General features: G+C 38.5%; 1 long non-coding RNA gene and 1 other non-coding gene across 2 annotated transcripts; both read right to left on the bottom strand.

Moving 5' to 3' along the window:
- Nucleotides 1-29,616: 29,616 nt before the first annotated feature.
- On the bottom strand, nt 29,617-31,104 carry LOC139037079 (uncharacterized). Its single transcript, XR_011489874.1, has 2 exons — nt 30,631-31,104; nt 29,617-29,674 (listed from the first exon to the last, which is right to left on the bottom strand). It is a non-coding gene; the product is annotated as an uncharacterized lncRNA (long non-coding RNA).
- Nucleotides 31,105-43,516: 12,412 nt separating this feature from the next.
- Nucleotides 43,517-43,578, bottom strand: LOC139031676 (U7 small nuclear RNA). The gene has a single exon (XR_011484177.1). It is a non-coding gene; the product is annotated as a U7 small nuclear RNA (small nuclear RNA).
- Nucleotides 43,579-72,089: the final 28,511 nt, after the last annotated feature.

Genomic DNA, 72,089 nt, shown 5'->3' with positions numbered 1-72,089 from the left:
AGAGTACATCATGCAAAATGCTGGGCTGGATGAAGCACGAGCTGCAATGAAGGTTACTGGGAGAAATATCAATGACCTCAGACAGGCAGATGATACCACCCTTATGGCAGAAAGTGAAGAACTGGAAAAGAGGCTCTTGATGAAAGTGAAAGAGGAGAGTGAAAAAGTTGGCTTAAAACTCAACATTCAGAAAACTGAGATCATGACATCTGGTCCCATTACTTCATACAAATAGATGGGGAAACAAAGGAAACAGTGACAGACTTTATTTTGGGGGGCTCCAAAATCACTGCAGATAGTAACCGCATCTTCCAAGACACTTGCTCACTGAAAGAAAAGCTATAGCCAGCCTAGACAGCATATTAAAAAGCAGAGACATTACTTTGCCAGCAAAGGTCTGTCTAGTCAAAGCTATGTTTTTTTCCAGTAGTCATGTATGGATGTGAGAGTCAGACTATAAAGAAAGCTGAGAACCAAAGAATTGATGCTTTTGAACTGTGGTGTTGGAGAAGACTTTTGAGAGTCCCTTGGACTACAAGGAGATCCAACCAATCAATCCTAAAGGAAATCAGTCCTGAATATTCATTGGAGGGACTGATGTTGAAGCTGAAACTCCAATACTTTGGCTACCTGATGTGAAGAACTGACTCATTTGAAAAAACCCTGATACTGGGTAAGATTGAAAGAAGGTGGAGAGGGATTGACAGAGGATGAGATGGTTGGATGGCATCACTGACTTGATGGACATGAACTTGAGTGGCCCACAGGAGTTAATTATGGATAGGGAAGCCCGGCGTGCTGCAGTCCATTGGGTCACAGAGAGTTGGACATGACTGAGGGACTGAACTAACTGACTGAACTGACAGGGATTTACAGTTCTCAGCTTTAACTGGAAGAATGTGTGCTCTGTGAAACCTTACTTCCTGCTCATTTGCACCAAAGCCTTTGGTTTCTCACTTGTTTCAGAATATAATTTTGAACAAGATAATTCATTATCTTAGATATTTGATTGTTCTCTCTTTCTAAATATCTCTGAGGATGTAGTTTATGTTTCCTATTAATTCCTTCCTACTTACAGGAACTGGCTTAACCTAATTGAATACTCTTGTTCCCAACTGATTCAAATAGCTTTTGAGTGGAGAGGGCCTTTGGAAGGGCAGTTTTCCTGCATAGATAAGATTGATTAGTCATTCCTCAAGCAGGGAAACATGATCACTAGAGTCTATTTTTGCTTCTCTTTCTTGAATTGATAAACTAACAAATAAAACTAAATAGCTTACTATGCAATATATGCAGTAAACCAAATTACATAAACAATTAAACCACTAAAAAAATAAGCAAGTTGAATTAGCTAGAAAATGTATGACATTTCTGCTTAAACTGATTTTTTAATATTTATACTATGACATAATTACCCTTTCCCTCTATAGGATATTTAAAATAAGTAGCTAAAAATGTCTTTCCTAAAAATTAAATTGCTTTTCCTTTTTTTAAAATTTTATTACTAAGACTCTATTTAGTCTTCTTTTGTTAAAATAGAATATTGTTCAATTGATGCAATGCTTTCATTTAGTTGCCATGGTAACAAAAAACAGGCTTGAATTAAGACCCTAGGCAGTAAAATTAACCAAAGTTTAACAAAAGCAGCTCTCTTTATTTAGTTAGGTTTTTTAATAAACTTTACCAACAAAGGTCCTTCTAGTCAAAGCTATGGTTTTTCCAGTAGTCATCTATGGGTGTGACAGTTGGACTATAAGGGAAGCTGAATGCTGAAGAATTGTTGCTTTTGAACTATAGTGTTGGGGAAGACTCTTGAGAGTCCCTTGGACTGCAAGGAGATCCAACCAGTCAATCCTAAAGGAAATCAGTCCTGAATATTCATTGGCAGGACTGATGTTGAAGCTGAAACTCCCAATACTTTGGCCACCTGATGCTAAGAGCTGACTCATTTGAAAAGACCCTGATGCCGGGAAAGATTGAAGGCAAGAGAAGGGGATGACAGAGGATGAGATGGTTGGATAGCATCACTGACTCAAGGGACATGAGTTTGAGTAAACTCCAGGAGTTGGTGATGGACAGGGAAGTCTGGCATGCTGCAGTCCATGGGGTCACAAAGAATCGGACACGACTGAGTGACTGAACTGATTGACTGACTGACTGACTTAATTAACCTGGGTGAACTTAGCACATAACAAACCCTTAAAATTGTTTTTCTCATGGACATGATAGAACAAGATGTCCCCATAAGACCACTGTTTAACACAATAAGGCATTTAATAACATAAAGGCAAAGTTGAAAGTTGTCATATATCTCGTGGTCAGGTTAAATATATCCTTCTTGGGGAAGTATATGCTATTTTGGGCTCTTCAGGTTTTCCTCTGAGGCAGATAGATATAGAAGTAGAGACAGAAAAAGAGAAGAGAGATAGAAACCAACAGAGACTTACTTTCTTTGAGGACCCAGGTGAGATACCAACTGTCAAAACATTTTTTGTTTGTTTTTTGATTAGAATAATTTAAAGACTTAGGAAAGAAAGCAACTTAACAGAGGTTACTTAAAAGTAGCTTCTGGTGACTCCTTATATAGTAAATGATGTGTTGTTCAGTCGCTCAGTTGGCTCCCACTCTTTGTGACCCCATGAACTGCAGCATGCAAGGCTTTCTTGTCCTTCACCATCTCCTGGACCTTGCTCAAACTCATGTCCATTGAGTTGGTGACGCCAGCCTACCGTCGCATTCTCTGTCAACCCCTTCTCCTCCTGCCTTCAATCTTTCCCAACATCAAGGTCTTTTCCAGTGAATCAGCTCTTTGTATCAGGTGGCCAAAGTATTGGAGCTTCAGCATCAGTTCTTCCAATGAATATTCAGGGTTGATTTCCTTTAGGATTGACTGGTTTAAGCTCCTTGCAGTCCAAGAGACTCTCAAGAGTCTTCTCCAATACCACAGTTCAAAAGCATCAGTTCCTCAGCTTCAGCCTTCTTTATGGTCCATCTCTCACATCCATGCATGACTACTGGAAACACCATAGCTTTGCCTATATGGGCCTTTGTCAGCAAAGTAATGTCTCTGCTTTTTAATAAGCTGTCTATGTTTGCTATAGCTTTTCTCCCAAGGAGCAAGCATTTTTTTTTTTTTTTTTTAAATTTCAAGGCTGCAGTCAATGTCCGTGGTGATTTTGGAGCCCAAGAAAATAAAGTCTGTTACTCTTTCCACTGTTTCCCCATCTATTTGTCATAAGGTGATGGGACTGGCTGCCATGATCTTAGCTTTTTGAATGCTGAGTTTTAAGCCAGCCTTTTCATTCTCCTCTCTCGCCTTCATCAAGAGACTCTTTAGTTCCTCTTTTCTTTCTGCCATAAGGGTGGTGTCATCTGTATATCTGAGGCTGTTGATATTTCTCCCAGCAATCTTGATTCCAGCATAGTAAATGATTATCCTCTATTTAAAATATACTTTGCAGTTTCAAATTTTAATGTAGAAGTCTTAAGAATAAACACTTTATTTCTTCTGAGAATATGAAATTTTTAAAATTTAATTTGATTTATTAAGATGCCAAAATAGAAACATTTTCATGATTTGCTTATTAGTACATATTTTATCTTCATACATTAATTGCAATAGTTTTTTTTCCAATTTCTTGTTTATCCTCTGTCTTGTGTTTTAAAATTCAGTAATAAATTACAGAATAACTATGCTAAGTATAATTTTGCTTAAGTCTAGAATGTGCAGAATGAATACATGGAAACATAGACACCTGCTAATTCCAAGTTTCAGCCAAGGTTTATTCTAGGTAGACAGGCTACCACTGAAGCTTTTACCTATATTTTACAACCATGTTTCTCTGTAGGTAGCATGACTCCTGTAAACTAAGAGTATCAGATAGGTCTTTTAATGTGTTCAGTATCTCTGATTTCCAAAGATTAGCATTATATGCCATGATAATACTACCGATTCGTGATTATTTACTACCTTGATTATGTACTACAGAAATCTGGTGCCCCTTCATGCCAGTATAACTTATTTTATAATTTATGAATCAAAGAGAGGCATTTATGATTTGTACTTTTTTGAACATTAGATACTGTGCTTAGATAATTATGGATTTAGCTTTGTAAGAATGTTTTAATGTTATAAAAAATTATCTCACTCATACTAGTAAAACAGTTTTAGGCCCATAGGAGACCTAAGTTTTATGCAGATGCTTCTGAATAGAAAAATAATATGGGGCATTGCACTTTAGCTGTTGGATATTAATAAGCTTAATAAAATAAAGATTGACTAAGATAATAATGGTAGCAAAATTAAGTCCATGTCATGGGATAATAAGCTGAGTAACACTGACATTCTAGCTGTAGTCATGTCAATTTTTTCTAAACCATTCTTGTTATCCAGAATTACATGTCTCTTGTAATGTTTCTGTAGTTCAGGAAAGCTGATAGCTACCAATCTGTTCCTTGTTTCTATGAGTTGAACTTTTAGATTCCTCATAGAAGTGAGATCATACAGTATTTGTCTTTCTTGTCTGACTTAGTTACCCTGGTATAATACCTCAAATTTCATATACATAGTCATAAATAGAAAGATTTTTTCTTTTTTTTAATGAATGAATAATATTCCATTGCATGTTTATGTCTATCAGTTCCTTTTGATTTATAGTGTTGTTCAACTCTGCTGTTTCTTTATTAATTTTCTTCATTGTTGAGAGTGAGATGCCAAACTCCCCAACACTTATTGTATTGCTGTTTGTGTCTTTCAGTTCTGTTAATATCTGCTTTATATATTTAGGTATGTTGGCAATATAATTATTTACAACTGTGACATCTTCTTGATGGATTGAACTATTATTAAGTAATGACCTTATTTGTCTCTTTTGACCATTTTTAGCTTAAAGTCTACTCTTATAAGTATGGTTATCCTGTTTTCTTTTGGTTACCATTTGCTTGAATATCTTTTTTTCCATCATTTTACTCACAGACTAAGGGAGTCTTTAAAGCTAAATTGTATCCTTTGTAGAAAATATAGAGATGGATCATGTTCATCTATCCAGTCAACTATTTTGTGTCATTTGATGAGACAATTTATTTCATTTATGTTTAAATGAAATGATAAGTTCATTTTTGATTTATTGATAGATAAAGTCCACCTAGTCTCATTTTGTTAATTGGTTTCTGATTGTAAATACTGTGTTTTTTATTTTTGTTTTCTTTTTTGTTTTGTTTCTTATTTTTTCAGTCTTCTTTTGTGATTTGATCAGTTTTTATAGTAGTATGTTTTGAATTCTTTATTGTAAACTTTTTCTTTTGTGTAATTACTGCAGGTTTTTCATCCACAGTTACAATGACATATAAAATATTTTATATTCATAACAACCCATGTTAAGCTGATAACTTCAGTGGCATATATTAGTTTTATAGTTTGAGTTCATTAAACTGATAAAGCAAAAAAATAAAAATTAAAAAAAAAATTAAAACCCCCTGAAATTCTTAAGAGTTATGAAAACAAGCAGGCTCTCTGCTATGGATGTCAAGTACTATTGCTACAAGATCTGTTTTATGTTAATGGGTTACACAACCCTGAATGATATGTCTGGCTTGGGCTGTACTCTCCTGCTCTGTTTCCACTCCTTTTTTATTTTAATCAAAGGACAAGGATGATGATATTATCACATGAGTGATAATCATTCTTTGATCAAAAGTACATGACTCAGTGGGCTTCCCTGGAGGCTCAGTGGTAAAGAATCTGCCTATCAATACAGGAGATACAGGTTCGATCCTTGGGTGGGAAAGATCACCTGGAAAAGGAAATGGCAATCCACTCCAGTATTCTTGCCTGGGAAACCCCATGGATAGAAGAGCCTGGAGGGTTAAAGTTTATGGGGTGACAAAAGAGTCAAACATGACTTAGCGACTAAACAACAGTAGTGACACATGACTCAATTTTGCTTTAAGTAGCACACAGGCATAGAGGAAGGAAGTTTAATAGTTATTTAAAATTAACTGGGAGTATTAGTGTGTGGTCCATGTTAGAGTCTATCTAAGAGTAGATAAAGAAAAGATTGTTATTTGCTTCTTATGTTAATAAGTGCTTTTTTTATTGCTAATATTATTATATAGTCATTGGAATCTGCATTTTCTGTGAAAATAGGTCAAGTTCCATCTTTTCAGTAGAAGCAAAAATATAAGAAGTGTGAAACATTTGTACTTTAAATGTTTTAGCTTTCAAAAATCACCATTTATCACATGGTCAGTCAAGCAAAATGAAGATAAATGTAAAAAGAAATATAAAATTCATTTCAAATAAGTATTTACTTTAGGCTTAATGAGCTAGTTGTTATATATTTAATGAGTTAACTGGTGCATATTAATTAAATCTCAATTGTTTGTTTAAAATCTTTCAGGGAATTTCATGCCATCTGGTTAACTTACTTTAAATGACAACAGCGATAAGTACTTAATTGCATTCCTATTAATGTATTTTTGTTTCTAAACATGTGAGACTTATAATGAGCATTTCATAAGCTTTACTAAATGAATCTTGTATAGATAAGAATAAATGTGTTAACTCCTTGGTTGCTAAAAGTAGGTGTAAAATAGTGCAAAGACATCATTAAATGTGATTAAAATTGTTATTTGAAAATAAATTATCACAGTTTAGGGGTGAGTTTCTAAAAATGTCTCCCTACTTTTTTTCTTTTTAATTTCCTGCCATGTATCCACAGATGTTAGATTTCACTTTCTCTGTTTTCTAAGCCCCCGAAAAGAAATGTTGTTAACAAAGATAGACACAATTGTTCACCTCCGTGTGACACTGAATGGAAACGTTTAAAGCTCCTGTTTTGAGTTATTCTCCAAGTGTGAGTGATGTGGGCAGGTAGAAAACTATAGATATACATCAGTCAATACGCAATAGAATATTACTCAGTTATAAAAAGGAATGCATTTGAGTCAGTGCTAATGAGGTGGATGAACCTGGAACCAATTATACAGAGTGAAGTAAGTCAGAAAGAGAAAGACAAATACTGTATATTAACACATACATATGGAATTCAAAGAGATGGTACTGACAATCCTACATGCAGAGCAGCAAAGGAGATGTAGATATGAACAGACTTTTGAACTCAGTGGGAGAAGGCAAGGATGAGATGAATCAAGAGAAGAACACTGAAACATGTGCATTATCACATGGAAAATAGATGCCCAGTGCAGATTTGATGCATGAAGCAGGGCACCCAGAGATGGTGCCCTTGGACAACCAGAGGGATGGGGTGGAAAGGTGGGGGGAGGGTGTGGTTCAGGATGGGAGGAACACATGTATACCTGTGGTTGATTCACGTTGCTGTAAGGCAAAAACTATCACAATATTGTAAAGTATCCCCCAGTTAAAATAAAATAAAATAAAAATAAAAGTATCCTCCAGTTAAAAGAAATTTAATTTTAAAAAACAAACAAGGGCATTTTGAAGAAAATATAGGCAGGCCACAAGTGATGATAAACTGAATTGTGAAAGTTGTTTGCAAATGGATAGTTTAAACTTGGAAATAATCTTCCTTCCTATAAAAAAATCACATTCATCAGATTTGTTTCCTTGGCCTGCCTGCAAATAGAGGTGATGCACAGTGCCACAAAACCCATGTTTAAACTAACGCTTTTCAAATTGCAGGGCAAGATTCCACTCGTAGTTTTGAATTAATTAAATAGACAATAACCATTTTTTTTGCTAAGTGAAAACAGAATATATCAAGTAAAATTCTACTTTTTTGAGGATAATGAATTTGTGACACTTTTGTTTTATTTTTATAAACATATCTATTTTATGTATGTGAATTATGTGTTTAAAGTTTTGCCTATACTGAACTGTGAAATCAAATGTGTTTTATAGCCAAAAGTTTGAAAACCATGGGTTTAAACCTTTTTAAAAAGCCAATAACTGTCTCTACATTCTATCCTTGGCACAGTCCAAAAAAAAAAAAAAAAAATGTGTCTACCAAACTATTTTTAAACATTTGAGTCTATGGCTTCACTAGATAAGCAACACGAACTGCATTTAGAGTTGCATTGCAATAAACACTTCAACAAAGTTAATTCTGTATTTCTAAAAATAGTTGTCATTTTGCTCTAGGTAATTAGACTTCAGTGGCAAGTAGTCCAAGCAGATATAATACATTTTACTGACCTTTTAGAGTAACAACTAAACCAAGCATTTTAGGGTTGTAGGTGATGTTTGTGGGGAAAAAGACATTCTTGATCACTCTTTGTCAGCTCAGGAGCTCAGTTGCATGAACCCTCATTTCTCCAAAAGGGGTGAAACTTACGGGAACAAGTCATCTTGACTAATAGGTCATGCCCGTGCATTTCTCCAGGTGTTAGGAATTAAGAATATTCTCTGGGTCTGCTTTGCTGAGAACTGCATGTTTTCTCGGAGAAGGCAATGGCACCCCACTCCAATACTCTTGCCTGGAAAATCCCGTGGATGGAGGAGCTTGGTGGGCTGCAGTCCATGGGGTCGCTAGGAGTCGGATACAACTGAGCGACCTCACTTTCACTTCTCACTTTCATGCATTGGAAAAGGAAATGGCAACCCACTCCAGTGTTCTTGCCTGGAGAATCCCAGGGACAGTGGAGCCTGGTGGGCTGCTGGGGTCGCACAGAGTCAGACACGACTGAAGCGACTTACCAGCAGCAGCATGTTTTCTAGTATGGCTGTACATTTCACTAAGAATGCTGGACCTCGGGAAAGAAAGTTGTAAGCAGGCATATGAGAGGCTCTCTATCCTTCACTCCAGACTCCGGGTCACTGAGGGTGTATAGAAGAGAAAGGGACATGTATGAATCTATTTTCTATTCACCGAAGATGGAAATATGAATAAATTTACAATTTAGGGCAAGATGAGGCTAAGACAGGGTTTCCCAGGTGGTGTTGTGGTAACAATGCTGGAGACAGACAAAGGTTCAGTCCTTGGATCAGGAAGATCCCCTGGAGGAGGGCATGGCCACCCCTCCAGTATTCTTGCCTGGAGAATCCCATGGACAGGGGAGCCTGTCTGTGGGCTACAGTCCATGGGGTCACAAAGAGTCAGACACAAATGAAGCAACTTAGCACACGCAAGGTTGAGAGAGACTAATGCAGAAGGAACCACAGATTTGTTATATTAGATGTGCGACAGAGGTGTTATGGGGAAATGTGAAAACCTGTAGGAGGCCCCTTTACATTTTGCTTTCTTACCATTATTTGAGTTTCATTTAGAAAATAAGAATCTTGAAGGAATTAGGGGAAAGGAAAGATGTAAACATGAAGTCATATGATGAATAATTATAAGAAAAAAAGCAGAATTAGATAGGCTACTTTGGCTAAAGAGAAACCAGAAGCCACATTGGCATTTATTTTGTTCCTAAAATTAAGTCCAACCTTTACCACGGGCAGTTGTGAATAATAAGCAATGGAATCTGATCTGTTTAATTACACAGAAGATTATATTGGGCTCACAGATTGTTAGAAGATCTATAGATATAGGATTGAATCTAAGCTTTGAAAAGTAATACAAAAAATGTGCCAGAAAACTGATAGAATGAGGCAGCCACAACTGATGTTGCCATTTGTTCTGCTCTCAGAAATCGGACAGTCCTCTAGCAGTTGCTGCAGACAATACTGATAACACTTTTCATGCAGAAACTCCACCTAAAACTAACATTTTCCTTGATACTGGACAACCTGGCCACAAGCCTTGCTGCAAAATGATGATCCCAGGCAGATCCTGTTTCCTCCTCTTAGCATTTCTGAAGAAATGCCTCCTTTACAGGTGCCCATGGTTGGGTGCGTGGAGCCTTAGTCACCTGCCTATGTTTGGATTCAAAGAAAGAGGGAAAGCTAGTTTCCTGGGTTACTTTTTAAGAAGGCTGAACTTATCAGTCTAAGATTCCCCATCAGAGCAAAAGACTTCAAAATATGCTAAGAAGCCTAAAAATACTACTCAGGATAATGTGCTATTTCTTTCTTTTGGAAAAGTTTCCTTCAAGACCTTTAGATGACTGTCTCTGAAAGTCAATGCAGTTCAATTTCACCTTTCCAGAAAGGCTTAGTTAAAACGCCCTGCCTAAATCAGTCTCTCAGCTTGCCATTCCCCTCTGTCAACTGAAATTGTCTGTCATGGAATTTTACCAATATGTGAAAAGTTTAATCTCTTTTTCCTTCCTTCCTTTCTCCCTCCCTTCTTCCCTCCTTCTCCCTTTCTTCTTTCTTCCTTCTTTTTCTTTCTTTCCCTTTTTCCTCTTTCTTCCTCCCTCTGTCCCCTCCTCCTTCTCTCCTTTCTTTTTTTCTTTCTTTTTCTTTCTTTTGTATCACTCTGAAAGAAGAAATAGTGCAAGACTAGGATTCTGTCTTGTTCAAAATCTTTTGCCATAACACAGAGCAGAGCAAGGTCTGGCACATGCTGTGGTGCAGCAGATACTTGTAGACTGAATTATTGAAGAGAAAGGGATAATAGGAAAGAATTGGACACCTAGAGCCTCCAAACAAATATCTAGAGGGTTGGGAGTTCTAGAATATAGGGGGAACATGAAAGAATGCAAATCAAAAGAACTGCTAAAGCAGCTTCTCTGTCTTACCCTATACTCTGGTCTCCAGAAGTACAGGTGGATCCTGACTGGATGATTGTTTTTTCATTCATTATTGACACAATAGATAATTACTGTTAACTTTATGGGAAGCACCAGGCTTGCACAATTCTGTTTTCCTTCTATTTATGTCCTCAGTCCTACAGATTTGTTTTTTTCAGCATCCTTGTTGCTGCCTGATTTTTAAATCAATGTTTATCTTGATGTTGACCAAACCCCTTGGTGTTGGAGTAACATGATACAGTAGGTAAGCCAAAGGTTCTGATGCCAGCCTGTCTGGGTTTGAGTTCTAATTCTCCCATTATTTTGTGCATGAGTTATTTAACTACTTTCCTACTTCCCTCACTCATATAATGAAGATGAAAATGGTAGCCTTATTGTAAGGTAGTCATGAGTATTAGATGAATGAACATAGGTAAAGCAATTGAAATGCTGCCCGACAAGTAACAAGTTATAGGAAAGTATTTGTTGCTATTATAACTTGGATTATGTTTCTAATAATTTTCTCATTTCTCTGTCTCAGCCTTACCTCCTAAACATTTAAATGGTCAATTATGCCCTCCTTTTTTTGTCTTGTCATTATTTCTGGTTTCTTTTACTGAACTTTTCCCTTGATCTAGCATACTGGCATGAGAAGAGGCCAAGGAAAAATTAGAAGGTTTATCTAGGAATAAGATGGAGCAGGATACCAAGACTAATCTTTCCCTATTTCACAACAGGATACAATCCTGGCCTATTATTTTTTTCCTCTCTTCCAAGGGACAAAATTAAAAGAGTTCATCAGACATCCCCAGTCAGATATGGAGAGTGTTTTATTCCATTTAAACAAAAGAAATTTTGAGGCAAAAATAAGGTGGAATGATTCAACTAGTATTAAGTCACATATAAATCTCCCTTTTCATTTACCAAACACAAAAGGTTCAGATCATTCAAACTTCATTGCTCAGATCTACTGCCAGCAGCCCCTTAAGTCATTTCCCCTGTAACTTCCTGTCTGTTGCAGATAGCTATATCTGTTGTGAGAAGCAAATAAAATTGAATTTATTTTTTAAAAGTATGGTGCCTGGAGTATGTGATATAGACTAGATATATACATATATGTTTGGTTATGGGTGCTTGAGACTGTATCTGTGCTTATTTTAGAGCATTCATTGTCCTGCATGCAAGTATTTTAGTAAGAAATATGAACATATACATAGGTAAAGGCTGCTGTATTTTTTTCAGAAAGAATAACCAATAGAAGAAAGAGGAAGAGACTCTGAACACAGATATGGCAATGAGTTATCTGTTTGAAAATAATTATTTTTTATTATTCACCTCAATTTTAATATAAAGTTAATATTTTCTACAAGTTTTCAAATCAGCATTTCTTGTTGGAAGTACCTTTCAGCTGCTTTATCTTTATTTAAATATAGGCTAACACCTTATTTCATTTAAGAAGGTACCAAAAGTTTGCTAGTATTTTTATACATATTTTACAGAGAAAATGTGAATATTTATGCATGTGGTCCTACTGACCTTATGTTTGAATTACAAATGTGGAATTACAGGTTACAGATATATGGTAGGTACTCATCTTTTATTGCTGCTCTGATATTTACATCTGCTTAGCAGTAACTTACTGCTAGAAAGCTCCGATTCTAACATGAATAACAACAGCTGAATGCAGCCTATTTATTTTCCCATCATCTTTTTCAAAGTAGCTTTCCACAAATTTAGAAAAGTGTCTACCTTACTTAGCCCAAGTTATTTCAGTGACATGAAGGTACCCTGGAATTGCAATAAAACAAATGGAAGGTCCTTTGAGTGCATTTCAAGTGGACATTTTTCAACAGTTTCTAGTATCAATCTACTTTTTCTTCCTGTGAAAGTGTGAAGGTGTGCTGAGTATCAATAAAGACTTCAGAGACTCATAACCACTGTCTGAAGAATGTGTTTTGTTCTGTTCCAGAACAGAGTGCTTCATGCTGAAAACAGATGTGGGTGTTTGTCAAAATCTATTGATAGCTAAGACAAAATCAGTACCTATAGTTTGCTCTTTGGTGAACTGAATAACAGAAAGATAAGTAGTCACCATTTGGAATTTAAAATGTAACACAACCACTTAAAAATAAGAACTTGTTTGAAGATAATACAAGCAGAAAAACAGACACTATGAAACTTAAGCTTTATACTTGCTAGTATGCACAATGATATCTTCTTCTAAAAGGGGAACCTGAGTACTGCTCATGTGATAGTGCTGAAATGAGTGAACACACAATTAAACTCAATGAGAATGAGGCTGAAAGAGAGGCTCAGCTGCAGATCTACCCTCAGGAAGTAGTTTAAAATATTGGCCATTTGGTACCATCTGTTGAATTCCATACCCTAAAAACAATGCTATTCAGAACTCAATTTTGTGAGCCAGGAATGAAGGATGTCTCTTACAGGGATCATTTAACAGAATTCATTGAACAGAAGGAAGACCAGCAGAGGGACAGTGAAATCTCTTCTGACCACTCCACACCACATTAATTTGAAATGGACTGAGAAAAGATAAGCATTAATTCGTTCTCGCACACACATGATCCTCAAATTTACTCCATAAGTAGAGAGGTCCATCATACTGTACATAATAAGTAAGCAAGAGGGAAAGTGTGGTATGGTCAGATCGTTTGTTCAGTGATTTATACAGATACTTATGGAAGCTTGTATAATGTCACTACAGCAGTGAAAGCAGTTCTATTGTTCTGGATTATGTTAAATTTAGAGATTCTAGATACATCTTTGAAATGGCCATCACTGTGGATTTTCTTGAACTTACTAATTGGTGGTTATTTCTTGAACTTACTAATACTCTTTTTATGCAGTGAAATAGCCAATGACTAGAAAGCAAAGACAGCAAACAAAATACAGGAAACAAAATTAGTCTTCCTGAAATTTGGAATTGTCTAGTTTTTATTGGAGAATTTATCAAAACATTTTAAAATCTTTGTTGATTTTGCCACTATATATCTTGTATTTATTCTCATACAGATTGTTCTATAGATTATAAGCAGCTAATTTGTCACAATCTACTTTTAATTAATACTAATTTAATTTTAGTACAATACAGAAAATTTACTTAAATAGAATTTTATCCTCTTCCCTCCTTTATGCTATTACTGTCAAGTATCTCTGTCTTATACACTCATGAATACAATGTCATTATTATCTTATACCTCCGTGGAGCAAGAACTGGAGTGGGTTGCCATGCCCTCTTTCAGGGGATCTTCCCAAACCAAGGATCAAACCCAGGTCTCCTGTATTGCAGGCAGATTCTTTACCATCTGAGCCACGAGGGAAGCCCTTGATAGACCCCGGATTTCTAATTAACAGTGTTTCTCATTTCTTCCTCTACCACACACAGTTGGAATTTTCCATCCCTCTGGCCTCAGGTCTCCACTATTATTATGAGCAATCAGCTTTTACTTTCATTATTGTTGTGCAACAAAAGCAGTGCTCTTTTCCTCTTTCATTTTACAAGATTCTTCCTTTGATTTGCTGTTTACCAGTTTGACTGTGATATACTTGGTGTGCACTACTTTGGGTTTATCATGTATGGATCTGTGGATTTGTGATGTTTTATCACTTTTGTGAAATTTTAGTCATTATTTTCCAAAAATGTTGCCCATATTCTCTTCTATTTCTCAGTTCAGTTCAGTCACTCAGTAGATTCTGACTCTTTGTGACCCCAAGGACTGTAGCATGCAAGGCTTCCCTGTCCATCACCATATCCCGAAGCTTGCTCAAACTCTTGTCCATCAAGTTGATGATGCCATACAACCATCTCATCCTCTGTCATCCCCTTCTCCTCCCAACTTAAAATTTTCCTAGCATCAGGGTCTTTTCCAATGAGTCAGTTCTTCGCATAAGGTGGCCAGTGTATTGGAGTTTAAGCTTCAGTATCAGTCCTTCCAATGAATATTCAGGACTGATGTCCTTTAGGATTGACTGGTTGGATCTTCTTGCAGTCCAAGGGACTCACAAGAGTCCACACCAACACCACAGTTCAGAAGCATCAATTCTTCAGTGTTCAGCTCTCTTTATAGTCCAAATCTCACATCCATACATGGCTACTGGAAAAACTATAGCTTTGACTAAATGGACCTTTGTTGGCAAAGTAATGTCTCTGCTTTTTAATATGTTGTCTAGGTTGGTCATAGCTTTCCTTCCAAAGAGCAGGCATCTTTTAATTTCATGGCTGCAGACACCATCTTCAGTGATTTTGGAGTCCAAAAAACAAAGGCTGTCACTGTTTCAATTGTTATCCCATCTATTTGTCATGAAGTGATGAGACCAGATGCCATGATCTTAGTTTTCAAATGTTGTGCTTTAAGTAAACTTTTTAACTTTCTTCTTTCACTTTCATCAAGAGGCTCTTCAGTTATTCTTCATTTTCTGCCATAAGGGTGGTGTCATCTGCATATCTGAGGTTATTGATATTTCTCTCAGCAATCACCATTCAAGCTTGTGCTTCATCCAGCCTGGCATTTCACATGATGTACTCTGCATAAATGCTAAATAAGCAGGTGAAATATACAGCCTTGACATACTCCTTTCCTGATTTGGAAGCAGTCTGTTGTTCCATGTTCAGTTCTAACTGTTGCCTCTTGACCAGCATACAGATTTCTCAGGAAGCAGATAAAGTGGTTTGGTACTCCCATCTCTTTAAGAATTTTCCATTTTGTTGTGATCCACACAGTCAAAGGCTTTGGCAGAGTCAATAAAGCAAAGCAGATGTTTTTCTGGAACTCTCTTGCTTTTTTGATGATCCATCAAATGTTGACAATTTGATCTGTGGTTCTTCTGCCTTTTCTAAATCCATCTTGAACATCTGAAAGTTCACAGTTCACGTACTTTTGAAGCCTGGCTTGGAGAATCTTGAGCATTACTTTGCTAGTGTGTGAGTTGAGTGCAATTGTGCAGTAGTTTGAGCATTCTTTGGAATTTCCTTGCTTTGGAATTGGAATGAAAACTGATGTTTTCCTGTCCTGTGGCCACTGCTGAGTTCCAAATTTGCTGGCATTTTGAGTGCAGCACGTTCACAGCATCATCTTTTAGGATTTTAATTAGCTCAGGTGGAATTCCATCACCTCCACTAGCTTTGTTCATAGTGATATTTCTTAAGGGCCATTTGACTTCACATTCCAGGATGTCTCTCTCTAGGTGAGCCACGACATCATCGTGGATATCTGGGTCATGAAGATCTCTTGTATATAGTTCTTCTGAGTATTCTTCCCACCTCTTCTTCATATCTTCTGCTTCTATTAGGTCCATATCACTTCTACTCTTTATTGTGCCCATCTTTGCATGAAAATTTCCCTGGTATCTCGAATTTTCTTGAAGAGATCTCAGTCTTTCTCATTCAATTGTTTTCCTCTATTTCTTGGCACTGATCACTGAGGAAGTTTTTCTTTTCTTTCCTTGATATTCTTTGGAACTCTGCATTCATATGAGTATACCTTCTTTTCTCCTTTGCCTTTAGTTTCTTTTCCTTTCTCAGCTATTTGTAAGGCCTCCACAGACAACTATTTTGCCTTTTTGCATTTCTTTTTCTTGAGGATGTTCTTGATCACTGCGTCCTGTATAATGTTATGAACCTTGGTCCATAGTTCTTCAGACACTCTGTCTGTCAGGCCGAATCCCTTGAATTTATTTGTCACTTCCACTGTATAAATGTAGGGATTTGATTTAGGTCTTTTTTGAATGGTTTAGTTTTTCCCTACTTTCTTCAATTGAAGTCTGACTTTGGCAATAAGGAGTTCATGATCACAGCCACAGTCAACTCCAGGTCTTGTTTTTGCTGTCTATATAGAGCTTCTCCATCTTTGACTGCAAAGAATATAATCCATCTGATTTTGGCATTGACCATCTGGTGATGTCCATGTATAGAGTCATCTCTGGTGTTGTTGGAAGTGGGTATTTGCTATGTCCAGTGAGTTTTATTGGCAAAACTGTTAGCTTTTGTCCGGCTTCATTTTGTACTCCAAGTCCAAATTAGTCTGTTTGACTTCCTACTTTTGCATTGCAGTCCCCATAATGAAGAGGACATTTTTTGGGGGTGTTACTTCTAGAAGTTCTTGTAGGTCTTCATAGAATCATTTAAGTTCAGCTTCTTCAGCATTACTAGTTGGGGCATAGATTGGATTACTGTGATATTGAATGGTTTGCCATTTTGGGCCAACAGGGCAAAATCATTTTTGAGACTGCACCCAATAACTACGTTTTGGCTCTTTTGTGGACTATGAGGGCTACTCCATTTCTTCAAAGGGATTCTTACCCACAGTAGTAGATATAATGGTCATCTGAGTTAAACTCACCCATCCAGTCCATTTTAGTTTGCTGATTCCTGAAATGTCGACATTCACTCTTGCCATCTCCTGTTTGACCACTTCCAATTTCCTTGATTCATGGACCTAACATTCCACGTTCCTACTCAGTATTGCTCTTTATAGCATCAGATTTTACTTCTATCACCAGTCACATCCACAACTGGATGTTGTTTTCTCTTTGGCTCCATCTCTTCATTCTTTCTGAAGTTATTTCTCCACTCTTCTCCAGTAGCATATTGGGCACATACTGATCTGGGGAGTTCATCTTTCAGTGTCCTATATTTTTGCCTTTGCATACCATTCATGGGATTCTCAAGGCAAGAATACTAAAGTGGTTTGCCATTCTTTTCTCCAGTGGACCACATTTTGTCAAAACTCTCCACCATGACCTGTCCATTTTGGGTGGCCCCACATGGCATGGCTCATAGATTCATTGAGTTAGACAAGGCTATGGTCCATGTGACCAGTCTGGTTAGTTTTTGCGATTGTAGTTTTCATTTTGTCTGCCTTGTGATAGATAAGGATAAGAGGTTTATGGAAGCTTCCTGATGGGAGAGCCTGACTGAGGGGGAAACTGGGTCTTGTTCTGATGGGCGGGTGTAATGTTCAGTAAATCTTTAATCCAAGTTTCTGTTGATGGGTGGGGCTGATTTCTCTCCCTGTTGTTTGACCTAAGCCAAAACTATGGTGGAGGTAATGAAGATATTGGTGACCTCCTTCAAAAGGTCCCATGCATGCACTGCCACACTCAGTGCCTCTGACCCTGCAGCAGGCCACCACTGACCCATGCCTCCATCGGTGATTCCTGGCCACTCACAGTCAAGTCTAGGTCAGTCTCTTGTGGGGTCACTGCACCTTTCTCCTGGGTACTTTTGTGCACAAGGTTTTGTTGTGCCCTCCAAGAGTCTGTTTCCCCAGTCTTGGGTAAGTTCTGGGGGCTTTATGTTGGGGTTAATGGTGACCTCCTCCAAGAAGGCTTATGCCACACCCATGTTTGCTGTGGCCAGAGCCCCTGCCCCTGTGGCAGGCCACTGATGACCGTACCTCCGCAGGAGACACTCATACACCTAAAGGCAGGTCTGGCTTAGTCTCTGTGGAGTCTCCTTGTGCACACAGGGTTTTGTTTGAGCCCTCTGAGCATCTATTTCTCAGACTCATATATATAGTAGTATAGTGGTGCAAGTCACTCAGTTATGCCCGACTCTTTACAACCCCATGGACTATACAGTCCATCGAATTCTCTAGGCCAGAATTCTGGAATGGCAGCCTTTCCCTTCTCCAGAGGATCTTCCCAACCTAGGGATCGAACCCAGGTCTCCAGCAATGCAGGAGGAGACTTTACCAGCTGAACCACAAGGGAGGCCCAAGAATACTGGAGTGGGTAGACTACCCCTTCTCCAGTGGACCTTCCCAACCCATTAATTGAACTGGAGTCTCCTGCATTGCAGGTGGATTCTTTACCAACTGAGCTATCAGGGAAGCCCCACATATATTGGAATATACATCAACAGAAAATATGCATCAAAAAGAGAAAGAAAAGAAATAAGAAAAGCAAATACTTAGAGATCATTGGGACAACATCAGCATCAGAATTTTTAGTGAATATATATATATGTATATATATATATATGAATTCCTAGTGCATATACATATTGTGTATGCAATATATATATATGAATGCTGATGTTGTCCCAAGGATCTCTAAGTATTTGTTTATTTTTCTTATTTCCTCTCTTTCTCTTCATGAAGAATACTTTCTATTGATGTATATTCCAATTCACTAATTTTTTTTCTCTAGTTACTGTAAATCTTTTAAGACACTCTAATAATTATTTCACATCAATTAGTATACTTTTCATTTGTAGAACTTCTGGGTTTTTATTGTGTATATTTGTGGTTGTTTGCTTGTTTGTTTTGCTTTTGCTTCCTGCATTTCATATCTTTGCAAATACCACTGCTATGTTTACATCTCTGAAAACCTATCAAGCTCTGTTCTGCAAGAGACAACAAGTCTCACCTCTTTAGGGAAGAGATTTCTAGTAGTGATTAGTAGGCTTTATCACTTTCTGAGCTTCCAAGCACTTGGATATTTTTGTTCTGATATGTTTTTATAAACAATGTCAAATTCTGGATGGCATGATTTTGTACACTTTGACACATCTAGTGTATTATTTTACATATACTGCCTGCTCCGTGAAAAGGTTGCTTCCAGCTGAATATCATTCTACTAATAATCATATTATTGGACACCTTATCTTCGACAAAGGAGGCAAGGATATACAATGGAAAAAAGACAACCTCTTTAACAAGTGGTGCTGGGAAAACTGGTCAACCACTTGTAAAAGAATGAAACTAGAACACTTTCTATCACCATACACAAAAATAAGCTCAAAATGGATTAAAGATCTAAATGTAAGACCAGAAACTATAAAAATCCTAGAGGAGAACATAGGCAAAACACTCTCCAACATAAATCACAGCAGGATCCTCTATGACCCACCTCCCAGAATATTGGAAATAAAAGCAAAAATAAACAAATGGGACCTAATTAAACTTAAAAGCTTTTGCAAAACAAAGGAAACGATAAGCAAGGTGTAAAGACAGCCTTCAGAATGGGAGAAAATAATAGCAAACGAAGCAACAGACAAAGGATTAATCTCAAAAATATACAAGCAACTCCTGCAACTCAATTCCAGAAAAATAAATGACTCAATCAAAAAATGGGCCAAAGAACTAAACAGATATTTCTCCAAAGAAGACATACAGATGCTAACACACACATGAAAAGATGCTCAACATCACTTATTATCAGAGAAATGCAAATCAAAACCACAATGAGGTCCCATTACACGCCAGTCAGGATGGCTGCTATCCAAAAGTCTACAAGCAATAAATGCTGGAGAGGGTGTGGAGAAAAGGGAACCCTCTTACACTATTGGTGGGAATGCAAATTAGTACAGCCTCTATGGAACACAGTGTGGAGATTTCTTAAAAAACTGGAAATAGAACTGCCATATGACCCAGCAATCCCACTTCTGGGCATACACACCGAGGAAACCAGATCTGAAAGAGACACGTGCAGCCCAATGTTCATCGCAGCACTATTTATAATAGCCAGGACATGGAAGCAACCTAGATGCCCATCAGCAGATGAATGGATAAGGAAGCTGTGGTACATATACACCATGGAATATTACTTAGCCATTAAAAAGAATTCATTTGAATCAGTTCTAATGAGATGGATGAAACTGGAGCCCATTACACAGAGTGAAGTAAGACAGAAAGATAAAGACCAATATAGTATATTAACACATATATATGGAATTTAGAAAGATGGTAACGATAACCCTATATGCAAAACAGAAAAAGAGACATAGATGTATAGAACAGAGTTTTGGACTCTGTGGGAGAAGGTGAGGGTGGGATGTTTCGAGAGAACAGCATCGAAACATGTATATTATCTAGGGTGAAACAGATCACCAGCCCAGGTTGGATGCATGAGACAAGTGCTCGGGTCTGGCGCACTGGGAAGACCCAGAGGAATTGGGTAGAGAGGGAGGTGGGAGGGGAAATCGGGATGGGGAATACATGTAAATCCATGGCTGATTCATGTCACTGTATGGCAAAACCCACTACAATATTGTAAAGTAATTCACCTCCAACTAATAAAAATAAATGAAGAAAAAAAAAGAAAACACCAGACAAATCCAAACTGAGGGACATTCTACACAGTAACTGGCCAGTACGCTTCAAAAGAATAATAGTCATGAAGAACAAAATGGTCACAAAGGATGGAGGAACTCTCCCAAACTTGAACTACCCCAAACTTGTTTGGGAGGAAACTCAAGAGACAATTAAATGCCACGTGAGACCCTGGATTAGATTATAGAACGAGAAAGGACATGAGAGGAAAACTGGTGAATTTCAAATGAGATTTGCACATTATTCAACAGTATCGCACCATTATTATGTTCCTGGGCTAGATCATTTTTTTTATTGTTTCACAAGGTGTTCATATTAGGGGTAGCAAGTAAAAAACTAACTGGATAAAGGAATTCTCTGTACTATTATGGCAACTCTTTTGCAAATCTAAAATTATTCTCAAAATAAAAAGTTTCTATAAAAAAAATCATACTATGATATTACTTAAACTTTTGCTAATCTCACTATTTCCCATCATGAATCACAGCCTGGTCTTGGCAAAGTGGCTCACATAACTCAATGAAGATTTGAGCCATGCTATGCAGGGCCACCCAAGATGGGTGGGTCATAGTGAAGAGTTCTGAGAAAACATGGTTCACTGGAGGAAGAAATAGCAATGCATTCCAGTATTCTTACCAGAAAAAACTTCTTGAATATTATGAAAAGGCAAAAAGATAAGACACCAGAAGATGAGTCCTCCAGCTCAGAAACTGTCCAATATGTTACTGGGGAAGAGCAGAGGGCAATTACTAATAGCTCCAGAAAGAATGAAGTGGCTGGGCCAAAGCAGAAATGATGCTCTGTTGTGGAGATGTATGGTGGTAAAAGTAAAGTCCAATGCTGTAACGAACAATATTTCATAGGAATCTGGTCTTATGAATCAAGGTAAATTGAATGTGGTCAAGCAGGAGATGGCAAGATTAAATATTGACATCATAGGAATCAGTGAGCTAAAGTGAATGAGAACGAAAGTGAAAGTGAAAGTTGCTCAGTCGTGTCAGACTCTTCATGACCCCTTGAACTATACAATCCATGGAATTCTGTAGGCTAGAATACTGGAGTGGGTAGCCTTTCCCTTCTCCAGAGGATCTTCCTAACCTAGAGATCGAACCCAGGTCTCCCTCATTGCAGATGGATTCTTTACCAGCTGAACCTCAAGGGAAACCCAAGAATACTGGAGTGGGTAGCCTATCCCTTCTCCAAGGGATCTTCCTGACCTAGGGATCAAACTGGGGTCTCCTGCTTTGCAGGCGGATTCTTTACCAACTGAGCTATCAGTGAATGAGAATTGGCGAATTTATTACATTTACTACTGTGGGCAAGAATTCCTTTTAAAAAATGGATTAGACCTCATTGTCAAGATGAGTCTGAAATGTGGTACTCAGGTGAAACCTCAAAAATAACAGAATGATCTCAATTTGTTCCCAAGGCAAACCATTCATAATCACAGTAATTCAAGTCTATGCCCCAACCACTAATGCTGAAGAATCTGAAGTTAAACAGTTTTATGAAGACCTACACGACTTTCTGGAGCTAACACCAAAATAAGATATACCTATGGAGGATTCAAGTCAATGTATGACAAAACAATACAATATCGTAAAGTAAAATAATAAATAAATTAATTTTTAAAAAATATTTTTTTTAATCGTAGGGAATTGCATGTAAAAGTAGGAAGCCAAGAGACACCTGGAATAACAGGCAAGTTCAACTTTGGAGTGTTATGCCCGATGTCCAAATCCCCGAGCGGGAAGAGAGAAAGCTACCAAGAGACAATGCAAAACGCAAGAAGAAAGTTTATTGCTAGCTCGAGCTAGGGCCCCCGCTGTGTCCAACGCAGTGGAGCACAGGCTGAGAGCCCCGAGCCCGGTTTTCTACCCATATTTATAGAACATCCAATTTCAAACATAAGCAGGGGTCACTCAGCAAAGCGGATTGGTTACATGCTTGCGGGGGTCCTTTCATTGGTCAGACATTCGCGCGCGCGGGATTTTTTCCGTAAACAAGTTCTGATTGGCTGTATCTGGGTGGCCTGATAATCGTCCTAGTTGCCAGAGGAGGGCCTTTCCCTTCCTGCCTCTGCCTCCTATCATGGCATTATGTTTGCTCTTCCTACATTCCCCCCTGTCTTTTGATCATAGAGAGGAATCTTCCTCTTTTTCATTTTGGCTTACCGGCCGGTATTGTTGCCTCAGCATCATAATCTGGATAGTATTTAGCCGTGCCCTAATAAAAGTGATTAGTCTATTTAAAATGCAAGGTCCAATTGTAAGTATTAGTATTAGTAGTAAAAGTGGGCCCAGGAGGGTTGAGACTAGAGTGGTCAGCCAGGGTGACCAGGATCCAAACCATTCCCACCATCCCCGTTGGGCTTCCCGTTCCCTCTTGCGTTGCGCCAGTCCCTCTCTCACTTTTGCCATTGAATCCCTTACCACACCTGTATGGTCTGCATAGAAACAACATTCTTCTCCCAGAGCTGCGCAGACCCCACCTTGCTGGAGAAAAACTTAGTCTAATCCCCTCCTATTCTGCAGCACCACCTCAGACAAGGAAGTCAAAGACTTTTCTAGGTGGCTGATTGATTCTTCTATGCGAGTTAGATCCTCATCTATAGCAGCTCGGTGGGAGGAAAACCCTTGGCCTTGCAGAGACAGTGAAGCTATTCCTGTCCCTGTCCCTGCCAGCCCAAGACTGAACAAGGCTGCCACGGTGATCGCACTGACTGGCTCTCTTTTTTCTCTCAGCGTTTCCCGGTCCCAATGTGAGTAAATAACCTCTTCAGAGTGGTATAAAATTTTTGGCATTATAGCAACCAGGACACAAAATTCTTGACTCTGGTTAAAAACCTTCACATTCAAACATGGGGTCAACCCAGTATGTGAACAGATCCACCATCCTCCAGCCCCTGGTACAATCCAGTCCTTTCCTTGGAGGCCTAGATTACCCTTAGTCTGAGCACAAAGGGAAGTCTTGTCACGTGGTACTGTGCCTAGGCAAAGTCCTTGTCCCCATACCTCTTTCATCGTGAGGCCAACCTTACGTTCTTCCCATCGACATTGGGGTGGATTCTGGCCTGAAGACAAGTTGTAGGAGACGTTGAGGCCTATGGCCTCATAAAAGGGGGGGGGGGGGCGAAGATTATAGCACAGCCAGCAGGATTGGGTTGCATTAGGGTTGGTACGGTTTAAAGTTACAAAAGCTGCATTCACCAAAGCCCATAGAGGATCCTGGAAGGCTGGACTAATGGTCACAATCAGAGGGCTAGGGGTTCCCGTCAGGTTGTTTTCAGGGCTTGGAGTGGAGGAGGGGTTAAATGCTTCCTGCGAGCTTGATCTAGAGGGGCTAGGCCCTGAGGCCCCTTTTGGCTCCCGTTTCTGCTCGCCCTGAGCCAGGCTTGTGCAGGGAGGAACCTGCGATTTCTTGCTCCCCTTCTGTTATGACTGTATTGGGACCCACACTATGTGTCTGCACTGGCTCAATGACCTGTCTTATGGTCAATAACCCACTCGGATAGGGACCGGGCCAACTCACGTGGAGTTGAAATCCCCAAGTCAGTCCGGAGGTCCACTTGTTTTCTCTTTTTGCCCTTTCTAGGTTAAACTGTACCCGTACTGTCGATGACTGTGGTAGCGGGAGCCGGCTCTGCTGGCCTGTGAAGGAAAAATTCACCAAGTCTCGATTTCCCACATCCCATTTGTGGGGCCCGTCACATGAGGTTACGCAACTCCAGCTAGCACAGTAAAAGCTTTCTAACCCCCCCCCCCCACATGTTTTCCAGTTTCCCTTAATGCCACCAGGACAGGCGTAAAACCCTGACATCCATTGATATTCCCCATCCGTTCTGACCCACCCTGGTCCAGTATGAAAAAGTTGCCTGAGATCAAAGTATAGGTCTGGCCACCAAGTGTTAATGGGATGTATCTCCGAGGTCTGGTTGAGCACTTCGTGGGTCTGTCCGTCGTTGAGCTTCCAGGTAACCTTGACCGGCTGGTGGGGGTTGGTCTGGAGGCCGTGAGAAGTCATCCCTGGATTGATGAGGGCTGCCATCAGCAAGAGAACTAGGAGGCTTCCCGGCGGGTGAGCTTCAGTTTTAAAGGATTTGACGGATAAGTATTCGCCTTCCATTCTGTTCGTGCCTTATCTCGTTCCTCTGGCGTGGCCTGCCGCACGTGATTGCAGTGAACCCAGGGTCCAATCCCGTCAACCTTGACAGCGGTAGGAGTAGTCAAGAGAACAGCATAAGGGCCTTTTCATCTAGGTTCTAATACTCTAGATTGGTGTCGTTTTACCCAAACCCAATCACCCGAGCTAATATTATGTGCGGGGAGGGCCCTCTCACTTTGGTCCTCGTATACCTCCCGGATCAACTTCCAAACATGGTTATGCACCTTGCTTAATGCCATTATTGTTTGCCGGAATTGTCCCAGAGCAGGGGGTGGCAGGCACTTTCCTCCAAAAATAGGATACACAGGAGGGGGTCTTCCATACAAAATCTCAAAGGGGGTAAGATTCAGCTTATAAGGGGTGTTACGCGCCCGGAAGAGTGCGAAGGGAAGGAGGGTCACCCAGTCCCCGCCAGTCTCTATTGCCAACTTTGTCAGTGTTTCTTTTAGGGTCCGATTCATTCTCTCAATTTGTCCCGAACTCTGGGGATTATATGCACAATGTAACTTCCATTTTGTCCCCAGAGCTCGGGCTAGTCCCTGCACAACTTGGCTCACAAAGGCAGGTCCATTATCAGAGCCCATAGTCACTGGCAGCCCATACCTAGGCACTATTTCCTCTAAGATCTTTTTAGCAACCACTATTGCTGTCTCTCCCTTAGTGGGGAAAGCTTCCACCCACCCCGAGAAGGTATCTACTAGAACCAACAGATAGCGGTACCCATACTTTCCTGGCCTTACCTCAGTAAAGTCTATCTCCCAGTGTTGCCCTGGCCCTTCCCCCCGGTACCTTGCTCCTAAGTGTTGCTTCTTCTCTGTTCTCGTTAACTGGCACGCTTTACAGGCTTGAATTATCTCTCGTACAGTTGCCTTTTGTCGGGGGAACCTCAGGCAGGCCGTCTGGAGAAGTGTCAAGGTCTTTTTCTCTCCCAAATGTGTGGTTGCGTGTAGGTGTTCACACAAGTGACGACCCAGGGTGGCAGGCAATATCAGGTTGCTGTCTTGGTCCCGGTACCATCCATCTTTCTCATCCTTCTGGAGGGTGGTGTCCTTATTGATCCAGTCGAGATCAGGGTGGGAGTATTCGGGAATCGGTGGCAAGGCCCCCATACCGGGAGGGGGAAGTTCCACGGTTAATATGGGGGCGACATAGTCTTGGCTGGCTGCCCTCCGAGCGGCCGCATCAGCTGCCCGATTACCTCTTGCCTTTGGGTCTTCCCCTTTTTGGTGCCTGGGAACATGCACTATAGCTACTGCTCGGGGCAATTGGACAGCTTCTAGGAGCCTGCGAATCTCAGGCAAATTCTTGACTTCCTTTCCCTCAGCTGTCCGAAATCCCCTTTCTTGGTATATGGGGCCCTGGATGTGGACAGTGCTGAAAGCGTACCGACTGTCCGTGAAAATGGTGACTCTTTTCCCTTTTGCTCGCTCTAGAGCTTGTATTAGGGCAAGCAATTCGGCCTTCTGTGCAGAAGTATTTGGGGGGAGTGTTTCAGCCCATATCGTCTGCCCAGACTCATCAACTATGGCGGCCCCCGATTTTCTTTGCCCGTCCTTGACATAGCTGCTCCCATCGGTGAACCATACTAGCTCACTGCTGCTTAGTGGCACATCAGTTAAGTCTTTTCGTGCCGCCAGGGCCTCAGCCAGTATCTCACTGCAATCATGGAGAGGGCGGTCTTTCTCTGGGTTAGGTAGGAGCGTGGCTGGATTCAGGAAGCAAGGGGTCTGAAAACGCACCCGTGGGGCATCGAGCAGCAGGGCCTGGTAATGTGTCAAGCGGGCATTGGAGATCCACTTACCCGGCGGCTGCTTCAAAACCCCTTCGATGGCGTGGGGGGTGAAAACCGAGAGTTGCTGCCCATACGTCAACTTGTCGGCGTCGCGGACGAGGAGGGCAGTGGCTGCAATGATGCGAAGGCAAGGGGGCCACCCAGCGGCCACTGGGTCCAATCGCTTCGACAGGTATGCTACTGGCCGTTTCCATGGTCCCCATTGCTGCGTCAAGACCCCCTTTCCTATTCCTTGCTTCTCATCTATAAACAGTTGGAATGGCTTGTCTGGGTTAGGCAGGGCAAGAGCAGGGGCTTCTAGTAGGGTCCGTCTGAGTGTTTGGAAAGCCTGTTTCATGGGCTCAGTCCAGGTCCAGTTTGGAGTCTCTTTGCTTCCTTCATATAAAGGCCGAGCCTTCTCTGCAAACCCCATGATCCACAGTCTGCAATATCCAACAGTCCCCAGAAACTCCCTCACCTGGCGGGGGGTCTTGGGCTCTGGTATCTGTAATATTGTTTCCTTCATGGCCTGGGTTAGCCACCGTTGCCCCTGCCTGATCTTATACCCCAAATAGGTGACCTCTTGCCGGGCTATTTGTGCCTTCTTTGCGCTAGCGCGATACCCCAAGGTGCCTAGGGTTTGTAAGAGGTCCCCGGTGGCACGGCTGCATGCCTCCTCCGTGGTTCCAGCCAACATAAGGTCATCTACATATTGTAGCAGAATGACCTCTGGGTGGCGAGTCCGATATTCATAGAGGTCCTCACTCAGAGCCTCATTAAACAAGGTAGGGGAGTTCTTGAACCCCTGTGGGAGGCGGGTCCAAGTTAATTGTACTACCGGTTGGCCCTCCCCCTCGGTCCACTCAAAGGCAAATATCTCCTGGCTCTGGGCCGCCAGGGGTAGGCTGAAAAAGGCATCTTTCAAGTCCAGCACAGTGTACCAAGTGTACTCAGGCAGCAGACTGCTCAGGAGGGTATATGGGTTAGGGACAGTGGGGTGGATGTCACTCACCCGCTTGTTGACTTCTCGCAGGTCCTGGACAGGTCTGTAATCTGTCCCCCCTGGCTTCTTCACTGGCAGTAAGGGGGTGTTCCAAGGGGATTGGCACCGCCTGAGAATTCCGGCATCCATGAGCCGTCGAATGTGGGGAGTGATCCCCCACCGAGCCTCCTGGCTCATAGGGTACTGTTTCACCCTCACAGGAACTGCCTCGGACTTTAGCTCGATGACGATCGGATGTCTCTGTTTGGCCAGTCCCATTCCTGCCGTTTCTGCCCAGGCCAATGGGTATTTATGGACACACGGTTGTACTTCTGGTGCTATGACCTCTGAGGGCTTAGGCGCAAAAAGTCTGTATTCATCCCTTAAGGCTAGGGATAAGACATGTATCGGCTGTCCAAGTCCATCTGTGACTGAGATTCCCCCAGGGTCAAAATGGATCTGAGCATTAACTTTAGTCAACAAGTCTCTTCCAAGTAGAGGGGCTGGGCATTCTGGTATCACCAGAAACGAATGGGACACCTGGTGGGTCCCCAGATTTACTTTTCGTTCTGTGGTCCAACAATATCTTTTTGTCCCCGTGGCTCCTTGCACTATGCTGGTTTTCTTAGACATTGGTCCCAGCTTTTTATTTAAAACAGAGTGTTGGGCGCCAGTATCTACCATGAAGCCAACGGGTTTCCCCTCCACATTTATGGTTACCCAGGACTCGGGGAGGGGTGCCGAGCCTTGACTCCCCTAGTCACTGTCTTCTCCCATGTATAAGGCCCGATTTTCGGGGGAGACTTTCTCCCTCTGGGCCATTCCTTTCCTTGCGTCTCTCTTAGGGCACTCGTGTTTCCAGTGCCCCAGTTCCTTGCAGTAAGCACATTGATCTTTCTTTAAGGTCTGTCTTTCTAGCTTCTCTTTCTTTCCCGCTTGTCGGCCCCGAAGCTCCCTCGCTCCTGGTCCGGTTCTTATCCCCGCAAAAAGAATCTTGGCTAGCTCCTTCTGGTTCTTCTGGTTCTCCCTCGTCCTATACTCCCTATCTTCTTTCCTGATCTTTTCTGCTAGTTCTCTCTCCTCCCGTCTAATCCGTTCTTCCCTTTCCTCTGCAGTCTGTTATTGAACACTTTCTCAGCTGCTTTCAATAAGCCTTGTATTGTCTGCTCTCCTAGCCCCTCTATTTTCTGCAGTTTCTTTCTGATGTCTGGAGCTGCGTGGTTTACAAATGCTAGTATCACTGCGGCGCGCGATTCGTCAGCCTGGGGGTCCATGGGTGTGTATTGTCTAAAAGCTTCCGTTAGCCTCTCTAAGAAGGCTGCCGGACTTTCAGTGGGCTCTTGCCTCACCAGATTTACCTTTGCCAAATTGGTTGGCTTCCTTACTGCAGCCCTCAGGCCAGCCATCAGAGTCTGGCGGTACACTCGGAGACGCTCCCTACCTTCCACCCGCTCGAAATCCCAGTTAGGTCGCAGCAAGGGAAACCCCTCGTCCACGAGATGAGGCTGAGCAGTAGGTCTCCCGTCGACCCCGGGGACTCGTTTTCGCGCCTCTGCCAGGATTCGCTCCTGTTCCTCCGTGGTGAAGAGTACCTGTAACAACTGTTGGCAATCATCCCAGGTGGGGTTATGAGTAAACAGAATAGAGTCTAAGAGGTCAATGAGGCCTTGGGGCTTCTCCGAGAAGGGGGGGTTTTGTGTTTTCCAATTGTATAGGTCACTCGTGGAGAAGGGCCAGTACTGATAGGTCCGTTCTCCGCCCGGGTTCGCTGGTCCCACCCGGACGGGGAGTGCCTGAACAGTGGATGACGGTAACTCTGGGTCCCCAGGGTCTTGCATACTCCTATCTCCCCTAGTCCTTCCCCGGGTCCCCAGTGCTGGTCCTCCCTCGTGGTCGCCCCTTGTCGCCCTTCCTGATCCTTCCCATCCACCCGGGGGTTCTAAGGGGGGCACGTAAGGTGGGGGTCTTGCTTCTGTTTCTAAGTCTATTAGGTTTGGGCAAGAGGAATCCTGAAAGACCGGTTTTGAGCTCTCTTTCTTCTTAGTTTCTTCCGAAGTGAGTTCCATCACCAGGACCTGTGGATTAGAAGTTCTGTGGACGAAAGGTTTTAACCAGTTAGGCGGGTTTTCTACTAGATCTTGCCAGACCACGATATAGGGGACCTGGTCTGGATGGCCCCAGGGATCTGGTGTCATTATCTTCTCTTTAACTGCCTGTATTATGGAGGGTTGGAACGTACCCTCTGGGGGCCATCCAACCTGGAAGGCTGGCCATTCTGCAGAACAGAAAGTCATCAATTTACTTTTCTTGACTGACAAAGACAGGTTATGGGCCCTGGCTCTCACATCTGAAAAATGGTTGGTCATGAGAGAGAGTGGGGTAGATTCTCCCTGACCCATGGTCAAGGAATAGATGGTAGGGAAGAAAGAGAGAGAGAGTAGTCACTGAGAACAACCACCAAAAATCCTATCAGGAGTGGTGGCGGCCAAGAGGTTGGGCTTATGGTATGCTTTTGGAACTGTTTATGTGCCTGCGTCGTTGCACGGAAGTTTTCTTGCTGGGGGCGGGCACCCTAGGGGTTTCTGGCCCGTTCCGTGACCCCCTTATCCTTTCACGGGAGTCTTCAAGTGGCAGGCGCTCTAACGGCTCTTAAGTGCCTGACCCGTGCCCACACCAAGAATTTTAGGCCACATTCTCAGTTTGAGATATTAAGGGGGAGCTTCACCCGGTCGGGCTCTAGTTACTTAGGCTCACTTTTGTTGGGCCTTCAGAGTCCACCAGAGTGTAGCCCTGGCCAGGACCCATCAATTGCCCTCACAATTGTTCGCCCGTTCACTGAAGCTCCCAAAGAGATTAGGAAATTGAGACCAGATCAGACAAAACGAAATAGCGAATGATACACCAAAAGAAGACAAGAAGCGAGACAATGCCGGCACTCACACAAACACGGAGCGGCGTAGACAAACACACGGACAGACAATTGTCGGCCGACAACCAAGTGCTAGGTCTCTGGGGGGGTGCACTCCCCCGTAACAGACTCAACTTACCAAACAGTGTCCACTGGTCAACTGCCGCGGGATCAGGGGACGAAAGACCCCTTTCTCCACAGAGCCGGTCGCCCTCCAGCGTTTTCGCTGGCCTTGGTCTCACACCGGCAGGAACGTTCCCTTAGTCCTGCACCAGTTACCTCCCTGCTCTCCTAGCAGGCCCCGGTTTCACACTGGATTTCCCTGACCTGACTGGGTACTGGTACCGTTTGGATTCTTCCTTCTGTCTCGGGAGGTTTCTCTCCTCGCCAAGGGATCCCGGACGAGCCCCCAAATGTTATGCCCGATGTCCGAATCCCCGAGCGGGAAGAGAGAAAGCTACCAAGAGACAATGCAAAACGCAAGAAGAAAGTTTATTGCTAGCTCGAGCTAGGGCCCCCGCTGTGTCCAACGCAGTGGCGCACAGGCTGAGAGCCCCGAGCCCGGTTTTTCTACTCATATTTATAGGACATCCAATTTCAAACATAAGCAGGGGTCACTCAGCAAAGCGGATTGGTTACATGCTTGCGGGGGTCCTTTCATTGGTCAGACATTCGCGCGCGCGGGATTTTTTCCGTAAACAAGTTCTGATTGACTGTATCTGGGTGGCCTGATAATTGTCCTAGTTGCCAGAGGAGGGCCTTTCCCTTCCTGCCTCTGCCTCCTATCATGGCGTTATGTTTGCTCTTCCTACAGGAGTACAAAATGAGGCAGGGTAAAGAGTAACAGAGTTTTGTCAAAAGAGCACGCTGGTTGTACTAAACACCATTTTGTAACAACCCAACCCACTGGACTTTGCACATTGATATCACCAGATGGTCAATACTGAAAACAGACTGATTATGCTTCTTGCAGCTGAAAATGAGAAGCTCTATACAGTCAGCAAAACCAAGACCTGGGGCTGACTGTGGCTCAAATCATGAACTCATTATTGCAAAACTCAGGCTTTAATTGAAGAAAGTAGGAGAAAGCTACTAGGCCATTCAAGTATGACCTAAGTCAAATTCCTTATAATTATACAGTGGAGATAATGAACAGATTCAAGGGATTAGATCTGATAGACAAAGTGCCTGAAGAATTATGGACAGAGATTCATAACACCGTACAGAAAGCAATGACGAAAACTATCCCAAAGAAAAAAAAATGCAAGAAGTCAAAGCAGTGGTCTAAAGAGGCTTTCCAAATAGTTGAGAAAAGGAGAGAAGCAAAAGGCAAGGGAGATAGGAAACATATATTCAACTGAATGCAGAGTTCCAGAGAATAGCAAGGAGAGCTAAGAAATGGACAGTGCAAAGAAATAAAGGAAAACAATGGGAAACAGTAGAGGTTTCCTCAAGAAAATTGGACATATCAAGGGAATATTTCATGCAAGAATGGGCAAAATAAATGACAGAAATGAAAGGACCTAAAAGAAGCCAAAGAGATTAAGAAGAGATGGCAAGCATACACAGAAGAACTATACAAAAAAGGTCTTAACCCAGATAACTATGATGGCGTGGTCACTCACTTAGATCAAGTCATCCTGGACTGTGAAGTCAAGTGGCATTAAGAAGCATTATTATATACAAAGCTAGTGAACGTGATGGAATTCCAGCTGAGCTGTTTAAAATCTTAAAAGATGATGCTGTTAAAGTGCTGCACTTATTATGGCACAAATTTGGAATACTCAGCAGTGTCTATAGGACTGGAAATGTTCAGTTTTCACTCCAGTCCCAAAGAAAGGAAATGCCAAAGAACGCTCAAACTACTGTACCATTTTGCTAATTTCACATGCTAGCATGGTTAGGCTCAAAACGCTCCAAATTAGGCTTCAGAGTATATGAAGTGAGAACTTCCAGATATGAAAATCTTATTTAAAAAAGGCAGAGGAACTAGAGATCAAATTGTCACCATTCTTTGGATCATGGAGAAAGCAAAAGAATTCCAGAAGATCATCTACTTCTACTTCATTAGCTACACTAAAGCCTTTGACTGTTTGATCACAAGCTGTGGAAATTTCTTAAAGAGATGGGATTACCAGACCAACTTACTATCTCTTGAGAAACCTGTATGAGGGTCAAGAGCAACAGTTAAAGTTGGACATTACCAATGATCTAGTTCAAACTACGAAAGAAGTGTGACAAAGCTGTATATTTATTTCCCTTCTTGTTTAACATATATGCAGACTATATTGTCAGGAAGCATTTAACAAGAGGCTTCCTGTGTGCTGTTTTGGATCTGTCTGGAACCCTCTGGCCCTTATTAGTTCCTGACTATTCAGGAATTAAAAGGAGAGGCACACCTTTCCCAGGGCTGAGGAATCCAGGCATTTCTTATTATGATGATAAGTACCCTCTTCCTTTTTATGAACCATACGGTAAAAGGTGATTGCTTGCAACTCTCTCTTTGATAGGGATCGCATTATGTTTTGTAAATCTGGAATTTTAATCTTTATCTTTGCTGAGAATAACTACCTTATTCCCACACTTTTTTGATTAAAACACCTTTGCTCCATCAGAGCTTGGGTCCCTGTGTCTTTTTTTCTTTCTATTCTTTCTGTCTTTCTCTCTCTATCTATTTCTGGCTAATTCCTTGGAGCACGGAGGCCCGCTGACCTCACTTTCTTGCCCGGCTTCTAAGACCCTCTGGAGAAGGCGCACTGCGCCTTCACCCACTCGAGAGGGCGCCCGGTGCCTGCGCGCAGCAGCGCGAGCCCTGAGAACAGGGCGCTGTTGGCTTTGCGCGTGAACCAGGGGATGTCAGCCTCTTCACTTTCTTATCGTCGACTCTGGACCACCAGGTTCCAGTCCATTAAAGGACCAACACTATATCATGTGAAATACCAGGCTGGATGAATCATAAGCTGGAATCAAAATTGCCAGGAGAAATATCAACAACCTTAGATATGCAGATGACACCACTCTAAGGGCAGAAAGTGAAGAGGAACTAAAGAGCCTTTTGAGGAGGCTGAAAGAGGAGAGTGAAAAAAGCTCGTTTGAAACTTAACGTTCAAAAAACTAAGATCATGGCGCCTGGTTCCATCAGTTCATGGCAAATAGAGGGGGAAATGTGGAAGTGGTGACAGATTTTATTTTCTTGAGCTCGAAAATCACTGGATGGTGAATGAAGCCATGAAATTAAAGGACATTTGGTCCTTGGAAAGAAAGCTATCAAACATAGTGCATAGTCATTTAGTCATGTCCGAATCTTTGTGATCTCATGGACTGCATCCTGCCAAGCTTTTCTGCCTGTGGGGATTCTCCAGCCAAGAATACTGGAGTGAGTTGCCATGCCCTCCTCCAGGGTATGGCATGTCATGGCATGTCAAACCTAGATAGCATAATAAAAAGCAGAGAAATCACTTTGCCAAAAACGCTCATATAGTCAAAGTTACGTGTTTTCGTTTTTTTTTTTTTTTTTTTTTTTTGAGTAGTCATGTATGGATGTGAGAGTTGCACCATGAAGGCTGAGGGCCTAAATAATCGATGTTTACCATTTGTGGAACTGGAGAAGTCTCTTGAGAGTTCTTGGACTGCAAGGAGATGAAACCAGTCAATCCTAAAGAAAATAAACCCTGAATATTCATTGGAAGCTCTGCTGCTGCTAAGTCATGTCAGTTGTGTCTGACTCTGTGTGACCCCATAGATGGCAGCCCACCAGGCTCCTCTGTCCCTGGAATTCTCCAGGCAAGAATACAGGAGTGGGTTGCCATGTCCTTCTCTAGTGCATGAAAGTGAAAAGTGAAAGTGAAGTCGCTCAGTTGTGTCCAACTCTCTGCAACCCCATGGACTGTAGCCTAACAGGCTCCTGCATCCATGGATTTCCCAGGCAAGAGTACTGGAGTGGGTTGCCATTGCCTTCTCCGTATTGGAAGAACTGATACTAAAGCTGAAGCTCCAATACTTTGGCTACTTATTGCCAAGATACAACTACTTGGACAAGACCCTGATGCTGGGAAAGGTTAAAGGTAAAAGGAGAAGAATGGAGTGGCAGAGGATGAGATGGTTAGATGGCATCATCAACTCAATGTACATGAATCTGAGCCAACTCCAGGAGATGGTAGAGACAGTAGAGCTTGGCATGCTGTAGCCCATGGCATCACAAAGAGCTGGACACAACTTAGTAGTTGAATAACGACAAATCTCACTATTGTCCTCATAGTCTTACTCTTTTAGCAGCATTTAATATTTAGCCTTGTTAAAGATTGTGAAGAGTCTTATCTGTAAGCTGTAAACAATTATTAAATATTTCATACTTTAGGATGCTTTTCCCTGAGATAATTGTTTTAAGATTATCATGTTAAGACACCTAGGAACAAACTGAGGTCTATATGAATAGCATCCATTGTGGTTTTATAGAATACGACCTATACATACATGCATGGGGTCTTGATCCTAAACAGTAAATACGACACTGATTCATCTAACTGAAAAGCCAGAGGCAGAGGAAGTTCAAGTTTGGTTTAACTCCAATATTTGTGCCTCCAACTCTTGGTTCTGCCTGTACTATGTCCTTCTTCCCATGAACAGGTTTTAGCCTCTAGCTAGCATCTCTGATCATGGCTAATGTCTATAAGTGCTTCAAGATAGCAGCCATATACCATGATATCCTGAAACAACTGAAAATGCAGGGAACTTTTTAGAGTTCCTGAGCTCATTACTCTTTCCAGAATTTACATGTACTTTTAGGCCTGTCTGAGCTAAACTTGGAGTGGGTAGTTGGAAGTTGAAGGTATATTTTAAATGAAAAAGAGATTGCAATAGGAACCAAAATACAATTATTTTAGAGAAAATGCAAATTGATTAAGCAATAAACTATACGAATTACACCTGGGTACTTAAAAGATGTGAAAAACCCATATTTCATATGCTTATAATTTTTGTAATGAGCCTAATAAATTATATCTTGACTGTGCCTTCAAGGTTTTTTCCATCAACTATCCTCCTCCCCTTTTTATTCCTGGCTAAATTTAAAAATAACTTGGTTTATGTCCTGAATCAAAATTTTATCCCTATTATTTTCCTTGTATAATCAAATTACAAATGTTTTTGGGTAAAGTGTAAAATTAACATTCCAACTAATCATATTTTATAGTCATGTAGTATAAACATTTAAAGTTTAAATGTTCAACTTTTTTATTTTATATTTGTTAGCATGGAAAGGCCTTTCATATTTTTAATTAGGTGTTTCTTCCTCCATTTTCAACAAGTAAAATATCAACTTAATAGAGAAAGATATTCATCCATCTGAAAAGTTAATGAACTGACCAAGGACACAGAGTGAGGCTGACAAGAATTTAGTATCCATACCAACAGGGTTGAAACTGCCCTACCAAACTGAGCATAACATGCTTGATTTGGAATTTGAGGTCATACTGAAGACTGATTGCTCGGCAATAAATCTAACCCACAGGGAAGTAATATTAATAAGTCATTAAGATGGCTAAACATAAAACTGGCTATGCAACTATTAAGGCTGTTTTTTTTTTTCTTTTTTAATGTGAAGGTAAAAACCATTATCAAGATGTGATGTAATGAATAACAATAAATAGATATTTCTCTAGTTGATGGTCAAGAGAAGAAAGGTTACATATACTTATTTATGCCAATTTCTCATTTACATCACTTAAGGATAATCTTAATTGTCAAATATACTAAGATCTCTCCTTTAAAAGTGCTTTTCTGAATTTGAACTATAGTATTGTTTCCAGTACAAAATGCATTTAAATGTACTGTGCACTAAGCTTGTTAAACCCGGAAAAAGTGAATGCATCTTCTGGAAAAAAGTACACCTCTTGGAAGAAAATTTAGGAAACCGGGATGCTGCTTGAGCTGAGAGATTAAAAATCATTTACATGGTGTTTTTTTATAATTAATATTGAAAGAAATATAAGTACAAGAAATATTTTCTTGATAACTGTACAAAAATTTATGGAAATTTATTTTGAAGAACTACTATCTTAGAGTCTGAATGAGATATCTTGAAATACACTTCACTTCTTAGAGGTTAACTCAACTGTCTTGTGAAGAACTGATTTTAACAAGGACATCCAACTGATGAGCAAACCCAGCTATATGTCACTTATGCCATGTCCAGAATCAGTTTGTCTACTCAAAATAAAAATGTAGCTATCTTTCCCATTTCCTTTTTTGCTGTACTTACTGACTTCAAACAAAATGAAAAAAGGATATTAGCCACCAACTAATAAAAATAAATGGAAAAAAATAAAAATACATGTATTCAAATATAAAAAAAAAACAAACCCAAAAACAAAAGGATAATGGAACCAGGTAAGAAGAAACTTTTCACTGGTACACTAAAATAAAATATATGCATATCTGAAAAAAGGATAAAAATTAACATCAAGTAGGAGTTGAATATAGGTGTTGTGAAAACCAACAATCATTTATTGAATATACTAAAGCAAAGAAAAAATCTAGAGTGGAATTTTATTATCAAACCAATATTTTTTAAATTCACAGGTGCTTTTATGGTCCTCATATTCAGCTGCTTCTTAGAAGTTTATGTTTTATTTCCAATTATAAAAATCAACCAGGAATATTGAAGAACACATGTAAAAAGATGGTGGATAATATAAACATGCAATTTATAAAATAGGAAATCTAACATACATAACAAGTTGTACTCAAACTTATTAATAATCACAGAAATACAAATTAAAATCACAATGAACTGTCTTTTATATTGACTTGGCCAGAAAAATTAGAAGTCTATGCATGGCCTTGTGCTGGCAATGATGTTGGTATATAGAAATTCTGACACAGTGCTGAAAAGAGCTTAGCCTAAAACAGTCATTCTGAAGAGACCTTGGAAATAGTTAATCATTTAAATATACACACAACCTATGGTTAGAGTGACCACACAATTTGGATACTGAAAGAGGATGCTATTTATGTTTACTCTGAAACAATAAAGTTAAACCAAGTTAATTCCAAGTAAACAAAAAATATGTCACCTTACTTACGACCCAGTATATTTGTTCTTAGGTATATGTTTCAAAAAGTTTCACTCAAATTATTTGTAGGAATGTGGATTGGCTAGAGTCTGTCATACAGAGAGAAGTGAGTCAGAAAGAGAAAAATAAATATGTAATATTAACATATATGTGGAATCTAGAAAAATGGTACATGCATACTAAGTCACTTAAGTTGAGTCTGACTGTTTGTGACCCTATGGACTGCAGTCCTACAAGGCTCCTCTGTCCATGGTATATTCCAGGCAAGAATACTGGAATGGATTGCCATTTCCTTCTCTAGGGGGATCTTCCTGAACCAGGGATCAAACCCACGTCTCTTATGTCTCTTGCATCAGTAGGCAGGTTCTTTACCTGGGACACAGGGCAGGAATAGATCCAGATGTAGGCAATGGGCATGCAGACACAGTGGGGAAGGGAAGTTAGGATGAACACGGAGACTGGGACTTACAAATGTATACTACCAGATGTAAAATAGATAGTCAACTTGCATATAGCACAGGAAGCTCAGTTTGGGGTTTTGTGGTAACCTAGATAGATGGGATTGGAGGTGGGGGCAAAATTCAAGAGGAGAAGGATATATACATAAAGCTGATTCACATTGTCTTATAACAGGAATTAACACAAAACTGTAAAATGACTATATCCCTATTTTAAAAAATCTTTAGGTGTAGACATAGAAGAATCATTATGGAAAAGCAATAATTTATTTTAATACTCAAATCTTAACTAATATGACAATTTGATAATCTTAATTTTTATTAATGCTTATTTGATTTCATTAAGCTTAATACTTTAATATATTTGTTAGTGATGACTACTTCCTCTTTTGTAATTTTTAACGTTTTTTCTTTGAAAACTCAGTGCTTTGTTTACTTGTATGAATGATTCATGTTTTCCAATTTATAATGAGCTTCTTCTTTTGACTTTTGTTGTAATATTGGATCCATGCTATGAATTCTCCTAAATAAAATTTTAAAATCTTTTCATCAAATTATTTTAAATGTCCCTTGATAGTTTTATAAGATTGCACTAAACCTAAAAGAAATTTTGAAGATTTATCATACTTAATTCAGTTTTCCAGCAGTAATAGGACTCTTGTCTTCTGCTATTGTGTTTCTCAGTATTGATTTGTTATTTATTTTGTATGATTACAGTATATGCCTTACTAACCTTAAATCCTCAGGAATGTGTGGTTTTGTTGCTGATGTTTTTTCTGCAATAAAACTTAAATTGAATACTTAATTGGTTATCTCAAAAAACTTAATTAAAGATTGAAAGTATTTCATTACAGAACCCTTGATCATTCCTGCAGCCCATTTGTACTGAGAACGTGGTTGTGGAGTTCTAACAGAGGCAAGTAGAAAGAATTGTTCTTTGTTTATATTGAGTTTCTGAAAACGAATTCAAGTGTAACTCAATCTAAGTTCTTGCTTTCTACTTAGGTCAAGAAAAACTGCCTGGTTTAGGGTTTTTGTTTGTTTGTTTGTTTTTATCTAAGAAACAAACAAAAATGCACGCTCAAAACAACCAAAATCCCATCTAAACTTGTATGTTATTTAATTAACACCTGAGGAGTTATTCAGCATTTCTTTATAACAGATATACTTCTAGACACAAGAGAGAGGTTGCAAATAAAATTAATGCTCTAATAGATTCTAGATTCCAGTGGAAACATAATAGGCATAATGAGGATAACTAACAAATAATCAGCTCAGTTTCAGATATTGGAAATCCGTGAGGACAACAAAAGAGACATTACCGTAATAGCAAGTTGGGTTGAGAATATGTTGTTTTAAAAGATCATTAAAGAATGTCTTTTTTGAGGAGGTGACAAATAAGCTTGAACATGGTTGGTAAAAAGGAGGCATCTATGAGAAGATCTTCATAGCAAAGGGATGGGGAAAAGTGGAAACTGTGATAGATTTTCCTATCTTGGGCTCCAAAATCACTGTGGATGTTGACTGCAGCCATGAACTTAAAAGACATTTGCTCCATTAAAGGAAAGCTATTACAAACCTAGATAGCATATTAAAAAGCAGAAACGTCATTTTGCCAACAAAGGTCCATAGAGTCAAAGCTACGGTTTTTCCAGTAGTCATGTATGGATGTGAGAATTGGACCATAAAGAATGCTTTTGAACTGTGGCACTGGAAAGGATGCTTGAGAGTCCCTTGGACTGCAAGGAGATCAAATCAGTCAATCCTAAAGGAAATCAACCCTGAATATACATTGAAAGGACTGATGCTGAAGCTGAAGCTCCAAAGCTTTGTCTATTAGTTGTGAAGAGCTGACTCATTGGGAAAAAAAAGAAAAAACAAAAACCCTGATGCTGGCAAAGACTGATGGCAGGAGAAGAAGAGGGTGACAGAGTATGAGATGGTTGGATGACATCACCAGCTCAATGGACTTTAGTTTGAACAAAGTCTGGGAGATAGTAAAGGATAGGGAAGCCTGGCATGCTGCAGTCCATGGGGTTGCAAAGAGTCAGATATGACTTAGGACTGAACAACAGAAAAAAGAGAGAGAGAGAGAGAGAAAATCTAGGAGTAGAGATTTCTATGCTTAGAGAGGCAAGAACAAGTATCCTGGAAGAGTAGCAACCTTAAGGTGGCTAAGAAAAAGAAAGAATACAAGCTTGGTTGGACATTGGATCAATGAGATGAGAAGCACAAGATAATATTATAGAATTTAGCAATAATCAACATTTTTAAGATCTTATATCCTTAATATTTACTTTAGAATACTTGAATTCAAAGAAAAATATGATGTATTTAAAAGATATTTTTCTGCTGCAGTTTACAGAAAAATAATTATAGAACAGACACATGGAGATCAGTTAGGAGACAAATAGAGGGTATCCAACATTACTAGTTAACAGAGAAATGTAAACTAAAGCCACAACTAGATACCATGCTAATCAAAATGGTTATAGGTAGACAATACCAAGAGTTAATGACAATGTAGAGGAAAATTCTCACATATTGCTTATTTGAATGTGATATGATACAGCCATTTTGAAAAAACTCTTTGACAGTTTCCTATCTTGTTAATCATATACCTATTGCATGAAGCAGTAATTCTATTTATAAGTATATCTCTAAGAGAAATGAGGGTGCATATACACACAAAGTCTTAAAGCAATGTCCACAGAAGTTTTACCCAGTGAGAAAAAAAGGAAACAATCCAAATTTTTATCTGTAAAATAATTCGCAAAGTTCAGTTCAGTCTAGTGACTTAGTCATGTACAGCTCTTTGAGACCCCATGGACTGCAGCATGCAAGGCCTCCCTGTCCATCACCAACTACCAGAGCTTACTCAAAGTCATGTCCATTGAGTTGCTGATGCCATCCAACCATCTCATCCTCTGTTGTCCCCTTCTCCTCCTGCCTTCAATCTTTCTCAGCATCAGGGTCTCTTCCAATAAGTCAGTGCTGCACATCAGGTAGCCAAAGTATTGGAGTTTCAGCTTCAGCATCAGTCCTTCCGATGAATATTCAGGACTGATTTTTTTTTTTAGGATGAACTGGTTGGATCTCCTTGCAGTCCAAGAAACTGTCAAGAGTTTTCTCCAACACCACAGTTCAAAACCATCAATTCTTCTGTGCTCAGCTTTCTTCCAACTCTCACATCCATATTTACTACTGAAAAAACCATAGCCCTGACTTGACTAGATGGACATTTGCTGGCAAAGAAATATCTCTGCTTTTTAATGTGCTGTCTAGGTTGGTCATACCTTTTCTTCCAAAAATAAGTGTCTTTTAATTTTATGGCTACAGTCATCATCTGCAGTGATTTTGGAGCCCCAAAAAATAAAGCCAGCCAATGTTTCCACTGTTTCCCCATCTATTTGCCATGAAGTGATGGAACCAGATGCCATGATCTTAGTTTTGTGAATGTTTAGCTATAAGCCAAATTTTTCACTCTCCTCTTTCACTTTCATCAAGAGGCTCTTTAGTTCTTCTTTACTTTCTGCCATAAGTGTGGTATCATCTGCATATCTGAGATACTGACATTTCTCCTGGCAATCTTGATTCCAGCTTGTGCTTCATCTGGCCCAGTGTTTCTCATGATGTACTCTGCATATAAGTTAAATAAGCAAGGTGACAATATACAGCCTTGATGTACTCCTTTTTCTATTTGAAACCTGTCTGTTGTTCCATGTCCAGTTCTAACTGTTGCTTCCTGACCTGAATACAGATTTCTCAAGGTGGTTCTGGTATTTCCATCTCTTGAGGAATTTCCCACAGCTTGTGGTGATCCACACAAAGGCTTTGGCATAGTCAATAAAGCTGAAATTGAGGTTTTTCTGGAACTTTTGGATTTTTTTTTTTTTTTTTTGATGATCCAGCGGATGTTGGCAATTTGATCTCTGGCTCCTCTGCCTTTCTAAAACTACTTGAACATCTGGAAGTTCACTGTTCACGTATTATTGAAACCTGGCTTGGAGAATTTTGAGTATTACTTCACTAGCTTGTGAGATGAGTGTAATTGTGTGGTGGTTTGAGCATTCTTTGGCATTGCCTTACTTTGGGATTGGAATGAAAACTGACCTTTTTCAGTCCTGTGGCCACTGTTGCCTTTTCCAAATTTGCTGGCATATTAAGTGCAGCACTTTCATAGCATCATCTTTTAGGATTTGAAATAGCTCAACTAGAATTCCTTCACCTCCACTAGCTTTGTTCATAGTGATGCTTCCTAAGGCCCACTTGACTTTGCATTCCAGATTGTCTGGCTCTAGGTGAGTGATCACACCATTGTGATTATCTTGTTCATGAAGATCTTTTTTGTACAGTTCTTCTGTGTATTCTTGCCACCTCTTCTTAATATCTTCTACTTCTGTTAGGTCCATGCCATTTCCATACCATTGCATTCACAAAGCATGCTATATTAATACAACTGAATTCTATGTAGCAAATTTAGCAATAACAAGGTAAGAAATACTGTTATACACAAAAAATATTGTCAAAAGTATTGAGTGAAAGGAGTCAGATATAAAAGAGTACACACCATATGACTTGATTTATATGAAATTCAAGAACAGAAAAAAATTAATATGTGGTATTTGAAATCAGAACAGTAGTAGACTTTTGGCAAAGAGTTGAGGGTAGGGCAGACTGGCTGATGAGTTGTATGAAGGAATTTTCCATGTAATATAAATGCTGTATATCTTAATTTTAGTGATACTCTTATGAGACAAAACTCAATGAACTCTTCACATCATATCTGAGTATTTTAAATTCTAACAATGAATAAAAATAATTTTGTGGTAGGCTCAATACAAAGGTTGTTCACACTGAAAGAAAATGTTTCCCTTGCTCTGCCCTCAGTTTTGAGGATGACTCAGTTGTTTAGGGCTCTGGTATGTGACTTGGTGAAACATTTTTGTCCTCTCCTTGGATGTACATATGAACAGAACAGATTTTGTTCACAGAATCACAGCAAAAACCACCTAATGGGTCTTGAAATATGCCTGTCAAATGATGAAAAGGATTGTGCATGTGTGATATGTGAAATACAGAAATGTTTTGTATCATGATTTATGGCAGTGCTGCATAAAATTCTAAAACCTTAGGCCTTTATACAACATTACGCCCCACAATACCTGCCTTCTAGTTCAACAGAGACAATTATTTTTATTATAATTCACTTTCCATTGCTATCATATAACTCTTCTATCAACCACACATGATTTACCTGCTTCTTGATTCAAATCACTATGATATACCTGGTCCAGGTGACACCATATAGATTTCAGAATGGAAATATATCACTCCCTGTGAAGCAGATATAAGAGAACAGAAGAAAAATAAAATGATTCTGGAAAAAAAGAAGTGTAAATGGAAAAGGAAAGTAGTGCATTAAATTTTTTTCTAATTTTATGTGTTAATCAGGAGAAAAGTTAAATATTTGAAACACTGTCATTTTTTTCCTTGGGGTTTTCTGGTGCAGACTGGAAGACCTGCTAGACAAATTCCAAAAGAGCTGTAATACTAGAAAACTGTTATGTTAAATTATGCATCTATCTTCAAAACCCCAATGGAAAAACCAAAATGGCCTTGCTATACTTTTGAGAAGTTCTCTCCTCATGTGCCCACATAGGCATTGTATGGATGACAGTGAACATATGGTTCTATTAATGTGTCAACGATTAGAGTTTAAGAAGAGAGAATATCTATCCGGCCTCCACCTGGTAGACACATTGTGGTAGAAAACCAGGAGCAGAAGCAGGAGCTAGTTTCTAAAAGTAGCGTCTTTTAGGGGTTTAGGGCGAGAGATAATGGAACAATGAGTTCAGACCACATATAAGAACAGAACTTTGACCATAATCTTGTAGCCACCATTCTTGGAATCCAAACCACAGCCTCTGCAGTAATGGGCTTAAATTAGTCAGTACTTAGGTAATGACTGCCAGGTTCCCAAATTTTTACCCCTTATTCTTGTTTCCAACTCAAGATCTACCAGAGAAATCCATACACACTCCCTAAACTCATTGCATAGGATGCTGGATTTCTAGTTAGCCCACCTCCAGGTTGTCCAGACCAATATCCTGTAATCAAGACATAATTGAACAGTTCCTTTTTTCCCCCCACTGTAAAGCTTTCCCATTCTCTTTCCTGCCTTTGAGACTGCCAAACGCAAGTGATGGTGGCTGATTTTCTTGCTATAACAAGATCTGAGTAAATAGCTTATGCTTGTTCTCATTTAGGTGGTCTTTGCTTCCTACAAGGGACAATATATAGCCATAGCTGTCCCTTTGCCTTCCTTTCTCCTTTATTTGAAGGAGCAAGTAGGAACTGATAGCTCAGTGAAGATTATTAAAGGGCTCAATGAAGATAGTGAGGCATTTAGGAGGAGATTTAGGAAATTGCAAGAGTCAAAAGAGTAGAGATTTCTAAAAAGGAAAGTGAGACTAATAGTACTAATTCCCACCAAAAGGTTAAGTAAACTGAAAGATGAGAAAGCCTATTTGATTTTGCATTTCATAAGCCATTGTTGAACACGAAAGAGCAATTTCAGGTGCAGTGGAAGACAGGGAAGGCAGAATAAAAGCTAAGTGTAATGTCATGGAGGTGTGGAGGCATCAATAGTAGAAATGCTTACAGAACAACAATTGAGAGATTTTTTAAAAGACAGAGACCTTAGAATGTCATTTAGGATGGTGTAGCTCAAAGACTTAGGTATTGTTTCTATGGAAATGAGAGATGAAAATACCAGACTGGAGAGGAGTTGCAGGGAGAAAGAAAAGACAGGATTAGAGAAACAAGAAATATGAAAATAGTGCCAGAACTTAGATTTAGTGAATATTTACTGCTAGAAGGAGTAATATAAGAACATAAACCAACCAAGGGAAAAGAAAAATAGGTGTTTGCATCAGCAAAGGACCAATGGAGGGATGCTAATCCCATTATGTAATTTAGCAGATGACCTAACAGAAACATAGCATTTATAAATGAAACAGACAAGGATATTGGAGGATACCCAGGATAAAAGGGGTCACAGAATCCTGAGTAATGGTATATTTTTTTAGCATTACCTACTACCAGCCCAAGCCCTAAATTGTTACGACAGTTTCACCATTATTTTAGACAAAACTAGCTCCTATTGAACTGATTAATTGCTTTTTGAAATGAGTTCAAGCGTACTTAAGGAAGTAAGAAATGTCTTTAAAAGATTAGACTTTGAAGTTAGACTAGGCTCCTATTTTCAATTCCCTACTCTGCCATTTTCTGTCAGTGTAATTTTAGACAATTATTTAACAACTCTAAATCTCAATTTTTTTTTTAATCTGGGAAATGCAAACAGCTATTCTACCTCATAAGGATAAAAAGTCGATGGAGTAAAGTTTTAGTATCTCATCTGGCTCAGAGCTGATGATAAAAATGAAATGTTTTTACACTTGGATAAAATGTACTGTACTGCTTCTTTGATTAAGTTTGTTGTTGTTGCTTAGTCGCTAAGTCATGTCTGACTCTTTGTGACCCTATGGACTGTAGCCTGCCAGCCTCCTCTGTCCATGGGATTTTCCAGGCAAGAATACTAGAGTGGGTTGCAATTTCCTTCTCTAGGGAGTCTTCCCAACCCAGGGATTGAACCTGAATCTCCTGCATCTTCTTCATTGGCACATGGATGCTTTACTACTGAGCCACCTGGAAAGCCCTTGATTATGTTTAGCAGCTTTAATACTTCACACATAGAAACACATATCTACATACATACATACATACATACATCTGTACATACATACATGTTAGTCACACAGTCATGTCCAACTCTTTGCGACCCATGTACTGTAGCTCACCAGGCTCCTCTGTCCATGGAATTCTCCAGGCTAGAACACTGCACTGCTAGCCATTCCCTTCTCCAGCTGATCTTCCCAACCCAGGGATTAAACCCAGGTCTCCTGAATTGCAGGCAGATTCTTTACTGTCTGAGCTACCAAGGAATCACCACATGAATACCTACACATATACACATAAGACAGGCAGGACAGGAGTTATTATCACTGTTTTACACAAGAGGATGTTAAAGGTTCAAGGATGCTAGGCAATTTGTCCAGGGTCTAATATTGAATAACACAAGCAGAAATCAAATCCAAGATTTCTGATGATCTGATGTCTTAGAAACCTTAGATTCATGGGTAGGCTTATGAGGCTGCAGTCCTCCAAGAAATGTGGACATTCTTTCAATGAGTCTAGAAAATCTTCATTACGTTTTAAAGAGAGAGCCAGAGTGAGTGCCAAGAACCTCTGGTTAGGAGTAGTCACACCTTAATCCAGTCATGAACATATTCCTGTATGTTAGAGTTCAGAAGGATCTCTTATTTTGCATAAGGTGAAAAATGTCTTTCCCAGTTTGCAATAGAAGAGCTCCTAACACCAAGTCCTCTAACTAGTAATCTTATCACTACACAATCTGTATATTATTTGTCAAATATAATGGAGAAAATAGGTCCTGCTGAAATAACTTGTCAAGAAAATAACTGACAAGACATTGAGAAATGGAGTCTAATGGAAAAAGGTTACTTGTGTTTACAATTTCACATATTTATTCCTATATATGTTTGCCATCATTTAAAGGAGGTTCTTGTGCATTTATGACTGTTATTTATGGTATATTTATTCCTAACCTATAAACAGTCTGCTGACAAATGCCAATGTCACTTGTTCTTTATGTTATAATTTCATGCATATTTTATAAAAATAAGAAAAGTATATAGATAATAAATCCACTTAAAATATTTTATAATATATATATCTCCCACATTAACCAGTGAATTCCTAGAACATTTGTAAAAGGCAATTATTAGTTTCTATAGATTATAAACAAAATATATTTGAAGCATCTAAGGAATATATAACATTTTTAATAAATATGAAAATTAGTTGCTATGGCATGATTTTTATGTTAAGTGTTTTTTTGCACATTTAAAATATAATTTATATTTTCAAATATAAGAACTGTAATGATATATATTCTTCAGCTTGCTAACTTGCTAAATTATTGATTCATTTCTACAGGAAGGTATATGGGAATGCACTCATCATAATTATGAAATATGGACTTCAATTTCCTGCCCCTGGGAGCTGCAATAAAATATTTTCCAAAAATATGAAACTAATGGGAAAGGAAATTTCTCCTCTAATGCGGTATCATAGTGGAATATAGGAAAGATATGCAACGTTACTAAAAGGAATACACTCTAGGTAAGTAGAAATTAAGGATTAGCATATTTAAAGAAAGAATATGTCACCCACCAAACTTGTTGCTTATTCAGAAAACGAAAAGGAAAATTCATAGAGGTAAACATGAGCTGAATCCAACCAGGCATTATTTAGAATAAAGAAATATCTCTAAGTCAAAGAATTTAGCTTGCATTGTCCCCAGAAAAGTACACACCTTGTTATCTTAGCATGAGACAGTTGAATATCTAAATTATATAACTAACAACTAAATCCAAGTTGAAAAGCAGCCTTTTGCTGTTTAATTTATTTGTTGAATGCTTATAGGAGTCTTGCCTGGCAGTATCCTATTTGGTAGTCATTTGCTATATGTTGCTGAGGACCACATGAAATGTGGCTGGTCCAAAATGTGATGTACAGTAAGTAAGTATAAGATACACTTTGAATTTCAAAGACATAGTACAAACACTACATAAATATCTTAGCATGTTTTTGTTGATTGCATGTTAAAATTATATTTAATACATATTGTGTGAAATAAATTATAGTACTAAAATTTGTTTCATCTGTTCCTTCTTATTTTTCTAACATGGCCTCCAGAAACATCTAAATTACATATGGGGCTCCCACTTGTGGATTACATTATATTTATATTGGACATCACTGGTCCATACCAACAGAGAACAATAATAGCTATTCCCTACTCTGTCTATATTTTATGTTGTATGCTTGTTAAGAGGCATTCTTATTATAGAAAATTTCATAGGTAAATCTGGCTATAAGGCAAGAGAAACTGGTATGTGGATTTTAGATGTTTTGTTCCTTTACAATCTACACTGATTAAATATTTTAAAGGAAACATTTTGATTTTGAACATCAGTGTCATAAACTTTTTTGGCCTGAATCTGCCAATAAGAGCAGCATCTACTCTTGGCCTGCTAAGGAATCATATCTGAGTTTACACTACTAAGGATCAAATCTTAAACTAGGATACACTGACTATAACTATGTTATAAGATCAGCCTTTTAGAAGACAGCCAGCTGTCCAGTGTTGCCCAATGAAAAATCACATCTCATTTCATATGTGTTTATGTGTATATCCTATTGTTACACTTCATTATAATTTTCTAAAATTATATAGTTTATTCTATAATTCACTTCATATTTAGTATTTTTAATAAAACTTGTGCATAAATATAGGGCTTTCCTGGTGGCTCAGCTGGTAAAGAATCTGGCTGAAGTGCAGGAAGCAATGCATAAATATAGTTCAAGAGTCATTTTTTTCTGTATCCCACATACATTTGCTGTTGCCAAAAGATCAGCTCTTCCTTTTAATCTTTTAACTGATTATGTTTTATTTGCCTGTTTCTCTAAATACCTTGTCTATGTTGCTACTTCACTTTTCAGTTTTAGTCATTGTCTACGGAACTTGAGATTTTGTTTTCTTCTGTGAATTTTATCCCTCTACACATACACAGAAATAGGCTCACTTATCATGCAACTCTGTTTCCCATTCTACCATCTTCCAAATAGTTATAATTTTGGTGAGATTATAATTCATAACAAAGTGGAAGCTAATGCATGTGTTTAACTCACCATCTCTAAGGGGTATTTGAGTGAGATATGTATACTTGAAGAAAAAAAATCAGAGTGTGAACTTAGGGGCATTACTGCTAAGTGAGAAATCAGGATTAATAGTTCACTGAGTAAGAGGCATCAATTAAAAAGAATCATATGAGTTATATCACCCCCAAATTGCTTTCGCTCACCTATTTAATTTTTCACTTATGATCTTGCTAAAAAGACTCAAAGTTGGAATCTCCTGCCAAAATTTTAGAAGGTGAACCTGTCAATGAAAGCCTCACGGAGGAGGTAGACTTGAAGGCAGCCATGCCTTTCATTGAACACAGACCAGTGAAATGAGATGTACAGGAAGGCAGCTCTTTAGATATCAAGATCAGCAGCTCTGATGATAAACTGGATGAGATGTAACAGCCAGCTGGCCCTTCCCCATATCCTTTCAAAGAGTAAGGGCTTAGATAAGTGAAGAGTAGAGGCAAAGGTTTTTTTTTTTTTTTCTGGTGAGTGTAACAATTATGGGCAATGCATAAAAGTGGCAAGGCACAGAACATGTTCTGTAGGGGAGTGAAAAAAGATAAAGGTGTAGAAATAAAATCAAACAAGCAAAGGTGAGGAAAAGGTCTGACAGAATGTCAAATTCAAATTCTTGTCCAACGTAGGGGTCCTTCAAACACTTCTATAGCTTTAATATTCAGAAAGATGGGTCATTCTGATTTTTCTAAAGGCCTCTGTGGGTGAAAAAATGCTTTAGCAGGAACTGTGTTTTGCTTTTGTTTTTTAAAGTAGAATTTGTCTTTCTCATATTAAATTATCGAGGGCAAGTTAACAGGTATTAAAACAAAATTAATACATATATATAAGGAGATACACAGGAAACTGAATGTCACTTATCCTTAGTACATTGAAGTCCAACACACATGAAGCTCAATTAAAAGACAATATTTTGAGAAAACTAGGGACATTTTACTAGTGTATTTTAAAATTCTACATAATTGGTAAGCATTTAATTCTGGCCAAATACTGATAATTTGTGTTTTTAAATTATTAATATTTTTCTTGGTTTCTCTGTGGGCCCGTGACAATACAGATGGCACTCTTTAAACATTTATTAAATGCTTAGGATTTTTATTTAAAGAAAAGGAGAGAAGGAAAAAGAAAAGAAATATTTTAGAGACCTGGATGATCATATTATCAACCAATTGAGTCTATGGCTCAAATGAGGAATTCATGCACAGTGTAATAATAGAGTCTGGCTTCCTTCCCAACCAATGACATGTTTGTCAGGGTCTACTTCTTATCACAAAGCCCTAAGAAAATGAGAAATTGGTTTTCTTTACAAAGAAGTTGAAGATGACGATAATAGATAATCTTCTAGCCCTCACTGTATTCCATATATTCTCGCAATTGAATGAAGAGTACATAGTGCGAAATGCCAGGCTGGATGAAGCACAAGCTGGAATCAACACTGTCAAAAGAGATATAAATAATCTCAGATATGCAGATGACACCACCCTTATGGCAGAAAGTGAAGAAGAACTAAAGAGCCTCTTGATGAAAGTGAAAAAGGAAAGTGAAAAAGTTGGCTTAAAGCTCAACATTCAGAAAACTAAGATCATGGTATCTGGTCCCATCACTTCATGACAAACAGATGGGAAAACAGTGAGAGACTTTACTATTTTGGGCTTTCAAATCACTGCAGATGGTGACTGTAGCCATGAAATTAAGACGTTTACTCCTTGGAAGTAAAGTTATGACTAACCTAGCCAGCATATTAAAAAGCAGAGACATTACTTTGCCAACAAAGGTCTATCTAGTCAAAACTATGATTTTACCAGTGGTTATGTATGGATGTGAGAGTTGGACTATAAAGAAAGCTTAGTGCTGAAGAATTGATGCTTTTGAACTGTGGTGTTGGAGAAGACTCTTGAGAGTCCCTTGGACTACAAGGAGATCCAACCAGTCCATTCTACAGGAAATCAGTCCTAAATATTCATTGGAAGGACCGATGTTGAAGCTGAAACTCCAATACTTTGTCCACATGATGTGAAGAACTGACTCATTTGAAAAGATCCTGATGCTGGGAAAGATTGAAGGTGGAAGGAGAAGGGGATAACAGAGATGAGAAGGCTGGATGGCATCACCGACCCAATGAACATGAGTTTGAGTAAACTCTGGGAGTTGGCGATGGACAGGGAGGCCTGACATGCTGCAGTCCACGGGGTCACAAAGAGTTGGACATAACTGAAGGATTGAAATGAACTGAACTGAAATGATACATAGTGTGGAAGACTTGCAGAGAAGTCTATCCTATGCAAGTCTTTTTTTTTTTGAAGAATAGTAACAATTTTCAATACAGCCATTTAGTTTTATAGTTGTTAGTATAGTGTTTGCTATGAATTAGAATATTTGTCAAATGCAGACTGTGCTATTTGAGGGTGTATTGAGGGGAGACTTGGGGATTCTTGACATGGGCATTCATCTGGAACACTTTGGAGGAAATCTTTGACAACTTTACTTTTAGCTTTGACAACTAAAATGAAGTACATTGTTTTGATAGACAATTGCTGCATTCCATAGGCAAGCAGTCTATTATTGTAATGGAAGAAGGACAGGTGTTATAGCAGTCATCTTTAAAGTTTGTCTTTTTTGTTGGTTCCATGGAGTTGTTTGGATAAACTACTAATAGCTGAATATTTGTCAGTGTGATTTTGTTTTGTTTCTTTTCCCCTTGCTTTAAGCTGAAGTTCATTAAATTAATAGTACAGAAGGAAGTCAGGATGGAATAGCTGGTTGATAAAAATCTAAGAAATGTCACTGGTCAAATAAACATTTTTCAGGGATGCATACTTGAGTATAGTCATAGAGAGAAGGCATAATACACAAAGAGCAAATAGCTCTTCTCTCAACTTCTTTCTAGGGGCAGAACTGAGCATGTGTTCTTGGATGAAAATAGCATTCTCATTCTCTAATGATTTAGGAATGAAAGCTTGATGCACAGCTCCAAAACCAGCAAAGTTATGAAATAAGATGAATGGAAAGCTGATGATTTATAGTTATTGAAGCAATTCTGTTGCCCAAGTCAGTAAATGAATAGTTTTCCAAATTCACTATTTCTTTCTCAATCCACTTTCTCCTGCGCATCTCTATGGGTCTTAGGATGTTTCGCTTCCTCCTGATTAATGGAGCATATATATTTGCCATACTTCATTCCACTTGTTCTCTTCTAGAATTATGGATAGCTTATTCTATGATTCTTTCTAGTTCTATTTACACTGAAAAATGCTTACATCATATAAAATTATAAGAATTTGTTTTGTTACAGGCAAACTGCATTTGAGAGGTAGTTCACCGAAATATACTTAGCTACTTTAAATATACACATCTATGAATATGTGGTATAGATATAATATAGATAGATAGTGTATTTATATATTGTTGTTGCTCAGTTGCTAAATTGTGTCTGATTCTTTGAGACCTCATGGACTGCACCACGTCAACTTGCCTGTCCTTCACCATCTCCCAGAGTTTGCTCAAACTCATGTCCATTGAGTCAACGATGCCATCCACCCACCTTATCCTCTATTGCACCCTTTTTCTCCTGCCCTCAATGTTTCACAGCATCAGTGTCTTTTCCAGTGAGTCAGTTCTTCCCATCAGGTAGCCAAAATATTGGAGCTTCAGTATCAGTCCTTCCAATGAATAGTCAGGGTTGATTTTCTTTAGGATTGACTGGTTTGATCTTCTTGCTATCCAAGAGACTCTCAAGAGTCCTCTCTAGCACCACAATTCAAAAGCATCAATTCTTTGAAACTTAGCTTTCTTTATGGTCTAGTTCTCACATCCATACATGACTACTGGAAAAAAAAATAGCTTTGACATACAGACCTTTGTCACAAAGTGATGTCTCTCCTTTTTAAAATGCTTTCTAGGTTTGTCACAGCTTTCCTTCCAAGGAGCAAGCAATTTTTTTAAATTTCGTGGCTGCAGTCACTGTCTGCAGTGATTTTGGAGTCCAAGAAAATAAAGTCTGTCACTGTTTTCATTTTTTTCCCCCATCTATTTGCCATGAAGTAATGGGACCAGATGCTATGATCTTAGTTTTTTGAATGTTCAGTTTTAAGTCAGCTTTTTCACTCTCATCTTTCACTTTCATCAAGAGGCTCTTTAGTTCCTCTTCACTTTCTGCATAAGGGAGGTGTCACCCACATATCTGAGGTTATTGATATTTCTCCTGGCAATCTTGATTCCAGCTTATGTTTCATCCAGCCTGGCATTTCGCATGATGTACTCTGCATATAAGTTAAGTAAGCAGGGTGACAATATGCAGCCTTGCCATACTCCTTTCCCAATTTGGAACCAGTCTGTTGTACCATGTCCAGTTCTAATTGTTGCTTCTTCAGCTGCATACAGGTTACTCAGGAGACAAATAAGGTGTTGTGGTATCCCCATCTCTTTAAGGATTTTCCACAGTTTGTTGTATGTACATAAATATGTACATAATATATAAAATGCATGCATATTTTATAATATAAACTACTGTATAAAATATATAACACATACATAGTAGATATATATGCAAAATTTCATATATACATATATATGTGTGTGTGTGTATACCACAAATAAAATTCTATTTTGGCTTCTTTCTGAATATAGATACAAACTTGACTTGGACCCATAGTGCACTTAATCATTCTCTCCTTATCTTGCTAGTCCACCCTTACTCTTACCTAGGCACACTTTAAAAATGGGTGGAACGGTGAACTAGCTTGGTTCTTGAGAACTACGCCAAGTTTAAATTTTCTACTATATTACTGAGCTAAGGAAATATACTTTCTGAATTCAGTTTGTAAAAATTATACACCCCATTTAAATATTTCCACCATAGCTCCCCACTTCAAGAGCAATTACTGTAACTATATGCTGAAATTAGTTCAGATTTTCTTGCTGAGTTATATGTTATTCCTTGACAGAGCAACAATGACATTTTACGATCTGTAACAACAGAACTCTGCGGCTATTATTTGGAACCAGATGTTAAAGACCTCTCTGGATGTTTTAACTACAATGAATAAGTCTAACATCAAAGTGCCCCCTGCAGAAACACAGTGTGAGACTGAGAATTGTCTTTTCCTACCAAGCTTTACTTGCTCAGATGAAACTGTACTAAAAGATTTTCACATAATTCTCACGTAATCCCATTCTTGATCTTTTGTTTCAGCTGCAGGTTTTCTTTAACTTTTCCATCACAATGTCCCCCAAAGCACAGGAGATTGAATGTGTGCCTTCGGGCGTGCAAAGGCAGAGCCTAAAGCAGCTCAACAAAAAAACTGTCTTCCAAGTCACACATTCTCACATTTTTGTCTCAAACTTTCTTGTGAAATTAGCATTTTATTCTATACTATAAAGTATCTCTTCTCTGAAAATAAATAGAAAGCTTTAAATTATTCAGTATTGAGTGAAAATGGATTATATGGACAAATTTATTGTATTTGTGATAGCAAATTAACATATGCACTCAGATGTATGAATACACAACTGGGAACATAGCTTGAGTCCCCTACCTTGAGAAAGAAGTACCAATAAAATCATTGTTAAGTGGTGCTCAGAACGAAAAGTATTTCATCGGAATACTACAGCAAAAATTTTATCAACAAGAATTCAAATTTTTCTTGTTTTTATTTTTTAATGTAAAATTTATATACAATAAAAATAGATCTTAAGCAAGCATTTATGGAGTTTTAAATAATACATATGTATACCTATGCAAACCAAACTCCTACCATCTTACAGAATGTTAAATTCACCCTGTGTGTATTAGTTGCTTCAATCATGTCTGACTCTTTGCAGTTGGCAAAGTAACATCTTTGCTTTTTAATATGCTGCCTAGGTTTATCACATAGCTCTTCTTCCAAGGAGCAAGTGTCTTTTAATTTCATGACTGCAGTCACCATCTGCAGTGATTTTGGAGCCCAAGGAAATAAAGTCTGTCACTGTTTCCATTGTTTCCCCATCTATTTGCCATGAAGTGATGGGACCAGATGCCATGATCTTAGTTTTTGAATATTGAGTTTGAAGCTAGCTTTTCACTCTCCTCTTTCAACTTCATCAAGAGGCTCTTCAGTTCCTCTTTGCTTTCTGTCATAAGGTTGGCATCATCTGCATATCTGAGGTTATTGATATTTCTCCTGGCAAATTTGATTCCAGCTTGTGCTTAATCCAGCCCAGCATTTCGCATGATGTACTCTGCATAGAAGTTAAATAAGCAGGGTGATAACAATTTGGAACCAGTCTGTTGTTTAATGTCAGGTTCTAACTGTTGCTTCTTGATCTGCACTCAGGTTTCTCAGGACACAGGTAAGGTGGTCTGGTATTCTCATCTCTTTAAGAATTTTTCACAGTTTGTTATGATCCACACAGTCAAAGGCATAGTCAATGAAGCAGAATTCAATGCATTTTTTTTTTTTTCTGGAATTCTATTGCTTTTTCTATGATCCACCAGATGTTGGCAATTTAATCTCTGGTTCCTCTGCCTTTTCCAAATCCACTGGTACATCTGGAAGTTCTCGATTCACATACTGTTGAAGTCTAGCTGGGAGGATTTTGAGCATGAGCATCTTTCAATTTTACTTTACACTTTAAACATTCTTTGCCATTGCCCTTCTTTGGGACTGGAATGAAAACTGACCTTTTCCAACCCTTCAATGGATATTCATTCCTTTCTCCAAGGGATTTTCCCAAACAGGAATTGAACCCAGGTTTCCTGCATTGTAGGCAGATTCTTTACTCTCTAAGCCACCAGGGAAGCTTAAGTTCACGCTAATGTTTCCTTATTCTCCTTTCCAGTCAATCCCAAATCCAATAGCCCCTGAAACAATCACTGTTCTTATTTTGTCAGTCATTATTTTGCCCATTATAGACTTTCATTATCAATCAGTTCAGTTCAGTTCTGTCGCTCAGCTGTGTCTAACTCTTTGACACCCTATGGACCGCAGCACGCCAGGCCTCCCTGTCCATCACCAACACCCAGAGTTACTCAAACTCCTGTCCATTGAGTTGGTGATGCCATCCAACCATCTCATCCTCTTGTTGTCGCCTTTTCTTCCTGCCTTCAATCTTTCCCAGCATCAGGATCTTTTCAAATGAGTCAGTTATTTGCATCAGATGGCCAAAGTATTGGAGTTTCAGCTTCAACATCGGTCCTTCCAATGAATATTCAGGATTGATTTCTTTAGGATGGACTGGTTGGATCTCCTTGCAGTCCAAGAGACTCTCAAAAGTCTTCTCCAACACCACAGTTCAGAAGCATCAGTTCTTTGTCGCTCAGCTTTCTTTATAGTCTGACTCTCACATCCATACTTGACTACTGGAAAAACCATAGCCTTGACTAGACGGACCTTTGTTGGCAAAGTAATGTCTCCACTTTTTAATATGCTGTCTAGGTTAGTCATAACTTTCCTTCCAAGGAGCAAGTGTGTTTTAATTTTATGGTTGCAGTCACCATCTGCAGTGATTTTGGAGCCCAGAAAAATAAAGTCTGCCACTGTTTCCAGTTTCCCCATCTATGAAATAATGGGACCGGATGCCATGATCTTAGTTTTCTGAATGTTAAGCTTTAAGCCAACTTATTCACTCTCCTCTTTTACTTTCATCAAATACCTCTTTAGTTCTTCTTTGCTTTCTGCCATAAGGGTGGTGTTATCTGCATATCTGAGGTTATTGATATTTCTTCTGGCAAACTTGATTCCAGCTTGTGCTTCATCCAGCCCAACATTTCTCATGATGTACTATGAATATAAGTTAAATAAGTAGGGTGACAATATACATCCTTGACATATTCCTTTTCCTATTTGGAACCAATCTATTGTTCCATGCCAAGTTCTAACTGTTGCTTCCTGACCTGGATACAGATTTCTCAAGAGGAAGGTCAGGTGGTCTAGTATTCCCATCTCTTGGAGAATTTTCCATAGTTCATGTTGATCCACACAGTCAAAGGCTTTGCAATAGTCAATAAAGCAGAAATGGATGTTTTTCTGGAACTCTCTTACTCTTTTGATGATCCAACGAATGTTGTCAATTTGATCTCTGGTTCCTCTGCCTTTTCTAAAACCAGCCTGAACATCTGGAAGTTCATAGTTCACATGTTGCTGAAGCCTGACTTGGAGACTTTTGAGCATTATTTTTCTAGTGTGTGAGATGAGTGGAATTGTGCATTAGTTTGAACATTATTGGGCATTGCCTTTCTTTGGGATCAGAATGAAAAGTGACCTTTTCCAGTCTTTTGGCCACTGCTGCATTTTCTAATTTGCTGGCATATTGAGGGCAGGACCTTCACAGCATCATCCTTTAGGATTTGAAACAGCTCAAGTGAAATTCCATCATCTTCACTAGTTTTGTTCATAGTGATGCTTCCTAAGGTCCATTGACTTCACATTCCAGGATGTCTGGCTCTAAGTGAGTGATCACACCATTGTGATTATCTGGGTACTGAAGATCTTTTTTGTACAATTCTTCTTGTATCCTTGCCAGCTCTTCTTAATATCTTCTGCTTCTGTTAGGTCCATACCATTTCTGTCCTTTATTGGGTCCATCTTTGCATGAAATGTTCCCTTGGTGTCTCTAATTTTCTTGAAGAGATCTCTAGTCTTTCCCATTCTATTGTTTTCCTCTATTTTATCTGCACTGATCACTGAGGAAGGCTTTCTTATCTCTCCTTAGTATTCTTTGGAATTCTGCATTTAAATGGGTATATCTTTCCTTTTCACTTCTCTTCTTTTCCCAGCTATTTGTAAGGCCTCCTCAGACAACCATTTTACTTTTTTGGCATTTATTTTTCTTGAGGATGACCTTACTCCCTGTCTGCTGTACAGTGTCACAAACCTCCATCCATAGTTCATCAGGCACTCTGTCTATCAGATCTAGCCCCTTAAATATATTTCTCACTTCTACTGTATAATTGTAAGGGATTTGATTTGTTTTATGCCTGAATGGTCTAGTGCTTTCCTTACTTTCTTCAATTTAAGTCTGAATTTGCAATATGGAGTTCATTTCCTGAGCCACAGTCAGCTCCCAGTCTTGTTTTTGCTGACTGTATAGAGCTCCTCAACCTTTTGCTGCTAAGAATAGAATCAATTTGATTTCAGTGTTGACCATCTAGTGAAGTCCATGTGTAGTCTTCTCTTGTGTTGTTGGAAGAGGTGTTTGCTATGACAAGTGTGTTCTCTTGGCAAAACTCTACTATCCTTTGCCCTGCTTCATTCTGTACTCCAAGGCCAAACCTACCAGACAGATAGAAATAAAAGCAGCAAATTAGGCAAAATGAGACAACAGAGAAGCATGTTCCAGATGAAGTGAGAAGACAAAACCCCCAAAGAAGAACTAAGTAAGTGGACATAGGCAATCTACCTAAAAAAGAGCTCAAAGTAATGATTGCAAGTATATTCAAAGAACTTATCAAAATATAAAGGAAAAGAACAAAAGAAACAAGGAACAAAAAAATAAAAATAAAAAGAAAGAAAGAACTACAAATTACCCCCAAAATGGCAATGCTTATCAATAATTTCTTTAAGTTTAAATGAATTAAACACTCCAATAAAAATACATAAAGTGGCTAATGAATTAAACAAACAAAGAAAAAGCCCATATATATGCTGCCTATAGTCATGTCAAGCTGTTTTGGGACCCCATTAGGCTATAGCCCATCAGACTTCTCTATCCATGGAATATTCCAGTTAAGAATACTGGAGTGGGTTGTCATTTCCTTCTCCAGGGGATCTTCCCAATCCAGGGATCAAACCTATGTCTCCTGTATTGGCAGGAGGATTGTTTACCACTGAGGCACCTGGGAAAAACAACAATATATAAATGACAGAATATTACTCACCCATAAAAAAGAATGAAATCATGCCATTTGCAAGAGCATGGATACACTGAGAGGGTATTAAGTGAAATAAGCGAAATAAGTCATAGAGAGAAAAACAAATACTGTATGTATGTATATATGATTTCATTTATATGTGGTATCTAAACAAACAAAACAAATGAAAAAACATAACAAAACAGAAACCAACTCATAGAGGACAAACAAGTACTTGCCACTGGGGAGAAGGATAGAGGGAGGAAAAATGGGTGAGATACAAACTTCCAGTTGCAAGATAAATGAATCACAGTTACGAAATGAACAATATGGGGAAGACAGTCAATAACCATGTAGTATCTTTATATGGTAACATTTGGTAACTAAATTTATTATAGTGATTGGTTTGAAAAGTACATAATATCCAATTACTGTGTTGTATACCAGGAACTAAAATAATGTTCTTGATCAATTATACTTCAAAAACAACAAACTAACTCACATAAAAAGAAATAATATTTGTAGTTACCAGTGGAGGGGGAATTGGATAAAGATAGTGAAAAGTCATTTTCTTATAGATATGGGTGCCACTAATTATTCTACCTGCGAAGAAAGTTGAGCGCCAGAAAATTGATGCTTTTGAACTGTGGTGTTGGAGAAGACTCTTGAGAGTCCCTTGGACTGCAAGGAGATCCAACCAGTCCATCCTAAAGGAGATCAGTCCTGGGTTTTCATTGAAAGGACTGATGCTGAAGCTGAAAGTCCAATACTCTGGCCACCTGATGTGAAGGGCTGACTCATTTGAAAAGACCCTGATGCTGGGAGGGATTGGGAGCAGGAGGAGAAGGGTACGACAGAAGACGAGATGGCTGGATGGCATCACCGACTCGATGGGCATGAGTTTGAGTAAACTCTGGGAGTTGGTGACGGACAGGGAAGCCTGGCGTGCTGCAATTCACGGGGTCGCAAAGAGTCAGACACGACTGAGCGACTGAACTGAACTGAATTATTCTACCATTATGCGAAGAGCCAACTCATTGGAAGAGACCCTAATGCTGGGAAAGATAGAAGGCAGAAGGAGAAGAGGATGACAGAGGATAAGATGATTGGATAGCATATCCGAATCAATCGACATGTGTTTGAACAAGCCCCAGGAGATGATGAAGGACAGGGAAGATCAGCGTGACTGTAATCCACAGGGTCACAAAGAGCTGAGCAGGATGTAGAGACTGAACAACAACAGCAATTCTACCCTATATCCTGCTACTGTAGAAGAGCAGATTCCTTGGGCTTCTACTTGAGTGGCATGAAATTCTAGTAATTCCAAATTTTTCTCCATGTCTTAACCTCTAACTGTCCCGCTGTGACCACTAATAGCAGAACATTTCTTTCTTTTCTATGAAAATAGCCTATCAAATTTATGATTGAATTTTATAGACAGAGATTTACTCTGTAACTACAACTGTTAAATAAAATATTTAGCTGAAATATTATATACAGTGTTCTCAGAAAAAAAGCCTACCTTTGATCATTTTCTACCTGGTGTTTTGATATTTGTTCTCCTATAGCAAATATTCAAATAATAATTGATAAGTAATTTAGAGTTTGGTAAAATTGTAATGTATTTATGAGCAAATGAATCTACAAATATTGTAAAATAATAGATGCTGAGCTAGTCAGAATCCAGATTAACAGTTATAAACCATTGCCTACTATTTCTCAGTAATATATTAAAATTGAAGTGAGGAATAATACATAGGCCTATCATGATAATTTTTATGGAAAATGAAAATAACATCCCTTGCATTGTTCTTTTCAAGATTAGTTTTACTTATAATCAAATGATCAAGATTATGGGGTTTTTATTTTAGATTTTCAAGCAATAAGTAAAAAATGTTTCCTTCAAATTTCTGACCCTGGAGAAGGAAATGGTAATCCACTATAGTATTCTTTCCTGGAGAATCCCATGGACAGAGGATCCAGACAGGCTACAGTTCATGGAGTCGCGAAGAGTTGGACAGGACTGAGCGAATAAGCAAGCACACACATGAACATTTCTGAAGTGCCTAATCCAAACACGAAGCTTCATTTTACCTCTTTGTTTAAATGTTCCATTGTGTTAGATGTATTTGACATTCTAGGCATCCTATTGTATAAAGATAATTGATCATTATTTGTCTTCACTTGGGAAAGCTTAGGCACTAAGACAACAATGTCTTAAAGCTTTACTGAGGGATCATCTTATTTCCTACAGCCTTTGAGAACATAAACTTTCTAATTCTCCTTCAAACTAATTCTTTATTCCTCAGCATTTTATTGTTTTTGATTCTATTATGGATGGAAGGTTTCTTTATTTCCTTTATAGGCATATTTTATTGTTAGTGTTTATAGACATGTATCTGGTTTCTGGATATTGATTTTATATCTTACAACTTTACTAAATTTGTTGATTAGTTTCAATAGTTTTGGGGTTGAGTCTTTTAGTTAATATTTTTGGTATATAAGATCATATTAGCTATAAATAACAATTTTGTTTTCCTCTCCAGTTTGGATGCCTTTTATTTATTTGTCTTGCCTAATTGCTCTGTGTGCTAATTCCAGTACAATGCTGAATAAAAGTGGTGAGAATGGGCATCCTTTTCTTTTTCATGATCTTGTAGGTAAAGGTTTTAACTTTTCAGTGTTGAGTATGATATTAGCTATTATTACCTAAGGATAAATTACTGACTACTTAAAATTATGCAAAACAAAAAAAAAGAACAGGTAGATTATTATTAACTCACTAGCTTTCTGAAATAGTGAGTGTCTTACAAGTTTTGTTGCATGGAATTCAGAGGTCAACAATACCTTCAGTAATCTCAAAATGCCTCCTCAAAAACATTTGTACTATGCTTTCCTGGTTATCAAAAACAAAAACTCTTAATAGTGAGAAACTAAGAACTCATCCCTGAAAATCAGGAACAACTCAAAAATATCCCTTCTAACCACTGCTTTTCAACATCATATTGGAATCCTAGTTAATGTATTAAGACAGGAAAAGGAAACTAAAGGATTTAGATTGAGAAAGAAAGAAAACTCTTTGCTGCAGATGATATGATCATTTTTTTTTTAAATAAAATCTTTAAAAATTGGCAGAACATCCCTATCCTGGGACTAATAATTTAGTATAGAAAAATAACAGGATACAAGATTAATATACTAATAATTAACTTTCTATATAATAGCAGTACATAACACTATTACAATTGCACACCTAAAATGAAATATTTTGGTATAAATTTAACAAACTATGCATAAGATTTATATGAGGAAAATTATAAAACTTTGATGAAAGAATTCAAAGAACTAAATGAACAGAGAAATATTCCATGTTCATGAAAATTCAGGAAGACTCAATAATGTCAACATGTCAGTTCTTCCCAACTTGATATGGCTTTTGGATGGTAGTAACACTGAACACAGAGAATGTCTAGTGATTAAATGTAAATATACTTAAATATTGATTAGAATAATAGTAGCCTGTATTTATTTGCAAAAATATTTTAAACTATTTATACAGAAGAAGTACTTCATTTATAGGAAAATGTTATTTAACATTCTTTATTATAGAATCTAAAGAAAATAATAAGCACTTTAAATGAATTGTCTTCATAATTCCCAGGACATTAGATAGTTAAGCATATAAAAAAAAGTCTGCATGCTAATCTTAAAACATTAAAATCTTTAATATTCTAATTTCTGCTCTATCTTGAAGAGTATATACATTTTTTTTAGAAATAAACTCTCAAAGGATAGTATCACTCCACCATAACACTTTTATTCAGAATTCACAAATTCTGATTTTTTTTTTATTTTATGCTTTAAGAGATGTCACATATTACATATCACTTTTGACATTTTTGTTTTTCTTGGAATGTTTAGAAATATTTTGTGTGGCCACACCATTGAGAAACAGTTTACATCAAGAAAATAACAGATCAACACTTTAAATCAATGCAAAGCTCTACCCCACTTAGCGACTAATGAGTTACAATACGTCCCAGAAGCCAATCAGAATAAAATTAAGGAAACAATTTGTTAATGCTACTGCTTTTCTAATTTGACTCAAACTTAACAGTAGTCATTTCAATCATTCCTCCTTTCAATCAATAGTTATTTAATATTGATATTTGTGTGAGGAAAAATACTAAGCACTGGACATAAAATACTGATCATACAGACAAGGTTTCTAATTCAATGGAGACAAAGAAAACTAAATAAAATAAATGAAAGAATTTCAAAACATAATTCATTATAGAAAGAAATATACCAAGAGTGAGATTAATAAATAATAAGCTTGTGGCGGGGGAGTAGATGTACTTTATAAAGAGTAGCAAGGCATGTGAGAAACATAAAACTCCCAGTGGATGTGGGACAAACTGATGAATGAACCCTAGACTCTTTGGGAAATACCACAACTTGGAAGTAATGAGGCTCAGAAACCTGCTAGATTTTTCAAGGTCATCAACCTAATAAATGAATGATAGAAGCAGAATTTAACTTAAAGGATTCTTTTTAAGTCTGCATTATTATTATTACTTTTTATCATGCCCTGCACAGCTTGTGGGATCTTAGCTTCCCTGCCTTGTACAGTGAAAGCATGGAGCTCTAACCACTAAGACCACCAGGGAATTCCCTAACATGGGATTTTGTCTCCAATTGCCACATGAGATTATAATATTGAGTAACACCCACTCAGAAATTCTTAAAAAGTTGAGAACTAAGACAATGGGATGCCCAGAAAGAATAAAGAAGCAGCCACATGAAAATGTTAATCCTTCATCTGTTTCATTTATTAACATGGTATGGGCTGGCAATTTCAATCAAAAAAGAAACAAGCAACTTTGTAAAAGAGAATAACATGTTCTTTGGAGTCAGAAAAAAGTGGAATTGAATGAAAAATTGCCATTTACTATTTGTGTAATCTTCTGCTCAGTGAATAATGTACCTGTGACTTGATTTTTTCATTTTCACAGGTTAACAGTTACCATATTGTTATATCCTTAAGATTAAAATAGACAATATAAGTGAAAGCACCTCACATATTCAGTTCAGTTCAGTTCAGTTGCTCAGTGATATTGAGTTTCTTGTGACCCCATGGACTGCAGCACTCCAGGCTTCCATGTCCACCATCCACTCCTGGAGCTTGCTCAAACCCATTGTCCATCAAGTTGGGGATATCATCCAACCATCTTCTCCTCTGTCGTCCCCTTCTCCTCTTGCTTCCAATCTTTCCCAGCATTGGGGTCTTTTCTAATGAGTCAGTTCTTCTCATCAGGTGGCCAAAGTATTGGGCTTCGGTTTTCAGCATCAGTCCTTTCAATGAATATTTAGGACTGATTTCCTTTAGGATGGACTTGTTGGATCTCCTTGCAGTCTGAGGGACTCTCAAGAATCTTCTCCAACACCACAGTTCTAAAGCATCAATTCTTCCACACTCAGTTTTCTTTATAGTCCAACTCTCACATCCATACATGACTACTGGAAAAACCATAACTTTGGCTATATGTACCTTTGTTGGCAAAGTAACATCTCTGTTTTTTAATATACTGTCTAATCTGGTCATAGCTTTTCTTCCAAGGAGCAAGTGTCTTTTAATTTCATGACTTCTGTCACCATCTGCAGTGATTTTGGAGCCCAAGAAAAAAGTCTGTCACTGTATTCATTTTTTTCCCCATCTATTTATCATGGGGTTATGGGACCAGATGCTACAATCTTAATTTTTTTAATGTTGCTTTTTAAGCCAGGTTTTTCACTCTCCTCTTTCACTTGATCAAGAGTTTCTTTAGCTTCTCTTCCCCCTCTGCTGTTAGGGTGGTGTTATCAGCATACCTGAGGGTATTGATATTTTTCCGGGCAGTCTTGATTCCAGCTTTTGTTTCATCCCACCCAGCATATCTCATGATGTACTCTGCATATAAGTAAAATAAGCAGGGTGACAATACACAGTCTTGATGTACACTTTTCCCAATTTGGAAAAAGTCCATTGTTCCATGTCCGGTTCTAACTGTTACTTCTTGACCTGCATACAGATTTCTTAGGGGAAAGGTAAGGTGGCCTGGTATTCTCATCTCTTGAAGAATTTTCCACAGTTTGTTGTGATCCACACAGTGAAAGACTTTAGCATATGATAACCTCACATGTTAGTGCACAGTAATTGTACATTCATTTAATAGTATGACACAAAATTCATTTTTTTACTCAAAGAATGTCTAAATACTAATTCTCTTTTGAGATGCCTTCTGAATTCCATTCAAAGCCTTTCATTACACGCATAATCAACCCAAGAAAGATATGGATTCATAACTTGTGTTTGAGAGGAAAGAAAACCCCAGTGACCTCTTCCACATAAGAAATGCAAGAAATCATTTTAATTTAATTTAGGGTAAGTAATGAACTCAATTTGTTAAAATTACTTATATTCTTTGAGAAAATTAGATATGAGTAAAATGAATCTAATGTTATTTGCTCCTATATGAGGAGCATGTTTATTTATTCACATGAGTCACATATCAGAAATTTTACCAGTTGTTTCAATAAAGGAAGCTGGACAATAATTTTTTTCTCCAGATATAACTTATATATGTGAATTCTTTACTTTTGCAAATAACATTGTCAGGCTAATGTCAAATTTGTGTTCATACTTTCCAGAATACATGAGTATATTCTATATATTTGCAAACATAGTATATACTGTCTCACTTTACATATATATATATATGTGTGTGTGTTTGTGTGTATATATGTATGTGTGTGCATATGAGTATGAATATATATACACACATATATTAAATATGTGTACACACATATACATATGCATACATATGTATACATATATAGTGTGCATGTGAAATATATAATCATATGCTTATATTTTATATATGCACATTATATATGTATGTGTTTGTGTATATGTATGGGCCTTCCCAGGTATTGCAGTGATAAAGAATCCACCTGCCAATGCAGGAGACTGAGACGCAAGTGATTCAGGTTTGATCCCTGGGTCAGGAAGATCCCCTGGGGTAGGAAATGGCAAGCCATTCTAGTATTCTTGCCTGGAAAATTCCATGGACAGAGGAGTCTGCTGGGTTACAGTTCATGCGATTGCAAAGAGTTGGATGTGACTGAGAGACGGAGCTCACGCATGCACGCGCGCGCGCACACACACACACACACACACACACATATATACACACACAAACATAGCTAGAAGCCCTAGTTATAGGATAATAATCTAGTCATTATTAATATTAATACTTTGAGTCACACTATTTCTTATCTGGTAAATGGCAATGATAATATCTAAATAAGAGAGTGTCTATAGGAATTAAAAGAGATAATATATGAGAAAATCAATTTATAAATTGAAAGAATATTTGTTTGCAGATGCTCATTGTTACTATTCATTTTTAATGCATTTCAGCCACAGAAATTATTTTTTCAAGTGGTTAAATTCATTTACAACATTCATGTTAGGAACCCATAGCTCTCCCTTTCTTCTCACATGCAAAAACTGTCAACAGAATATAGCCAAAGGCAACATTTTTCATTCAATTCATTTCAGTTCATTTAAAAACTAAATAAATGAAACCAAAATTTCTTCCTTTTTATATTTTACTTCTTGTTAATCAGATTACAGACCATTCCAAAGTGGGATGAGTTGTCTGTTCTGTGGTGGTAGAAGGGAAATTTCTCCGATAAAAATGAGAAGATGTAAGAAGTCCCACAACAGGCAGAGTGTCCCTTGTTAGGACTACTCCCATCCCTGCTGAATCACAATTGCTAACACTTCCTGAGAACTGAATGTGCAAAGCACCTGTTCTATTTAACTCATATGGGTTCCCCTAGTTGGTTCAGCAGTTAAGAATCCATCTGCAATGCAGCAGACTGTCTGAAATACAGGAGACACAGGTTTGATTCCTGGGTTGGGAAGATCGCCTAGAGGAGGACATGGCAACCCACTCCAGTATTCTTGCCTGGGAAACTCCATGGACAGAGGAACCTGGCGGGCCACAGTCCACGGGGCTGCAAAGGGTAGGACACGACTTAGTGACGACACCACCGCCACCAAAGCTTATAACAACCCTGTGAGAGTTACTTACAATTTCCTTTTTTGCATTATAAAGATGAGGAAATTGATTCTTTAGGAATTTGGAGACCTGAAACTAATGAGGGTCAGATTTGGATTTAATTATAATTTGTATCAGTTCAGTTCAGTTCAGTCACTCAGTCATGTCCAACTCTTTGTGACTGCATGGACTGCAGTACACCAGATCTCCCTGTCCATCATCGACTCATGTCCATTGAGTCAGTGATGCCATCCAACCACCTCATCCTCTGTCATCCCCTTCTCCTCTTGCCTTCAGTCTTTCCCAGAATCATGGTCTTTTCCAATGAGTCACTTCTTTGCATCAGGTGGCAAAAGTTTGGAGTTTCAGCTTCAGCAGCAGTCCTTCCAATGAATATTCAGGAATGATTTCCTTTAGGATGGACTGGTTTGGATCCCCTTGGGGACTCTCAAGATCTTCTCCAACGCTACAGTTCAAAAGCATCAATTCTTCAGTGCTCAGCTTTCTTTATAGTCCAACTCTCACATCCTTACATGACTACTGGAAAAACCATGGCTTTGACTAGACAGGTCTTTGTTGGCCAAGTAATGTCTCTGCTTTTTAAAATGCTGTCTGTGTTGGCCATAACCTTTCTTCCAAGGGGCAAGTGTTTTTAATTTCATAGCTGCAGTCACCATATGTAGTGATTTTGGAGCCCAGAAAAATAAAGTCAGAAACCGTTTCCACTGTTTCCCCATCTATTTACTATGAAGTGATGGGACAGGATGCCATGATCTTAGTTTTCTGAATGTTGAGCTTTAAGCCAACTTTTTCACTCTCCTCTTTCACTTTCATCAAGAGGCTCTTTAGTTCTTCTTCACTTTCTGCTATAAGGGTGGTGTCATCTGCACCTAAGGTTATTGATATTTCTCCCAGCAATCTTCATTCCAGCTTGTGCTTCATCCAGGCTGGAGTTTCTCATGATGCAATCTGCATATAAGGTAAATAAGCAGGGTGACAATATACAGCCTTGTTGTACTCCTTTCCTGATTTGGAACCAGTCTTTTTTTCCTTGTCCAGTTCTAACTATTGCTTCTTGACCTGCATACAGATTTCTAAGGAGGCAGGTCAGGTGGTCTGGTGTTCACATCTCTTTAAGAACTTTCACAGTTTGTTGTGATTCACACAGTCAAAGGCTTTAGCATAGTCAATAAAGCAGAAGTAGATTTTTTTCTGAAACTCTCTTGCTTTTTTGATGATCCAGCGTATGTTGGCAATTTGATCTCTGGTTCCTCTGCCTTTTCTAAATAATTTGTATACCCTTAACTAATATGCCAGTTAACAATGATGAACTTGAAACTCCAATTATAGGTTTAAACTGATCCAGATGCTACACAGTTTCACAGGATTTGACAGGAATCCACATTGTATATGAGCCATAACATAGTCTCTGCACCCTTATGGTTCTCACCAGGTCTCATTCCCCTGATTTTGTAGATTGGGTTTCATGGTTCAATATATTCTTTCCCCTAAATTATAAATTGTTAAAGAAATAAAACTGTGAACATACTACTTTTTATCTTCTGCTTTATAAAAATTATTGTTTCATTCTCTGGGGTAGACTTTTTGTTATTTTTAAGCAAAATAGCAAACACCATAGGAACACTAGATACTAGTCAGTAAAACGTTATTAAATTTGTTCAAAATCACTGGCAAAATTTGGTTAAAGGAAAGAAGTAGAACACAAACAATTGATTATTTCAGATGTGTTCCTGTAGCCTGAAAATACTGCAGCAAAATCAGTTTAATTTGCCTTGACTTTGGGTAACATTTGCCTTTTCTATTATAAAAAAAAGTACAAGGCATTCTCTTTCATGAAATTTAAAAATAACTGACAATCTTTAAACTTTAATTTCTGCAAAAGGGAGAGAAAAACAATTCAGTTTACTAAAATTGACTTTGTGTTAAAAATATATTTAAGATTATGTTTTAAAAGCAGTGTCAATTACTTCTTCAGCCCAAATAATACTGTTTGGTGAACACTTAAAGACAAATACTTGTGGCTTGCCAAATAAGACAATTGCATTTCTGGCAATTCATCCACTAGCTTTGTTGATTAAATTTTTCCAAGTAACATGTAGTATTGGAAGTCTTTTAAAGTGCAGGAAATTGGATAGAAACAAAAATTAGAACAATTCAAAATATTTATTTTTAATAATTTTTCTGTTTCCTCTACTGTGTTATCTCAAATTACTCTTATATAACAAATTAACAAATAATTCATAATAGAAGTGCCTACATTGAAGGTTTTCCCTTGCTTTTCACATTTCTTCTTTTCTTCAGCTATTTGTAAAGCCTTCTCAGTTAACCACTTTGCCTTTTTGCTTTTCTTTTTCTTTGCAGTGGTTTTGTCCTCTGCCTCCTGTATGTACCACCGTCCATAGTTCTTTAGGAACGCTGTTTACTAGATTTAATCCCTTAAATATATTTGTCATTTCCACTATATTTTCATAGGTGCTTTAATTTAAGTTGTACCTGGTTGGCATAGTGGTTCCCTGCTTTCTTTAGGTTAAGCCTGAATTTAGCCATTAGAAACAGATGATATGAGCCACAGTCAGCTCCAGGTCTTATTTTTGCTGACTGTACACAGCCTCTCATCTTTGGGTACAAAAAATGTAATCAATTTGATTTCCATATTGACCATTTGGTGATTTCCAAGTGTCAAGTTGTCTCTTGTGCTGTTGGAAAAAGGTGCTTGCTATGACCAGTGGATTCTCTTGGCAAATTTCATTTAGCCTTTGTTCTGCTTCATTTTGAACTCCAAGGCCAACCTTGCCTGTTACTCCAGGTATCTCTTGACTTCTTACATTTGCATTCCAATCCCAATGATGAATAGAACATTGTGTGTGTGTGTGTGTGTGTGTGTGTGTGTGTGTGTGTTAGTTCTAGGATGTCTTCTAGGTCTTCATAGAGCTAATCAACTTCAGCCTCTTTGGCACCAGTGATAGCGACGTAGACTTGAATTACAGTGATGTTGAATGGCTTGCCTTGGAAGCAAACCAAGATCATTCTATCATTTTAGAGTACTGCATTTTGGACTCTTTTGTTAACTATGAGAGCTACTCTATTCCTTCTAAGTGATTCTTGCCCACAGTAGCAGATGGTCATCTGAATTAAATTCTCCCATTCCTGTCCATTTTAGTTAACTGATTCCTAAGATGTCCAATGTTTATTTTTACATTGGTCTTAAAGTGGTCTCCTGATTCACCACTTTCAATTTACCGTATTCATGGACCTAACATTCCAGGTTTCTATTGAATACTGTTCTTTGCAGCATCAGATTTTACTTTCATCACCAGACACATCCACAACTTAGTGTCATTTCCACTTTGGCCCAGTCGCTTCATTCTTTCTGGGGCTATTACTAGTTGTCCTTCACTCTTAGTAACATATTGGATGCCTTCCAACCTGGGGGACTCATCTTTCGGTATCATATCTTTCTGTCTTTTTATACAGTTCAGTAGGTCCTCATAGCAAGTATACTGGGGTTGTTTGCCATTCCCTCCTCCAGTTGACACGTTTTGTCACTCTCCACTATGACCTGTCCGTCTTGGGTGGCCCTGGATGGCACGGTTCATAGCTTCATTGAGTTACACAAGTTCCTTCACCATGACAAGGCAATGATTCATGAAGGGATTGGAGGTTTATAGGAATACTGTGACCAGACCAATGTGAACAGTTTTAAGAACAAAGGATTCTGGAACCAAGAAGTTTGCAGCAACCAGCCTCATCCCCTCCTCTGTTAGTATAAAGGAAGCCTGAATTCTGACTCAGTAAGATGGTTCTTTGGGACAATAGTTCACCATTTTCTCAGTCTCCTGGCTTTCTGAATAAAGTCACCATTCCTGGCCCCAAACCTCATCTTTCAATTTATTGGCTATCCTGTGGTGAGTGGTATAAACTTGGACTCAGTTACACTTCTGGCCCTATAAAAATCAAGACAGCGTTAGTAGATGTTCAGGAAGCCTGCTTTCAACTTGAATCATTCACGTTTTTGAACTTTAGGTTCTTTGAGATAACATTCTCTCTTTTTTTCTTTAGTAAATGTAAAACCTCAAAGATGGGTGCTTTAATGCATTTTTTTCTCTGATAATTCCCATAAAGTTCTTAGAAATACATATTACTAACCTCATTTCAGGGATGAAGAAAATAAGTCTCAAAGAATTAGAGTAACATATTTAAATTCTCACAATAAGGAGTAACAGTGGATCTGGAATTCAAACACAGTTCAACTGATTCTAAAGCCTGTGATCTTAACCACTACAAGATTTTATACAGCAAGAAGTCTAAGAAGCTATTTATAGGCCTTTTCTCAATAGGTTTTCTTTTCTTTAGTCATATAGTGATGGTAGGTCATATACTTACCTTGCTCAAGAATTCTAATCAGGCAAAATTCAACAAAATGTGTAATACTTTAACTGTGCTAGAATTTACATTCAATCAAAAAACACTTATAGATTTTCTTCTGTGTAAGTTTTATTGTGTTGAGCACCACATGAATCAATGTGAACTTGGTACTAAAAATAATGTAAAAAAGAAATATTACAGAATGACTTTTGTGATAACTTCATGAAAAGTAAGCGAATTTTATTTTTTCCTGGACCACCTGAATGTTTCAACTAAATTAAATACCTGTAATCTCCAGGTGTTTAATTAGAAAATAAAGGGCAGGCCTCCATACCAGGTGCAGTGAATAAATGAAAAAATATTTTAAAAGAATACATGGCAATAAACCAAGTCCCTTCATTGCTTCACTATTCATTTCTCATCCCAAGGTAGAAGATTATCATACTGAGAACAGTGGGATTTAGCTGGTAATAATCAGATGTTATTTACACATATGAGACCAGAAATTTGTTGATCCAGGTTTTTGTTTCACTTATTTAACTTTTTCTTATCAAGGAGATCATGAGTAACTGAGTTGGATATCAAAGCTTTTTCTGATAAAGCAAAGCATGCAATCAGTTGCAATATATACAATCAGCATACAATGGATTCTTGCTAATCCATCCAACATCACCAGTTCCTGTCAATTACAAAAGGCCTAGGTCTTCTCTGGGCCCTCCACTCTCAAGTCTGGTCATTATTTATTAGCATATTACTTTTTAAATATCTGATTGCTTAAAAAAAACTGATTGATAAGGAAAGTTATTCATATCTATTACTGATTCTATCACTGTATCAGAGAAACACATCTTCCAGTAGCAAAAGTTAAATTATAAATCTGGCCACATTATGGT

This window comes from Odocoileus virginianus, chromosome 2 (genome assembly GCF_023699985.2).
Source record: "Odocoileus virginianus isolate 20LAN1187 ecotype Illinois chromosome 2, Ovbor_1.2, whole genome shotgun sequence".
NCBI classification, from domain to species: domain Eukaryota; kingdom Metazoa; phylum Chordata; class Mammalia; order Artiodactyla; family Cervidae; genus Odocoileus; species Odocoileus virginianus.
Note: the sequence above shows the minus strand (reverse complement) of the source record. Positions and strands in the feature narration are given on the sequence as shown.